Genomic DNA, 72,089 nt, shown 5'->3' with positions numbered 1-72,089 from the left:
AATCCCCTAACGTTTTTGTAGTGCAATGTTTTCAAAGCAAATTGCTGGCCATGGAAGGACTGCTTCCTACAACATTCCCTGATCACCGTTGGTTAAGCGTGTTAGGGAAACGGCGGGCAAGCACGCTGTCTCAGTCAAGACAGTCACAGTGTGGAACTCCCAGATCCAAATTAGACGTGAGGTCCAAGCCGCAATGAGGTTTGGATGAGGAAAGCCCACATTCTTCCCACACGTGCAGATACCCACATAGACACAGACACAGACACACACACACACACACACACACACAGACACACACACACACACACACACACACACACAGAGCATTCTTATTTGTGTATTCATCCGTAAGGCTTCCCCAGGGACGGACGAGTGCCCACCTGCTGTATAGGGCACCCAAGAAAAAGGTAAGTTGCCAGCAATAGCTTCCAGGTTTGTTTGACATGATCCCTGTGTCTCCTTGCATAGTCTCAATTCCTTAACCCAAGAGTTTTCCTTATTTATCGTAGAATGGGGTTGTGTTTTACCTTCCTTTCCAAAGACCCCCATGGCATCAGAGAAATGACCACATGACTTGCCCTGGACTTTGTGTTGAGTGAGAGAGGGTTGATTGGGGTAGGTTTAGCGTGGTACAAATATTTTGAACTTTAATCATGACAACTCGTATCCAACACTAAGGAATAGAAACTCTAAGTACAGAATCGCAGTAATTGCTGCTATGAAATTAGATAGAATGGAGTCCATTTGTCCTACCAGGGAATATCTTTGTCAGGCTGTCCTTACAAACTGCAGAAATGATGATCATCGTGTCCTATTCAGGTTTCAATGTTTCAGTTGATTGTGTTCCAATACAAGTTGTTGACCTGGGGCATATGCACTTCTCTCCTCCTCATCTAGAGAAGTTCTGTCAGTCTTTTCATTCTTGTGCATTTCACTGCATGCCACCATATTCTTGTCTACGTCTGAGGCAACTGACACTTTTACAGTGAATTCCACATGAAGTGCTGGTGTATTCTCTGCATCACTTGCTGTCGTGTTTCTTGGCCTAATCCGAGTAGCTGAGAGAGTTACTTAGTGATTCAGATCGCATGTTTTTGACTTCGCCTTGCAATATGACATCAAGGAAGAAGACTTTTTTCCTACTTCTTTTGAGATGGTCCTTCTTAGTGGTTTCCATTTTAAGACTTAGGTTTTGTTCCCTCTCTCTTCTGAGATCATCAGATTGCTTTTTGTCATTTCCGAAGGAAAAATAATCCTGGCACTTCCTCAGACCTGATTCTTTGTCTGTGAATTTCGTTCAGAATTCATGTGTCCGGTAATGAGTTCAGTTGAGAAATGACGTTCTCTTGTAAATACGTTTCTATCCTGGTGGTTACATTGAGAAAACCCAATAAGATCCCTTTCATTCAAACGAGCTTGTTCTGCAGATGGCATGCTATGGTGCAAGTCCATATGCCACAGTTCCTTTTAGTGCCAGAGATTAGACTTGTAAGCCACTGCGAGCAATTCCTTCCCTTGACCAGGGCAGGTTAGTACTTTCTGTGAAAGGAAGGTTTCAGAGAACTGACAAGACCACCGAAAGCAGAAGTGATTTGTGAAGAGTCACCCCAGCAATAGCTAAAGCACGGCTGAGACTCCCCATCAAGCCTTGCTCGTTTCGGAGTCAGATGCCCCTCCACACTGCCTCTCAAACTTCATTCGTCTCTCTCTCTGATCTCCTGGCTGCTGAAGCCTTTGCCTACTGATTCCCAATGTGTACGAAATCAAACGCCAACTGAAGAAAATGTGCAATGACCTTCTTCTTTCCCCAAATCGTACAAGTCTCCTTACTAAAACCTCTGAATTTTTAGACCCTTGAACGATTAGAAAGATTTCATTGCGTGAGGCCAAAAAATCATGAGCAAAGAGCAGCCATCAGGAAGTCCTAAACGACCACAGTAGTACATGGCTTCATTAGAAGCAAGAAGAGAAAGGAACCAGCGATCCCTTGGCTTTCATCAATTTGACGGTGGAGATGAGGAGGGTCTCCCTCTCGAATTCGAATTTTCTTTATTTTTTTCATCCAGATACAAGTTTCCCTTCCCCATATTCATTTCCCCACGAGGAGTGGATGGTGTCGCTTCGCGTCATTCTAAGCAGCTTGTGGCTTGCTTTCCTGCATGTTGGCATCGAGTTACGTAGTCCAAGGATGTTTTCAGGAGGTGACCACAGGATGACATAGAAAGTTCAAAAAGAAATTCCCTGTTATTCCTCAGAGTAAGTCACGTGCTTGTAAATGTTTCAGACGGGAAGACCTCTTGACTACTCAGGACTTTGACAGTCCAACCCTAAGCAGCCTTACTTAATCCTGCTCATCTTCACACTCATCTTCAAACCAAACAGATACCTCTGCACAAGATAAGTCTGCACAACTTGCTGCCCAGTGTTCCCTCTTTGTATCCCTTCAGGTCATCTCTTGAACTCTCTCTTCCTTCAGAAACTGTGCGTGGTGTAAGCTCCGGGACTATTTCCTGCATTTTCCTAGTTTTCCTGACAGTTATGTCTCATCCTACCGATTTGTTGGTTGCTTTGGAATGGATACTTGTTATAAAGAATGTGAGTTAATATTACAGAGCACACATGACTACACGCATGAATATGCAATGCTTCCCAAGTTTACGAAAGGAGACACAAGGGTCCTTGTTCTTTAGGAACTCCTGAGAAAGAGAAATAGAGATGAAACTGTGGGCAGAAACGAAACGAATTCTATGTTCATTGAGCCCAAGGAACCATGATTTCATTGTTGTGGATGCTGCTGTGGATGTTGTGGAAAGTGAGAGAGATTGAGCCCTCATTGCCCTCTGCCTATGTTCTGAGTTCCGTATAGTCTGCTTTATTCATTTCTGCCGGGGGAAAGTCATCTGCCTATGGCCATGTTTGGAATGATATCCACACGGAATATGCACATACGAACAAATATGGCTCAGCTGTAGCTGCAGAAGCTATCCCTCTCTCCTGGAAATTCAAGATGGGATCCAGTTGTCACCAGAAATTGAGTGTCTCTCTCTTCAGTCTGCCAAGGCTGCCAGCCTGCGTGTCCTTTGCTCCCAAAGAGGACCAAAGTGGCCTAACTACGCCAGAGTCAAGATTCCACGTGTCCGACTGTGGAGGATCACACCAACGGTTCCTTTGGATTGTCCACCACAAACATGCACGATTACGCAGTGTGCATAGTTGAGTTCGGTACTCCCAATATGAGTATCCCGCTGTTCCTTGCAGCTGTCTCAATTGTGCTTCGTTCACAGAGCACAAAACCTTCTGTGATGAGGGCAGGCGACGATGAATGCTCGTGTGTCAGTGTATCCCAGGACACACAGTCAATTCCACAATTCTTAAGAGAGCATTTGAGAGTGTCCCTTTATGGACTCTTCTAAGCCCCATGTGAATACTTCCCTTCGGGAGTACCTCGTAAAATGGCTTTTCTGGTAGCGCCAATTTGAGATTCAACATCACCATCCCAAATGGAGTTGGAGAGGTTGAATACTTGGCAGTTTAGTTCCAAGTAAGGACCACAAGGCCTGGAACCTTAACCTACCTTGCCAGATGATCTTCAGTACCTTAATAAGAAAATTCAGATGGAAGCGACTCAGTTCCCTGGCATGGCGCTGGTCTAGTGACCAGGTTTCAGAGGCACACCAGGGTCCATTAGCTCTTCTCTCCCATAGGTTCCTCTGGAGCCTGCCAAGCAATGAGCTTGTTCTGCCAATGCGTGGGTCAACCTCCTTCGCAAGGCTATGTTGCTGTGTAAGTTGCAGGAAGAGGAAGACAGAGAAAAAGACTGTCAGCTTTCGCAGTCAAGATGCCATTGATAATCTGGGAGTCAACAGCTTCCGTAGAGTCTTAGGCTTATTGCAAGATAAAATTGCCAGAGGAGTTTATGGAAATACCTCTAGCACTGGGAGAGTATAAAGGAGGAAGGAAATTGGGGAAGAATATCTTGCAGGAATGCCATGATTGAAGGAAGTGTCAGAGAAAGTTGAAAGCCAAAGAAAGAAAATGTGGATTCCCTCCTCTGCTGCTTCGATCACTTTCTTACGTCATAGTCCTCTAGTTGCACTTTTGTGCCCTCTATGTATAGAAGTAGTCTTCTCATCTTTTCAGAGGAAACGCTTAAGCTCGGTAACTGCGATTTTCATGCTGAAGTGATTGTGGGTACTGAAAGTGAAAAGATTAATCTGTAGCAAGTTAAATGAGTGAATTAAAAGCAATCTTGTCATGTGACTAAAGAAGCTGGAATGTGACAAGATTATTGCGACTAAACATAGAGCAAATGGGAGGTCCTTACAGAAAATAATGTCAGTGAACGGATGGTTACTGTGAGTATTTTGGATTGGTGGATAGAGAGGTCTCCTTAAAGTCACAGAGACATAGATTGAAGTATCATCTCTGACACAGCCTGGCTAGGTGATCCTCGGCGAGTTGCTTCACGCCTTTGTGCTCTGGGACACTCTGTAAGACTAAATGAGGCAGAGAGCATGCCAACTTCCACCACTAAAGGGGAGTTTTGTCACCTGATATTTCGCTGTTAGTGAAGCACAGGTTGCACATTGTTGGTGAAGAACCTATTTCCTAACACTAAAGAAATGCAGAAGTCAAATGTGCATGGTATTTTTAGAAGGGTATCTCGAGAGCAAAGTCTTTCCTGCAGCATCTTCCTAAGTAATTCTTTGGGACTCCTCATGGAGATAAATCTTCATGAGGAAGTAAGAGCTGGATATCCGAGAATGAGACGATTGGCTGAAACCAAGAAAGAAACCGTTGGTGGGATTATTTTTGCACACGTGACACAAGAGATAAAATAGATGATGTGTACATTAACAAGATCAAGTCATAAAGTTGGGTAGTCATTGGAGTCACATGTCATGAGACATTTCAATCATATGTCAGGTGGATAAAAGTGATATACAATTTAGCTCCACTATTTCCTTTTCAGACGAATCGACCATCAGTTCTCGGGAAAACGACAGTTACAGACGTCCTAAAGATGTGACCGTGAAGTTGACTCATCCCGTCCAGTCACTGCCAGTGAGCAAAAGCCTGTCACGATCGACACGCGCTAGGCCGAGTCCTGCCCAACGTGAAGAAGGAGCTGGAGCTGGAAGTGGCCCTGAGAACGCATACGCGGCTGCGATTCCACAAGCCAAACCCGTCCCTCAGAGGCACGGTGAACGACAGCTCCCTCCACAAACAGAAGGTAAAGAAGCTCATGGAGAAGCCTCTGCAGTTGGCATGATGAATTTTGCATGGGTCGCTGCTTTTCTCAAGTTGTCACATTGCAGTCTTTATTGCAATAGATAAGAAAGAATCAATGACAAATCATGCGATGGCAAAATTCATGCTTATTGCTAGTCTCATGCAGCCTACAATCCAGCAGGTCTTTTGGGACAGGGATTTTGTTTTCACCCTTAATCAGCGGGACATATTCCACAAGCACTGACCACTGTCATAAAGAAGTCTTCTCCGGGATAACCGTGATTTCTTCCTTGCCTACTAAAGTATTTAACAAGCTAAAGAATTCGGCTTCTAGCAATGAATATTCACCTCAAATATCCATCTGAGAGAGATGTTCTCCAGTTTTGGATTTTGACGGTTCTCTTCCCCAAAGCTTCATGTTAATCAATTTGCCTTTTCCTAGATAATGAAAACATCTAGTGTGTTGAGTGCAAGACTGATAAATACTTGCAAAGAGATGGGGGCTTGCATTGCTTCACTGTTGATCTGTTGTTACAGGGAGACCCAAGAGAGTGCTTAATCCCCTAACGTTTTTGTAGTGCAATGTTTTCAAAGCAAATTGCTGGCCATGGAAGGACTGCTTCCTACAACATTCCCTGATCACCGTTGGTTAAGCGTGTTAGGGAAACGGCGGGCAAGCACGCTGTCTCAGTCAAGACAGTCACAGTGTGGAACTCCCAGATCCAAATTAGACGTGAGGTCCAAGCCGCAATGAGGTTTGGATGAGGAAAGCCCACATTCTTCCCACACGTGCAGATACCCACATAGACACAGACACAGACACACACACACACACACACACACAGACACACACACACACACAGAGAGCATTCTTATTTGTGTATTCATCCGTAAGGCTTCCCCAGGGACGGACGAGTGCCCACCTGCTGTATAGGGCACCCAAGAAAAAGGTAAGTTGCCAGCAATAGCTTCCAGGTTTGTTTGACATGATCCCTGTGTCTCCTTGCATAGTCTCAATTCCTTAACCCAAGAGTTTTCCTTATTTATCGTAGAATGGGGTTGTGTTTTACCTTCCTTTCCAAAGACCCCCATGGCATCAGAGAAATGACCACATGACTTGCCCTGGACTTTGTGTTGAGTGAGAGAGGGTTGATTGGGGTAGGTTTAGCGTGGTACAAATATTTTGAACTTTAATCATGACAACTCGTATCCAACACTAAGGAATAGAAACTCTAAGTACAGAATCGCAGTAATTGCTGTTATGAAATTAGATAGAATGGAGTCCATTTGTCCTACCAGGGAATATCTTTGTCAGGCTGTCCTTACAAACTGCAGAAATGATGATCATCGTGTCCTATTCAGGTTTCAATGTTTCAGTTGATTGTGTTCCAATACAAGTTGTTGACCTGGGGCATATGCACTTCTCTCCTCCTCATCTAGAGAAGTTCTGTCAGTCTTTTCATTCTTGTGCATTTCACTGCATGCAACCATATTCTTGTCTACGTCTGAGGCAACTGACACTTTTACAGTGAATTCCACATGAAGTGCTGGTGTATTCTCTGCATCACTTGCTGTCGTGTTTCTTGGCCTAATCCGAGTAGCTGAGAGAGTTACTTAGTGATTCAGATCGCATGTTTTTGACTTCGCCTTGCAATATGACATCAAGGAAGAAGACTTTTTTCCTACTTCTTTTGAGATGGTCCTTCTTAGTGGTTTCCATTTTAAGACTTAGGTTTTGTTCCCTCTCTCTTCTGAGATCATCAGATTGCTTTTTGTCATTTCCGAAGGAAAAATAATCCTGGCACTTCCTCAGACCTGATTCTTTGTCTGTGAATTTCGTTCAGAATTCATGTGTCCGGTAATGAGTTCAGTTGAGAAATGACGTTCTCTTGTAAATACGTTTCTATCCTGGTGGTTACATTGAGAAAACCCAATAAGATCCCTTTCATTCAAACGAGCTTGTTCTGCAGATGGCATGCTATGGTGCAAGTCCATATGCCACAGTTCCTTTTAGTGCCAGAGATTAGACTTGTAAGCCACTGCGAGCAATTCCTTCCCTTGACCAGGGCAGGTTAGTACTTTCTGTGAAAGGAAGGTTTCAGAGAACTGACAAGACCACCGAAAGCAGAAGTGATTTGTGAAGAGTCACCCCAGCAATAGCTAAAGCACGGCTGAGACTCCCCATCAAGCCTTGCTCGTTTCGGAGTCAGATGCCCCTCCACACTGCCTCTCAAACTTCATTCGTCTCTCTCTCTGATCTCCTGGCTGCTGAAGCCTTTGCCTACTGATTCCCAATGTGTACGAAATCAAACGCCAACTGAAGAAAATGTGCAATGACCTTCTTCTTTCCCCAAATCGTACAAGTCTCCTTACTAAAACCTCTGAATTTTTAGACCCTTGAACGATTAGAAAGATTTCATTGCGTGAGGCCAAAAAATCATGAGCAAAGAGCAGCCATCAGGAGGTCCTAAACGACCACAGTAGTACATGGCTTCATTAGAAGCAAGAAGAGAAAGGAACCAGCGATCCCTTGGCTTTCATCAATTTGACGGTGGAGATGAGGAGGGTCTCCCTCTCGAATTCGAATTTTCTTTATTTTTTTCATCCAGATACAAGTTTCCCTTCCCCATATTCATTTCCCCACGAGGAGTGGATGGTGTCGCTTCGCGTCATTCTAAGCAGCTTGTGGCTTGCTTTCCTGCATGTTGGCATCGAGTTACGTAGTCCAAGGATGTTTTCAGGAGGTGACCACAGGATGACATAGAAAGTTCAAAAAGAAATTCCCTGTTATTCCTCAGAGTAAGTCACGTGCTTGTAAATGTTTCAGACGGGAAGACCTCTTGACTACTCAGGACTTTGACAGTCCAACCCTAAGCAGCCTTACTTAATCCTGCTCATCTTCACACTCATCTTCAAACCAAACAGATACCTCTGCACAAGATAAGTCTGCACAACTTGCTGCCCAGTGTTCCCTCTTTGTATCCCTTCAGGTCATCTCTTGAACTCTCTCTTCCTTCAGAAACTGTGCGTGGTGTAAGCTCCGGGACTATTTCCTGCATTTTCCTAGTTTTCCTGACAGTTATGTCTCATCCTACCGATTTGTTGGTTGCTTTGGAATGGATACTTGTTATAAAGAATGTGAGTTAATATTACAGAGCACACATGACTACACGCATGAATATGCAATGCTTCCCAAGTTTACGAAAGGAGACACAAGGGTCCTTGTTCTTTAGGAACTCCTGAGAAAGAGAAATAGAGATTAAACTGCGGGCAGAAACGAAACGAATTCTATGTTCATTGAGCCCAAGGAACCATGATTTCATTGTTGTGGATGCTGCTGTGGATGTTGTGGAAAGTGAGAGAGATTGAGCCCTCATTGCCCTCTGCCTATGTTCTGAGTTCCGTATAGTCTGCTTTATTCATTTCTGCCGGGGGAAAGTCATCTGCCTATGGCCATGTTTGGAATGATATCCACACAGAATATGCACATACGAACAAATATGGCTCAGCTGTAGCTGCAGAAGCTATCCCTCTCTCCTGGAAATTCAAGATGGGATCCAGTTGTCACCAGAAATTGAGTGTCTCTCTCTTCAGTCTGCCAAGGCTGCCAGCCTGCGTGTCCTTTGCTCCCAAAGAGGACCAAAGTGGCCTAACTACGCCAGAGTCAAGATTCCACGTGTCCGACTGTGGAGGATCACACCAACGGTTCCTTTGGATTGTCCACCACAAACATGCACGATTACGCAGTGTGCATAGTTGAGTTCGGTACTCCCAATATGAGTATCCCGCTGTTCCTTGCAGCTGTCTCAATTGTGCTTCGTTCACAGAGCACAAAACCTTCTGTGATGAGGGCAGGCGACGATGAATGCTCGTGTGTCAGTGTATCCCAGGACACACAGTCAATTCCACAATTCTTAAGAGAGCATTTGAGAGTGTCCCTTTATGGACTCTTCTAAGCCCCATGTGAATACTTCCCTTCGGGAGTACCTCGTAAAATGGCTTTTCTGGTAGCGCCAATTTGAGATTCAACATCACCATCCCAAATGGAGTTGGAGAGGTTGAATACTTGGCAGTTTAGTTCCAAGTAAGGACCACAAGGCCTGGAACCTTAACCTACCTTGCCAGATGATCTTCAGTACCTTAATAAGAAAATTCAGATGGAAGCGACTCAGTTCCCTGGCATGGCGCTGGTCTAGTGACCAGGTTTCAGAGGCACACCAGGGTCCATTAGCTCTTCTCTCCCATAGGTTCCTCTGGAGCCTGCCAAGCAATGAGCTTGTTCTGCCAATGCGTGGGTCAACCTCCTTCGCAAGGCTATGTTGCTGTGTAAGTTGCAGGAAGAGGAAGACAGAGAAAAAGACTGTCAGCTTTCGCAGTCAAGATGCCATTGATAATCTGGGAGTCAACAGCTTCCGTAGAGTCTTAGGCTTATTGCAAGATAAAATTGCCAGAGGAGTTTATGGAAATACCTCTAGCACTGGGAGAGTATAAAGGAGGAAGGAAATTGGGGAAGAATATCTTGCAGGAATGCCATGATTGAAGGAAGTGTCAGAGAAAGTTGAAAGCCAAAGAAAGAAAATGTGGATTCCCTCCTCTGCTGCTTCGATCACTTTCTTACGTCATAGTCCTCTAGTTGCACTTTTGTGCCCTCTATGTATAGAAGTAGTCTTCTCATCTTTTCAGAGGAAACGCTTAAGCTCGGTAACTGCGATTTTCATGCTGAAGTGATTGTGGGTACTGAAAGTGAAAAGATTAATCTGTAGCAAGTTAAATGAGTGAATTAAAAGCAATCTTGTCATGTGACTAAAGAAGCTGGAATGTGACAAGATTATTGCGACTAAACATAGAGCAAATGGGAGGTCCTTACAGAAAATAATGTCAGTGAACGGATGGTTACTGTGAGTATTTTGGATTGGTGGATAGAGAGGTCTCCTTAAAGTCACAGAGACATAGATTGAAGTATCATCTCTGACACAGCCTGGCTAGGTGATCCTCGGCAAGTTGCTTCACGCCTTTGTGCTCTGGGACACTCTGTAAGACTAAATGAGGCAGAGAGCATGCCAACTTCCACCACTAAAGGGGAGTTTTGTCACCTGATATTTCGCTGTTAGTGAAGCACAGGTTGCACATTGTTGGTGAAGAACCTATTTCCTAACACTAAAGAAATGCAGAAGTCAAATGTGCATGGTATTTTTAGAAGGGTATCTCGAGAGCAAAGTCTTTCCTGCAGCATCTTCCTAAGTAATTCTTTGGGACTCCTCATGGAGATAAATCTTCATGAGGAAGTAAGAGCTGGATATCCGAGAATGAGACGATTGGCTGAAACCAAGAAAGAAACCGTTGGTGGGATTATTTTTGCACACGTGACACAAGAGATAAAATAGATGATGTGTACATTAACAAGATCAAGTCATAAAGTTGGGTAGTCATTGGAGTCACATGTCATGAGACATTTCAATCATATGTCAGGTGGATAAAAGTGATATACAATTTAGCTCCACTATTTCCTTTTCAGACGAATCGACCATCAGTTCTCGGGAAAACGACAGTTACAGACGTCCTAAAGATGTGACCGTGAAGTTGACTCATCCCGTCCAGTCACTGCCAGTGAGCAAAAGCCTGTCACGATCGACACGCGCTAGGCCGAGTCCTGCCCAACGTGAAGAAGGAGCTGGAGCTGGAAGTGGCCCTGAGAACGCATACGCGGCTGCGATTCCACAAGCCAAACCCGTCCCTCAGAGGCACGGTGAACGACAGCTCCCTCCACAAACAGAAGGTAAAGAAGCTCATGGAGAAGCCTCTGCAGTTGGCATGATGAATTTTGCATGGGTCGCTGCTTTTCTCAAGTTGTCACATTGCAGTCTTTATTGCAATAGATAAGAAAGAATCAATGACAAATCATGCGATGGCAAAATTCATGCTTATTGCTAGTCTCATGCAGCCTACAATCCAGCAGGTCTTTTGGGACAGGGATTTTGTTTTCACCCTTAATCAGCGGGACATATTCCACAAGCACTGACCACTGTCATAAAGAAGTCTTCTCCGGGATAACCGTGATTTCTTCCTTGCCTACTAAAGTATTTAACAAGCTAAAGAATTCGGCTTCTAGCAATGAATATTCACCTCAAATATCCATCTGAGAGAGATGTTCTCCAGTTTTGGATTTTGACGGTTCTCTTCCCCAAAGCTTCATGTTAATCAATTTGCCTTTTCCTAGATAATGAAAACATCTAGTGTGTTGAGTGCAAGACTGATAAATACTTGCAAAGAGATGGGGGCTTGCATTGCTTCACTGTTGATCTGTTGTTACAGGGAGACCCAAGAGAGTGCTTAATCCCCTAACGTTATTGTAGTGCAATGTTTTCAAAGCAAATTGCTGGCCATGGAAGGACTGCTTCCTACAACATTCCCTGATCACCGTTGGTTAAGCGTGTTAGGGAAACGGCGGGCAAGCACGCTGTCTCAGTCAAGACAGTCACAGTGTGGAACTCCCAGATCCAAATTAGACGTGAGGTCCAAGCCGCAATGAGGTTTGGATGAGGAAAGCCCACATTCTTCCCACACGTGCAGATACCCATATAGACACAGACACAGACACAGACACAGACACAGACACAGACACACAGACACACACACACACACACACACACAGAGAGCATTCTTATTTGTGTATTCATCCGTAAGGCTTCCCCAGGGACGGACGAGTGCCCACCTGCTGTATAGGGCACCCAAGAAAAAGGTAAGTTGCCAGCAATAGCTTCCAGGTTTGTTTGACATGATCCCTGTGTCTCCTTGCATAGTCTCAATTCCTTAACCCAAGAGTTTTCCTTATTTATCGTAGAATGGGGTTGTGTTTTACCTTCCTTTCCAAAGACCCCCATGGCATCAGAGAAATGACCACATGACTTGCCCTGGACTTTGTGTTGAGTGAGAGAGGGTTGATTGGGGTAGGTTTAGCGTGGTACAAATATTTTGAACTTTAATCATGACAACTCGTATCCAACACTAAGGAATAGAAACTCTAAGTACAGAATCGCAGTAATTGCTGTTATGAAATTAGATAGAATGGAGTCCATTTGTCCTACCAGGGAATATCTTTGTCAGGCTGTCCTTACAAACTGCAGAAATGATGATCATCGTGTCCTATTCAGGTTTCAATGTTTCAGTTGATTGTGTTCCAATACAAGTTGTTGACCTGGGGCATATGCACTTCTCTCCTCCTCATCTAGAGAAGTTCTGTCAGTCTTTTCATTCTTGTGCATTTCACTGCATGCAACCATATTCTTGTCTACGTCTGAGGCAACTGACACTTTTACAGTGAATTCCACATGAAGTGCTGGTGTATTCTCTGCATCACTTGCTGTCGTGTTTCTTGGCCTAATCCGAGTAGCTGAGAGAGTTACTTAGTGATTCAGATCGCATGTTTTTGACTTCGCCTTGCAATATGACATCAAGGAAGAAGACTTTTTTCCTACTTCTTTTGAGATGGTCCTTCTTAGTGGTTTCCATTTTAAGACTTAGGTTTTGTTCCCTCTCTCTTCTGAGATCATCAGATTGCTTTTTGTCATTTCCGAAGGAAAAATAATCCTGGCACTTCCTCAGACCTGATTCTTTGTCTGTGAATTTCGTTCAGAATTCATGTGTCCGGTAATGAGTTCAGTTGAGAAATGACGTTCTCTTGTAAATACGTTTCTATCCTGGTGGTTACATTGAGAAAACCCAATAAGATCCCTTTCATTCAAACGAGCTTGTTCTGCAGATGGCATGCTATGGTGCAAGTCCATATGCCACAGTTCCTTTTAGTGCCAGAGATTAGACTTGTAAGCCACTGCGAGCAATTCCTTCCCTTGACCAGGGCAGGTTAGTACTTTCTGTGAAAGGAAGGTTTCAGAGAACTGACAAGACCACCGAAAGCAGAAGTGATTTGTGAAGAGTCACCCCAGCAATAGCTAAAGCACGGCTGAGACTCCCCATCAAGCCTTGCTCGTTTCGGAGTCAGATGCCCCTCCACACTGCCTCTCAAACTTCATTCGTCTCTCTCTCTGATCTCCTGGCTGCTGAAGCCTTTGCCTACTGATTCCCAATGTGTACGAAATCAAACGCCAACTGAAGAAAATGTGCAATGACCTTCTTCTTTCCCCAAATCGTACAAGTCTCCTTACTAAAACCTCTGAATTTTTAGACCCTTGAACGATTAGAAAGATTTCATTGCGTGAGGCCAAAAAATCATGAGCAAAGAGCAGCCATCAGGAAGTCCTAAACGACCACAGTAGTACATGGCTTCATTAGAAGCAAGAAGAGAAAGGAACCAGCGATCCCTTGGCTTTCATCAATTTGACGGTGGAGATGAGGAGGGTCTCCCTCTCGAATTCGAATTTTCTTTATTTTTTTCATCCAGATACAAGTTTCCCTTCCCCATATTCATTTCCCCACGAGGAGTGGATGGTGTCGCTTCGCGTCATTCTAAGCAGCTTGTGGCTTGCTTTCCTGCATGTTGGCATCGAGTTACGTAGTCCAAGGATGTTTTCAGGAGGTGACCACAGGATGACATAGAAAGTTCAAAAAGAAATTCCCTGTTACTCCTCAGAGTAAGTCACGTGCTTGTAAATGTTTCAGACGGGAAGACCTCTTGACTACTCAGGACTTTGACAGTCCAACCCTAAGCAGCCTTACTTAATCCTGCTCATCTTCACACTCATCTTCAAACCAAACAGATACCTCTGCACAAGATAAGTCTGCACAACTTGCTGCCCAGTGTTCCCTCTTTGTATCCCTTCAGGTCATCTCTTGAACTCTCTCTTCCTTCAGAAACTGTGCGTGGTGTAAGCTCCGGGACTATTTCCTGCATTTTCCTAGTTTTCCTGACAGTTATGTCTCATCCTACCGATTTGTTGGTTGCTTTGGAATGGATACTTGTTATAAAGAATGTGAGTTAATATTACAGAGCACACATGACTACACGCATGAATATGCAATGCTTCCCAAGTTTACGAAAGGAGACACAAGGGTCCTTGTTCTTTAGGAACTCCTGAGAAAGAGAAATAGAGATGAAACTGTGGGCAGAAACGAAACGAATTCTATGTTCATTGAGCCCAAGGAACCATGATTTCATTGTTGTGGATGCTGCTGTGGATGTTGTGGAAAGTGAGAGAGATTGAGCCCTCATTGCTCTCTGCCTATGTTCTGAGTTCCGTATAGTCTGCTTTATTCATTTCTGCCGGGGGAAAGTCATCTGCCTATGGCCATGTTTGGAATGATATCCACACGGAATATGCACATACGAACAAATATGGCTCAGCTGTAGCTGCAGAAGCTATCCCTCTCTCCTGGAAATTCAAGATGGGATCCAGTTGTCACCAGAAATTGAGTGTCTCTCTCTTCAGTCTGCCAAGGCTGCCAGCCTGCGTGTCCTTTGCTCCCAAAGAGGACCAAAGTGGCCTAACTACGCCAGAGTCAAGATTCCACGTGTCCGACTGTGGAGGATCACACCAACGGTTCCTTTGGATTGTCCACCACAAACATGCACGATTACGCAGTGTGCATAGTTGAGTTCGGTACTCCCAATATGAGTATCCCGCTGTTCCTTGCAGCTGTCTCAATTGTGCTTCGTTCACAGAGCACAAAACCTTCTGTGATGAGGGCAGGCGACGATGAATGCTCGTGTGTCAGTGTATCCCAGGACACACAGTCAATTCCACAATTCTTAAGAGAGCATTTGAGAGTGTCCCTTTATGGACTCTTCTAAGCCCCATGTGAATACTTCCCTTCGGGAATACCTCGTAAAATGGCTTTTCTGGTAGCGCCAATTTGAGATTCAACATCACCATCCCAAATGGAGTTGGAGAGGTTGAATACTTGGCAGTTTAGTTCCAAGTAAGGACCACAAGGCCTGGAACCTTAACCTACCTTGCCAGATGATCTTCAGTACCTTAATAAGAAAATTCAGATGGAAGCGACTCAGTTCCCTGGCATGGCGCTGGTCTAGTGACCAGGTTTCAGAGGCACACCAGGGTCCATTAGCTCTTCTCTCCCATAGGTTCCTCTGGAGCCTGCCAAGCAATGAGCTTGTTCTGCCAATGCGTGGGTCAACCTCCTTCGCAAGGCTATGTTGCTGTGTAAGTTGCAGGAAGAGGAAGACAGAGAAAAAGGCTGTCAGCTTTCGCAGTCAAGATGCCATTGATAATCTGGGAGTCAACAGCTTCCGTAGAGTCTTAGGCTTATTTCAAGATAAAATTGCCAGAGGACTTTATGGAAATACCTCTAGCACTGGGAGAGTATAAAGGAGGAAGGAAATTGGGGAAGAATAACTTGCAGGAATGCCATGATTGAAGGAAGTGTCAGAGAAAGTTGAAAGCCAAAGAAAGAAAATGTGGATTCCCTCCTCTGCTGTTTCGATCACTTTCTTACGTCATAGTCCTCTAGTTGCACTTTTGTGCCCTCTGTGTATAGAAGTAGTCTTCTCATCTTTTCAAAGGAAACGCTTAAGCTCGGTAAACTGCGATTTTCATGCTGAAGTGATTGTGGGTACTGAAAGTGAAAAGATTAATCTGTAGCAAGTTAAATGAGTGAATTAAAAGCAATCTTGTCATGTGACTAAAGTAGCTGGAATGTGACAAGATTATTGCGACTAAACATAGAGCAAATGGGAGGTCCTTACAGAAAATAATGTCAGTGAACGGATGGTTACTGTGAGTATTTTGGATTGGTGGATAGAGAGGTCTCCTTAAAGTCACAGAGACATAGATTGAAGTATCATCTCTGACACAGCCTGGCTAGGTGATCCTCGGCGAGTTGCTTCACGCCTTTGTGCTCTGGGACACTCTGTAAGACTAAAAGAGGCAGAGAGCATGCCAACTTCCACCACTAAAGGGGAGTTTTCTCACCTGATATTTCGCTGTTAGTGAAGCACAGGTTGCACATTGTTGGTGAAGAACCTATTTCCTAACACTAAAGAAATGGAGAAGTCAAATGTGCATGGTATTTTTAGAAGGGTATCTCGAGAGCAAAGTCTTTCCTGCAGCACCTTCCTAAGTAATTCTTTGGGACTCCTCATGGAGATAAATCTTCATGAGGAAGTAAGAGCTGGATATCCGAGAATGAGACGATTGGCTGAAACCAAGAAAGAAACCGTTGGTGGGATTATTTTTGCACACGTGACACAAGAGATAAAATAGATGATGTGTACATTAACAAGATCAAGTTATAAAGTTGGGTAGTCATTGGAGTCACATGTCATGAGACATTTCAATCATATGTCAGGTGGATAAAAGTGATATACAATTTAGCTCCACTATTTCCTTTTCAGACGAATCGACCATCAGTTCTCGGGAAAACGACAGTTACAGACGTCCTAAAGATGTGACCGTGAAGTTGACTCATCCCGTCCAGTCACTGCCAGTGAGCAAAAGCCTGTCACGATCGACACGCGCTAGGCCGAGTCCTGCCCAACGTGAAGAAGGAGCTGGAGCTGGAAGTGGCCCTGAGAACGCATACGCGGCTGCGATTCCACAAGCCAAACCCGTCCCTCAGAGGCACGGTGAACGACAGCTCCCTCCACAAACAGAAGGTAAAGAAGCTCATGGAGAAGCCTCTGCAGTTGGCATGATGAATTTTGCATGGGTCGCTGCTTTTCTCAAGTTGTCACATTGCAGTCTTTATTGCAATAGATAAGAAAGAATCAATGACAAATCATGCGATGGCAAAATTCATGCTTATTGCTAGTCTCATGCAGCCTACAATCCAGCAGGTCTTTTGGGACAGGGATTTTGTTTTCACCCTTAATCAGCGGGACATATTCCACAAGCACTGACCACTGTCATAAAGAAGTCTTCTCCGGGATAACCGTGATTTCTTCCTTGCCTACTAAAGTATTTAACAAGCTAAAGAATTCGGCTTCTAGCAATGAATATTCACCTCAAATATCCATCTGAGAGAGATGTTCTCCAGTTTTGGATTTTGACGGTTCTCTTCCCCAAAGCTTCATGTTAATCAATTTGCCTTTTCCTAGATAATGAAAACATCTAGTGTGTTGAGTGCAAGACTGATAAATACTTGCAAAGAGATGGGGGCTTGCATTGCTTCACTGTTGATCTGTTGTTACAGGGAGACCCAAGAGAGTGCTTAATCCCCTAACGTTATTGTAGTGCAATGTTTTCAAAGCAAATTGCTGGCCATGGAAGGACTGCTTCCTACAACATTCCCTGATCACCGTTGGTTAAGCGTGTTAGGGAAACGGCGGGCAAGCACGCTGTCTCAGTCAAGACAGTCACAGTGTGGAACTCCCAGATCCAAATTAGACGTGAGGTCCAAGCCGCAATGAGGTTTGGATGAGGAAAGCCCACATTCTTCCCACACGTGCAGATACCCACATAGACACAGACACAGACACACACACACACACACACACACACAGACACACACACACACACACACACACACACAGAGCATTCTTATTTGTGTATTCATCCGTAAGGCTTCCCCAGGGACGGACGAGTGCCCACCTGCTGTATAGGGCACCCAAGAAAAAGGTAAGTTGCCAGCAATAGCTTCCAGGTTTGTTTGACATGATCCCTGTGTCTCCTTGCATAGTCTCAATTCCTTAACCCAAGAGTTTTCCTTATTTATCGTAGAATGGGGTTGTGTTTTACCTTCCTTTCCAAAGACCCCCATGGCATCAGAGAAATGACCACATGACTTGCCCTGGACTTTGTGTTGAGTGAGAGAGGGTTGATTGGGGTAGGTTTAGCGTGGTACAAATATTTTGAACTTTAATCATGACAACTCGTATCCAACACTAAGGAATAGAAACTCTAAGTACAGAATCGCAGTAATTGCTGTTATGAAATTAGATAGAATGGAGTCCATTTGTCCTACCAGGGAATATCTTTGTCAGGCTGTCCTTACAAACTGCAGAAATGATGATCATCGTGTCCTATTCAGGTTTCAATGTTTCAGTTGATTGTGTTCCAATACAAGTTGTTGACCTGGGGCATATGCACTTCTCTCCTCCTCATCTAGAGAAGTTCTGTCAGTCTTTTCATTCTTGTGCATTTCACTGCATGCAACCATATTCTTGTCTACGTCTGAGGCAACTGACACTTTTACAGTGAATTCCACATGAAGTGCTGGTGTATTCTCTGCATCACTTGCTGTCGTGTTTCTTGGCCTAATCCGAGTAGCTGAGAGAGTTACTTAGTGATTCAGATCGCATGTTTTTGACTTCGCCTTGCAATATGACATCAAGGAAGAAGACTTTTTTCCTACTTCTTTTGAGATGGTCCTTCTTAGTGGTTTCCATTTTAAGACTTAGGTTTTGTTCCCTCTCTCTTCTGAGATCATCAGATTGCTTTTTGTCATTTCCGAAGGAAAAATAATCCTGGCACTTCCTCAGACCTGATTCTTTGTCTGTGAATTTCGTTCAGAATTCATGTGTCCGGTAATGAGTTCAGTTGAGAAATGACGTTCTCTTGTAAATACGTTTCTATCCTGGTGGTTACATTGAGAAAACCCAATAAGATCCCTTTCATTCAAACAGGCTTGTTCTGCAGATGGCATGCTATGGTGCAAGTCCATATGCCACAGTTCCTTTTAGTGCCAGAGATTAGACTTGTAAGCCACTGCGAGCAATTCCTTCCCTTGACCAGGGCAGGTTAGTACTTTCTGTGAAAGGAAGGTTTCAGAGAACTGACAAGACCACCGAAAGCAGAAGTGATTTGTGAAGAGTCACCCCAGCAATAGCTAAAGCACGGCTGAGACTCCCCATCAAGCCTTGCTCGTTTCGGAGTCAGATGCCCCTCCACACTGCCTCTCAAACTTCATTCGTCTCTCTCTCTGATCTCCTGGCTGCTGAAGCCTTTGCCTACTGATTCCCAATGTGTACGAAATCAAACGCCAACTGAAGAAAATGTGCAATGACCTTCTTCTTTCCCCAAATCGTACAAGTCTCCTTACTAAAACCTCTGAATTTTTAGACCCTTGAACGATTAGAAAGATTTCATTGCGTGAGGCCAAAAAATCATGAGCAAAGAGCAGCCATCAGGAAGTCCTAAACGACCACAGTAGTACATGGCTTCATTAGAAGCAAGAAGAGAAAGGAACCAGCGATCCCTTGGCTTTCATCAATTTGACGGTGGAGATGAGGAGGGTCTCCCTCTCGAATTCGAATTTTCTTTATTTTTTTCATCCAGATACAAGTTTCCCTTCCCCATATTCATTTCCCCACGAGGAGTGGATGGTGTCGCTTCGCGTCATTCTAAGCAGCTTGTGGCTTGCTTTCCTGCATGTTGGCATCGAGTTACGTAGTCCAAGGATGTTTTCAGGAGGTGACCACAGGATGACATAGAAAGTTCAAAAAGAAATTCCCTGTTACTCCTCAGAGTAAGTCACGTGCTTGTAAATGTTTCAGACGGGAAGACCTCTTGACTACTCAGGACTTTGACAGTCCAACCCTAAGCAGCCTTACTTAATCCTGCTCATCTTCACACTCATCTTTAAACCAAACAGATACCTCAGTTAGTCTGCACAACTTGCTGCCCAGTGTTCCCTCTTTGTATCCCTTCAGGTCATCTCTTGAACTCTCTCTTCCTTCAGAAACTGTGCGTGGTGTAAGCTCCGGGACTATTTCCTGCATTTTCCTAGTCTTCCTGACAGTTATGTCTCATTCTACCGATTTGTTGGTTGCTTTGGAATGGATACTTTTTATAAAGAATGTGAGTTATTATTACAGAGCACACATGACTACACGCATGAATTTGCAATCCTTCCCAAGTTTACGAAAGGAGACACAAGGGTCCTTGTTCTTTAGGAACTCCTGAGAAAGAGAAATACAGATGAAACTGTGGGGAGAAACGAAACGAATTCTATGTTCATTGAGCCCAAGGAACCATGATTTCATTGTTCTGGATGCTGCTGTGGATGTTGTGGAAAGTGAGAGAGATTGAGCCCTCATTGCCCTCTGCCTATGTTCTGTGTTCCGTATAGTCTGCTTTATTCATTTCTGCCGGGCGAAAGTCATCTGCCTATGGCCATGTTTGGAATAATATCCACACAGAATATGCACATACGAACAAATATGGCTCAGCTGTAGCTGCAGAAGCTATTCCTCTCTCCTGGAAATTCAAGATGGGATCCAGAAATTGTCTCTTCAGTCTGCCAAGGCTGCCAGCGTGCCTGTCCTTTGCTCCCAAAGAGGACCAAAGTGGCGTAACTACGCCAGAGTCAAGCTTCCACGTGTCCGACTGTGGAGGATCACACCAACGGTTCCTTTGGATTGTCCAACACACACATGCACGATTGCACCGTGTGCATAGTTGAGTTCGGTACTCCCAATATGAGCATCCCGCTGTTCCTTGCAGCTGTCTCCATTGTGCTTTGTTCACAGAGCACAAAACCTTCTGTTATGTGGGCAGGCGACGATGAATGCTCGTCTGTCAGTGTACCAGGACACACAGTCTATTCCCAAATTCTTAAGAGGGCACTTGAGAGTGTCCCTTTATGGATTCTTCGAACCCCCATGTGAATACTTCCCTTCGGGATTTTCTCGTAAAATGGCTTTTATGGTAGCGGAAATTTGAGATTCAACATCATCATCTCACATGGAGTTGGAGGGTTTGAAATCTTGGCAGTTTAGTTCCAAGCAAGGACCACAAAGCCTGGAACCTTATCCTATCTTGCCAAATGATCTTCAGTATCTTAAGAAGAAAATTCAGGTGGAAGCGATTCAGTTTCTTGGCATTGTTCTGGTCTACTCTCCAGGTTTCAGAGGCACACCACGGTTCATTACCTTTTCTCTCCCACAATTTTCTTTGGATCCTCCCAAGCAATGAGGTTGTTCTTTCAATATGTGGGTCAATCTGCTGAGGAAGGCTATGTTGCTGTGTATGCTGAAAAAGAGAAAGACAGAGAAAAAGACTATCAGCTTCAGCAGTGAATATGCCATTGACAGTGTGGGAGTCAACAGCTTCAGTAGAGCCTTAGCCTTGTTGCAAGATATAATTGTGAGAGGAGTGAATATAAATAGCTCTACCATTGAGAGAATATTAAGGAGAAATGTTTTGGGCAATAACACCTTGAAGGAATGCCTTGATTGAATGCCATGTCAGAGAAAGTTTTTAGCCACAGAAAGTAAATGTGGATTCCCTAGTCTGCTGCTTCTATTGCTTTCCTCCATCGTAGTCCTTTAGTTGCACTTTTGAGGCCTAGTGTAGAAATAATCTTATTATATTTTAAAAGGAAATGATTAAGCTCAATAAACTGTTATTTTCACGGTGAATTGATTGTGGGTGGTGAAAGTTAAAATATCGGTGTATAAAACATTAGATTATTGAATAAAAATCAATCTTGCCATGTAATTAAAATAGTTCAAATGTTACAATATCATTGTAGCAAATGGGAGGTCGTTACAGAAAATAAAGTAAGTGAACGGATGCTACCTTTGAGTATTTTCTGTGATAAATTGTTTGAACATGGTGCATAGAGAGCTCTCCTCAATGTCACAGAGACAGAGATTGAAGTATCTTCTCTGGCACATCTTGGCTAGGTAATCCTCGGCACATTGCTTCACCTGTTTAGGACACCCTTTAAGACTATGTGTGGCAGAGACCATGCCAAACTCCATTACTAAAGAGGAATTTTCTCACCTGATATTTCGCTGTTAGTGAAGCACAGGTTGGACATTGTTAGTTAAGAATCTGTTCCTTGACAGTAAAGAATTGGAGAAGTCAAATGTGCATGGTACTTTTAAAAAGCCTATTGCAAAAGAAAAGGCTTTTCTCAAGCATCTTATGAAGAAATCCTTTGGGACTACTCATGGAGATAAATCTTCATGAGGAAGTAAGAGCTGATTACCCAAGAAAGAGACGACATGCTGAAAAAATGAAAGAAACAATTACTGGGATTTTTTTTTCTCACGTGACACAAAAGATAAAACCGATTATGTGTAAATTAACAAGATCAAGTCATAATGCTCGGCAGTAAATTTGAGTCATATGTCAAGACACATTCAAGTCTTTTATCAGGTGGATAAACTGATGTACTATTTAACTCCACTATTTCCCTTTTAGATGAATCTACCATTAGTTGTCGAGAAAAGGACAGTTACAGACGTCCTCAAGATGTCACTGTAAACTTGGATCATCCCGTCCAGTCACTGCCAGTGACCAAAAGCCTGTCACGATCCATACGCACTGGATTGAGGCCTCTCCAAAGTGAAGAAGGAGCTGGAACTGGAAGTGGCCCTAAGAACGCATACAGGGCTGTGATTCCAGAAGCAAAACCCATAGCTCAAATTCCCGGGGAACGACAGCTCCCTCAAAAAACAGAAGGTAAAGAAACTAAAGGAGAAATCTCAGCACTTCACATTATGATTTTTCCGTGGATCACTTGTTTTCTCAGATTGTTACATTCCAGTCTTTATTACAATATACAAGAAAGAATAAGTGATAAATCTTGCGATGACAAAATTCATGCTTATTTCTCCTCTCGTGAAGCCTAGAATCAAGCAGATGTTTTTGGACAGGTATTTTCTTTCCTCTCTTACTCAGTGTAACGTATTCCACAAGCAGTAAGCATTGTCATAAATGTCTTCTCCGGGATAAAAACTATGATTTCCTACTTGCCTTTTTAAGTACTTAACAAGGTGAACAATTCGCCCTATATGAATTAATTTTTGCGCAAAATGTCCATCTCTGTGTAGTTTTTCTCTGATTTTGAATTCTTAGAGCTTGCTCTCCCAAAACTTCAGTTTAATCAATTTACCTTTTCCTGGATATAAAATGAACTAATTTGTTGAGCATAAGAGTGATAAATACTAGCATACAGAATGGCTGCTCGCATAACCTCTTTCTTTGATTTGGTTTAAAATTCCATCACGTCAGAGGGCTTAATACTCTTTCTTCTGGATTTATATTTTCAAAGGGACTTCCTGGCATGGGAGCACCCCTTCCTACAACATTCCTTAATCATCCTTGTCCATGGGCCTGTGTAAAATGGAGTTGAGCGACTCTAACAACTTGCTGTGTCAGTCAAGACAGCCACAATTTTGAACTCTAGAATCAAAATTAGAGCCGAGATCCAATCTCCATTGGGCTCGAGTGAGGCAAACACACATTCTTCACACACACACACACACACACACACACACACACACGTACACGTACACGTACACATGCACAGCATTCTAGTTAGTGCATTCAACCCTGAGGATTCCCCACTCACTGATGAGTGCCCACCTGCTTTACAGGGCATCAAACAAAAAAAAAGTGTTTAGCCAGGAATAGCTTCCAGGTTTACTTTACATGATCCCTGTGTATCATTGCACAGTCTAAAACATTATAGCCCTAGCGTTTATTTATTTATTTTTATTTTATAGTGATGTTTTGTTTGTCCACCATTGGTGAAGAGCACCATGCCATCAGAGAAATGATGACATGACTTCCACTTGACTTTGAAATGGGAGAGGGCTGATATGATTAGGTTTAGTGTGGTGGCAATATTTTAAACCTTAATCATGAGAACTCATATCTAATACCAAGGAATGAAAATTCTAAGTACAAAATCTGAGTAATTGCTTCTATGAAATTAGATGAAATGGAATACATTTATCATACCAGGGAATATCTTTGTAATATTATCCTTACAACCTCCATAAATGATGATCATTGTGTCATATTCGGATTTCAATGTTTATGTTGGTTGTATTTCCATGGATTTGTTTGACCTGGGGCATATGGAGTTATTTCTTCCTAATCTTTGGAAGCTCTTTTAATCTGTTTAATCCTGTGAATTTCCCTTCATGCAATCATACTCTTGTCTACCTCTAAGGCAAGTGACAGTTTTACAGTGAATTTCACATTAACTGCTGGTGTGTTATCTGCATATCTTCCTGTCGTATTTCTTGGCCTAATCAGAGTAGCTTAAAGAGTTGCTTAGTGATTTATATCTCATTTGGGTTGACTTCCTTTTGCAACATGATGTCAAGGAAGACGACTTTTTTCCCACTTCTTTTGAGATGGTCCTTCCCAGTGGTTTCACACATTTAGAGTTAGGATTTCTTCTCTCTGTCTTTGGAGATAATCAGACTGATTCTGCCATTTAAAAAGAAAAAAAATAATCCTGGCACTGTCTTAGTCCTGATTCTTTGTCTCTGAAATTCTTTCAGGAATTCATGTGTCATGTAATGAAGTATATTTACAAAGTCCATTCTCTTGTAAATCTCTTTTCTCTTCTGGTGGGTATTTTCAGGAAACACAATAAGATCAATTTCAGTTTAATGAGTTTGTTATGAAGATGTCTTCCTTATGGCACCAGTCCGTATCACACAATTTTTTAGTGCTGGAGATTAGACATGTAATCCTCTGGACTCCATTAACTTCCTTCACCAGGACAGGTTAGTACTTTCTGTCAAACTAAGGCTGCACTGAAACCAGAAGTGGTTTGTTAAGAGTCACACAGGCAATGTCAAAATCACGGGTGAGACTCCACCTCAGGCCTTCCTTATTCCGGAGTGACATGTCCATCCACATTGCCTCTCAAACTGCATTCATCTCTCTCTGATCCTCTGGCTCTGAAACCTTTGCTTATTGATTCCCTATGTCTTTCAAATTAAACGTAAACTGAAGAAAATAGGTAATAAACTCCATCTTTCAAATCAACTTACATGTCTCCTTGCTAAAACGTGGGAATGTTTAGAAACTTTAGAGAGGAGATTTCACAGCCTGATGCCAATAAATCATGGGAAAAGAGTAGACATCAGTAAGTCCCAAAAGTACATAGTAGTATATAACTTCATTGGAAATAGGAAGAGAGAGCAATCAAGGATTCCTTTGCTTTCATCAATATGGGGGAGGAGGGTATGGGGATGTGAGATTTTTTATTTCTATTCATCCAGGTACATGTTTCCCCTCCCCGTGTTTCCATCCCCACTGTATATGAAACTTCATTCGTCTCTCTGTGATCCCCTCGCTCTGATACTATTGGTTATTGATTCCCTCTGTGTATCAAATAAGATGCAAACTGAAGATACTGTGTAACAAACTTCATCTTAAAATAAAATGCCCTATCTGCTTAGTAAAAGTTGTTAATGTTCAGGCACTTGTAAGTTTTGGAAAGAGATTCCACAGCCTCATGACAATCCATCGTGGCAAAGAGTAGGCATCAGGAAATCAGAAATACGGACAGTAGTATATGGTTGACCTGGGGCTAATCTTTGGAAGTTCTGTTAATCTTTTCATTCTTGTGAATTTCAGTCCATGCAATCATACTCTTGTCTACGTCTGAGGGAACTGACATTTTTACAATGAATTTCATATGAACTGCTGGTGTGTTATATACATATCTTGCTGTCATGTTTCTTGGCCCAATCAGAGTAGCTTAGAGAGTTACTTAGTGATTCAGATCCCATTTACTTTGACTTCCCCTTCCAATACAGTACCAAGGAAGAGGACTTTTTTCCTACTTCTTTTGTGACATCCCTTGCCAGTGGTTCACATATTAACAGTTAGTTTTTCTTCTCTCTGTCTTTTGAGATAATCAGACTGGTTTTGTCTTTAAAAAAAATCATCCTCGTCCTGCCTCAGTATTGATTCCTTGTCTTTGAATTTAGTTCAGAAATTCATGTGTCTTGAAATGAGTTAAATTTAGAAATTCCGTTCTCTTGGAAATCACTTTTCTAAACTGGTGGTTAATTTGCCGAAACACAATAAGATCAATTTTAGTTTAATGAGTTTGTTGTGCAGATTTCTTCCCTATGATACAAGTGCATGTCATACAATCCTTTTTGGTGCTAGATATTAGACGTGTAATCCACTGGGATCAATTAACTCCCTTGAGCAGGGCAGGTTATTACTTTCTGTGAAAGTAAGTTTTCATTGAACTGACACAGGCAATAATACAATCACAGTTGAGACTCCAAGTCAGGCCTTCCTCAATACGGAGTCAGATCTCCATCTACACTGCATCTCAAACTTCATTCATCTCTCTCTGATCCCCTGGCTCTGAAACCTTTGGTTGTTGATTTCCTGTGTCTATCAAATAAAATGCAAACTGAAGAAAATATGTAATAAAATCCATCTTTCAAAAGACATGTCATATCTCCTTTCTAAAGCCTGTGAATTTTCGGACACTTTTAACTAGGGAAAAGATATTACATAGCCTGATGACAGTAAATAGTGACCAAAGAGTAGCCATCAAGAAATCATAAACTTGCATAGTATTACGTGGCTTCATTGGAACCAGGAGGAGAAAGCAATTCCATATGAACACTTGCGCTTTGGCAGTTCTTCATAAAATAGCTTCTTTGGCTAGTGTAAATTTTGCATTCAACATGACCAGCTTAAAGGGAGTTGGGCAGTTTGAATGCTTGGCAGTTCAGTTCCGAGTAAGGTCCACAGCGTCTGAAACCTTATCTTATCCTGCTAGATGATCTTCAGTACCCTAATAAGAAAATTCAGATGGAAGCGATTCAGTTCCCTGGCATGGCGCTGGTATGCTGTCCAGGTTTCAGTAGCACACCACAATCCATTACCTCTTCTCTCCCATAAGTTCCTTTGAAGTCTCCAAGCACTGAGCTAGTACTGCCTCCCCAGCAATGAGCTTGTTCTACCAATACGTGTATCAACCTCCTGAGCAAGGCTATCCTGCTGTGTAAGTTGCAGCAAAAGGAAGATGGAGAAAAACGCTATCAAATTTAGCAGTGAAGATACCATTGATAATCTGGGAGTCAGCAGTTTCAGTAGTGTCTTAGCCCCATATCAAGATAAAAGAGTGTGTCGAGAGAATATAAATAGCTCTACCATTGAGAGAGTAAAAAAGAGGAAAGATATTGGATAATAATACCTTGAAGGGATAGCATCATTGAATGAAGGATCAGAGAAAGTTTAAAGCCACAGAAAGTAAATGTTGATTCTGTCTTCTGCTGCTTCTTTCACTTTCCTAAAGCGTTGGCTTTTAGTTACAATTTTTAAGCCTAGTATAGAAGTAGACTTGTCATGTTTTTGAAAGGAATGCTTAAACTCTATAAGCTCTTATTTTCATACTAAATTGATATGGGGTATTGAAAGTTTAAAGATTAATTCATAAAAGTTAGATCATTCTATAAAAAGCTAAATTCTCATGTAATTAAAGTAGTTCAAATGTTAAAAAACTACATCTACTATATAGAGAGCAAATGGGAGTTCGTTCCAAAAAATAAAGTAAATGAAAGAATGCTAATTGTGAGTATTTTCTATGGCAAAATATTTGAATATTGTGGATAGAGAGCTCGCCTCAACGACACAGAGACATGGCTTCAAGTGTCATCTCTGACACATCCTTGCTAAGGGATTCCTGGGCAACTTGTTTAACGTCTATGTTCTCTACGACACTGTGAAAGACTGTAAGTTGCACAGAAAGTGCCCACCTCCATTCCTCAACTGAGAGTTCTCTGTAAATGAAGCACAGGTTGAACATAATTGGTTGAAAATCTATTTCCTAACCCTAAGGATTTTGAGAAGTCAAATGTGCATGTTATTTTTAAAAAGTTATCCCCAAAATAAAGCCTTTCCTTAAACATCTGGCTAAGAAATTCTTTGGGACTACTCATAGAGATAAATGTTCATGAGGAAGTAAGAAGTGGATTTCCGAGAAAGAGACGATAGGCTGAAAAAGAGAAAGAAACCATTATCGGTTACACATGAGACAAAATAGATAATGTGTAAATTAAGAAGATCAAGTCATAGAGCTCGGTAGTAATTTGAGTGACATCCCATGATAAATTTAAGTAATATGTCAGGTGGATAAAACTGATGTACCATTAAACTCCACTACTTCCTTTTCAGATGCATCTGCCATTAATTGTGGGAAAAAGAACAGTTACAGACATCCTAAAGATTTCACTGATAATTTGAATCATCCTTTCCAGTCACTGCCAGTGACCAAAAGTCTGTCAGGATCCACACGCTCTAGAGTGAGTCCTGTCCAAGATAGTGAATCACCTGGAGCTGGAAGTGGCTCTAAGAATGCGTACAAGGCTGTGAGTCCAGAAGCAGAAGCAGTCCTTCAAAATCACGGTGAACCACAGCTCCCTGGAAAAATAGAAGGTAAAGATGCTAATGAAGAAGGCTGTGCAGTTAACATTATGAAGTTTCCATGGGTCAATTTCTTCCAGAAATTCTTACGTTCCAATCTTTATTACAAGAGACAAGAGAAAATAAATGAAAAAGTCATGCAATGACCAAATTCATTTCTTTTTTCTCCTCTCATGCAGCCTAGAATCAAGCAGGTGTTTTCTGAGCAGGTATATTTATTTTCTCCTTTAGTCACTGTAACATATTCCACAAGCCCTGAAAGACAGTAACTTGGACCATTGTAATAAATTAGTCTTCTCTGGGATAACTGTGATTTGCTACTTCCCTTTCTAAATGTTTAACAAGTTAAACAATTCGGGTTATATGAATTCCCGTTCACAGACAATGGCCATATAGGCGTGGTTTTGCTCTCATTTTGAACTCTTTAGAGGTATCTTCCTCAAGCTGGAATTTAATCAATTTACCTTTTCTAAGATGTGAAATGACCCAGGTAGTTGATTATAAGAGTGATAAATACAAGCCTACAGGATGACTGCTTGCATAACTTCATTGTTGATTTGGTTTGATAGGGGGACACGTCAGAGGGCTTAATATTCTGACTTTATTCTAGTCTGATTTCTTCAAAGGGAGTTGCTGGCCATGGGAGAGCTGCTTGCTACAACATTCCCTAATCACCCTTATCGCAGGGCCTGGGAAAATGGGGGCAACGGACCCTATACCTTGCTGTGCCAGTCCAGACAGCCACAGCTTTTGAACTCCCGTATCAAAATCAGAGGTGAGATCAAAGTCTCACTGGGGCTCGCATGAGCCAAACACATATTCTTTCTCCCTACACACATACACGCAGAGCTTTCTACTTTGTGCATTTAACCCTAAGGATCTCCCTATTGCCAGATTTAAACTATATTTCTCTTTTTGAGGAGTTCTGAAAGAACAATGACTCTTGGGTCTACTTTAGCAAACTTGGGAAGGATTGCATATTCATGCATGTAGTAATGTGTGCTCGGTAACATCAACTCATATTCTTCATAACAAGTATCCATTTCAAAGCAACCAACAAATCGATATAATGGCACATAATTCTCAGGAAGACTGATAAAATGCAGGAATTTGTCCTCGAGCTTACACCACACAAAGTTTCTGAAGGAAGAGAGAGTTCTCTTTAAATCCCTTTTCCATTTGGGTGGTTACTTTCAGGAACCACAATGAGCTCAATTTCAGTTAAATGAGTTTGGTATACATGTGTCTTCCATGCTATAGCAGTCCATGGCACATGATTGTTTTTGTTTGTGAGACTAGGCTTGTAATTCCATTGGGAAGAACTAACTTCCTTGACCAGGACAAGTTAGTACCTTCTGTGAAACTAAGGGTCTCAGACAATGGGCTGGAGCACTGACAAGGTAGATGGTGTGCTAATAATCACACAGGCAACATCAAAATCACAGGTGGGACTCAAGCTCAGGACTTCCTCATTCTGGAGTCAGATCTTCATCCACACTGTCTCTCAAACTTCATTCGTCTCCCTCTGATCCCCTGGCTCTGAAACCTTTGGTTATTCATTCCCTCTGTCTACCAGAGAATATGCAAACTGAAGAAAATATGTAATCAACCTCATCTTAAGCCTCATAGCCAGAGAAAAAGTGTGCTGAGTGGATATAAATAACTCTATTATTTAGAGAGTGAAACGGAGGAGAGATAGTGGGCAATAATAACTTGAAGGGATGCCGTGGTTAAATGAAGGATGAGAGAAATTTTAAAGACCCAGAAATTAAATGTTGATTCTGTGTCCTTGTGTTGCGGTTACTTTCCTACATCATTGTCCTTTAGTTGCCCTTTTTGAGTCTAGTATAGAAGTAATCTTGTTATATTTTAAAAGGGAGTGTTTAAACTCTATAAACTGTTATTTTCATGGTAAATTTATTGTGGATGTTAAAATTCAAATGATTAATCTTTAAGAAGTTAGATGGTTCAAAAAAAAAGCTATCTTCCCATTTAATTAATGTAGTTCACATGTTACAAAATCGTTGCGACTATACACAGATCAAATGGGAGTTCGCCAAAAAAAGAAAGGAAGTGAACGGATCCTAATTGTGAGCATGTCTTGTGCAAAAGTACTTCAACATGGTGCATAACGTGCTGGCCTGGAAGCCACAACGAAATGGTTTCAAATGTCATCGCTGACACATCCCGGCTAGGTGATCCTGGGCAAATTTTTTAACCTCTATATTCTCAAGGAAACTCTCTAAGACTATAAGCTGTAGAGAAAGTGCCAGTCTCCATTGTTCAAGGGGAGTTTCCTCACCTGAGAGTTCTTTGCAAATAACATGCTGGGTAAAATTCATAGGTTCAGGGTCTGTTTTCTAATCCTAAGTAGTGAAAGTCAAATGTGAATGTTAATTTTAAAAGTTTCTCCCAAAAGAAAAGCCTTGGCTGAAGCCTTTCCTTCTTAAGAAATTGTTTGACACTACACATGGAGACAAATCTTGATGAGGGAGTAAGAACTGGTAATCCCAAAAAGAGAGGGTAGGATAAAAAACAAGAAAAGAAACCGTTCTTGATATTGGTTATTCCACGCATGACATAGATAAAATACATGATGCATAAATTAACAAAATCAAGTCATAAAGTTAGGTAGTAATTTGAGTGACATCCCATGATAAATTTAAGTAATATGCCAGGTGGATAAAAGTGATGTTCTATTTAACTCCACTATTTCCTTGTCAGATGCATCTGCCACTAGTTGTCGGAAAAAGGACAGTTACAGACATCCTAAGGATTTGATTCTTAACTTGAATCATCCCTACCAGTCACTGCCAGTGACCAAAAACTGGTCAGGATCCGCAGACTTTAGACTGAGTCCTATCCTGAAAGATGAAGCAGCTGGAGCTGGAAGTGTGATTGCAGGAGCAAAGCAAGTCCCTCAGAAGCAGGGTGAACCACCGCCCCCTGTAATAATAGAAGGTAGACAAGCTCATGCAGAATCTTGCACAGTTGACACTGTGAATTTTTCATGTGTCGATCATTTCTCAAATTGTTGCATTCCAATCGTTATTGGAAGACGTAAGCAATTTAAGTGATGAAGTCACGCGATGACAAAATTCATTTCTTGTTTCTCCTCTCATGCAGCCTATAATGTGGCAGGTGTCTTTTGAACAGCTATTTTTATTTTCTCCTTTAATCAGTGTAACATAATCCAGCTACACTGAAAGGCAGTACCCTAGACCTTTGTGATAAATTAGTCTTCTCTGGGATAGCTGTGATTTGCTACTTTATTTTTTTTAAATGTCAAATGCTAAATGACCTAGTGAGTTGCTGGTTTGTAATACTACTATTAGATGCTGCATAAATTAAGAAATTGGTCTCATATTCAGGCTTCAATGATTATTTTGATTTTGTTTGAATGGATTTGTTGTACTGTGACATATACAGTTATTTCTTCCTATTCTTTTAAAGTTCTGTATATATGTTCAGATCTGGAATTTTCTCTCCATGTAATCGTCCTCTGTCTTGCTCTGAGGAACCTGAAAGTTGTACAGTGACTTTCAAATTCACTGCTGGAGTATTATCTGCATGTCTTCCTTCCAAGATTTTGGCTTGCTGCGAAAAGCTTATTGAGTTACTTCATGATACAGATCTCATGGACTTTTACTTCCCTAGGCAACATGGCATTAAGGAAGAAGTCTTGTTTTTCCATTCTTTTGCAATGATCCTAGCCAGTGGTTTTACATATTAAGATGTAGGTTTTGTGCTCTGTCTCTTGAAATAACCAAACGGATTTGTCAATTTTCATTTATTTATTTTGTCCTCTCACTGACTATGTCATGATTCTTTGTCTCTGAACTTAACTCAGAAATTCATCAGTCCTGTAATGAGTTATATTTAGAAATCTAGTTGTGTTGTGGATCATTTTTCTATTCTTGTTGCAAAGTGATCTTCTAGCCTTAACGGAGGCATGTGGACACCACGGAATCTGATCAAGTATCTTTATACCACCAAGCTATCCTTCCAGGATGTCTGGCTTATTATCGAAAGAAATCAGATCCTCTGTCTCTGACCCTGCAGGCAGACTCAAGCAATGAATATTTCTTAGTCACAAGAGAGAAGGAAGTGGTTGTTGCTAATGGTTCCTTCCCAATTTCCAACGTGACTCACATTGTCCTGATTCCCAGGATGCTGTATACTCATTGTTTTCCCACCTATCCGTCCCCGTTCTGTGTTCTCTTATATTTCCCCAAATTCCATGGAGGCCAGTAATCCTATCTTGGATTTGTTGTCTTTGGTTAGTGAGAAATACAAGTGACCCAGTTAATTGATAACTGCTGGCCTAACTAGTAGATTGATCACGTATGATCACTGTCTCTTGGTTTACCTTGAATTTTGAATTATAAAGGTTTCATCTAGATTAACCACATAAATCTATCCTCACACTTCGTGGGATTTGGTCTGAAAAGACTGTTCCACTAGAAACGTAAATTGTTTCATTAGACTGCAAATACAATATAATTTGATGAATGCATAATTAGTATGAATTTCTGTTATCTATTCCTTATTTTAAAAGAGATTAAAATAGGTAAATTATATATGGGATTTTATTTATGTAAGAAAATAATTCTGAATAATATAAATTGTTACTTAAATATTCATATCAATTTTACATGACATTTAGAATTTAAAGGATCATCAGAGGAATGCTCAGAAAGTTTTGATAAAAGTGACCTGCAACAGGTATGTAAAAATGACATTCAAATTTCCGATATTTTACTTTACTAAAGCTGATTTTCATGCTAGTGTTACTGAAAGTTTTTCAGGACTTAGTTTGCTTTTAAATGCATTTTTCACTGAACACATAGGACTGCTTTTTTGCATAATAAGGTATAGGAATCTTTCGTCTGAAAACGGATACTTTTAGAAATAGTCTCTTAGTGAAATGTGTCCATGGTGAATGCTAGAAACCTAATGATATTGCTGGATTTTCCTTCATTTCCCACATGTATAAAATGAAGACTACTTATAAGTGGAAAGAAATGTTATGATTATGATAATTTTTATAAGCTTAATCATTTAGCTTCCAATTAGTTAGGTGGCATATTAGAGGGAGTCAAGAAGACCTGAGTTTGGCCAACTGTGAGTCCTTATCTGAGAAGCTGGCATCCGTGGGTTTATGAAACAGTAGACTGCTAGATTCATAGACTGCTGTGTCTTGAGGACCTAACACTATGAAGTGCCAAATGGATAATTTTGATTACATTGAACTGAAAATTTTTGCACAAACAAATGCAATGCAACTAAGATTAGGAGGGAAGCAGAAAACTGGGAAAGAATTTTTGCAACTAGTGTCTGTGATAAAGGTCTCATTTCTAAAGTGTATAGAGAACTGAGTCAAATGTACAGCAACACAAGTCATTCCTCAATTGACGAAAGATCAAAGGATATGAACAGGTAGATTTCAGAGAAAGAAGTTAAAGCTACCAATGGTCACATGAAAAAATGTTCTAAATCCCTATTGATTAGAGAGATGCAAATCAAAACAGCTCTGAGATATCACAGCACACCTAACATGACAAATAGGGTGATGATAAAAGTTGGAGAAGATGTGGGAGAGTTGGAGGACTAATTCTTTGTTGGGGGAGCTGTGAACTGATCCAACCATTCTGAAGAGCAATTTGAAACTACGCCCAAAGGGTTACAAAAATGTGCATACTCTTTGACCCAGCAATACCGCTTCTAGCACTGTATGCCCAAGAGATCATAGAAATGGGAAAGGGTCCCACATGTGCAAAGATCTTTATAGCAGTGCTCTTTGTGGTGGCCAAAACCTGGAAATCAAGGGGATGCCCATCAATTGGGGAATGGTTGAATAAATTGTGGTATATCAATGTAATCGAAGACTATTGTGCTATAAGAAATGATGAACAGGAAGACTTCAGAGAGGCATGGAAAGACTTATATGAACTGCTACTGAGTGAAAGGAGCAGAACCAGGAGAACTTTGTACACAGCAACCACCACAGTGTGTGAGGATTTTTTCTGGTAGACTTAGAACTTCATTGCAATGAAAGGACATAAAAAATTCCCAATGGTCTCTTAAGGCGAAATGCCTTCCACATCCAGACAAGGAACTATGGAATTTGTATGCAGAATGCAGGCGATCATTTCCTTTTGTATTAAATTTTGGTTTGTTTTATGATTACTTCCAATCATTTTAATTCTTCCATGCAACATGACTAAGGTGAAAATGTATTTAATAAAAATGTATTAAGAATGTAATAAGAATGTATTAATGCATTATACATTATAAGAATGTGCAGAACCTACATAAAATTGTAAGCCATCTCAGGGAGGGAGGTGGGAGGTAGGGCAGAGGAGTGAGCGGGAGGGGAAAAATCAAAGATATATGGAAGTGGATGTAGAACACTGAAAACAAACCAAAAAAGACCTGAATTTGAATCTATCCGTGGGCTCCTAGCTTTGTATGTCTAGTAGGATGCTGGACAAGCCACATAACTTTTGTAAAATCATTATCAGTTATGCTTGTGTCACAAAATGGTTGTGAGGATGGCATGAGATAATGTATATAAAGTGTTGTGAAAACCTTAAAGTGCCACACAAATATTAGCCGTTATTATTATTTTAAAATTTGCGTTATTTTACCCTGCTGTTATATATTTTACAGGACAAAGTACAGAGAGATGCAAATGATCATGATGACCTCATTCAGTCATCTGACACAGCTCCAGAGGATTACGATTTACCTCCCTTAAACTGTAAGAATGTTTTCATATTGATTGAACAACTTAGTGCCGATTGTAAAAGTAAGAACGTTTTGAAATTTTCTGACAGAATAACAGTGTTAAACAGAAATCAGAGATGTCTGACTCATAGTAAAGTGGAAGTGAGCCTAATCTCTGGCAGACCGTGGCCAAAGTGAAAGGAATTATGTTGACTGCAGACTAGTAAATTTCTCAGCCACCTTCTATTTGTTTCAGTTCAAAAGGAATTACTAAGTACCTACTGTGTGGGAAACATACAAAGTTTGGATAAGTTTTCTCATTGAGTTTGCAATTTAATAGGGGATATAACCTACATAGACAACTCAAATATTAAAATATATATGTGTTGGAGGAATACAGTCATATTACTACATGAGGGTCAGTGTAGAAAGAAAATTTACTATTAAGAATAAATAACCTATGTGTGAACGTACTATCTTTGCTGAGATTTAAAGGACTGGTGTGAACTCAGTCGGTATAGAACATGAAAGTATAGGGGGATGAAATGAACATTCCAGGCATGGAAACTTTTAGTAAAAAGCCAGGAAATGACAGTGAAAAATCCAGTTTTACTGGACAATATATAGCAGTAAGAAATAAAAGGGAAAGGTAGATAATGGAGAGGGCCTAGATTTTGGCTATAGACAAATCTCTCAAACTGGGAGCTTCAGTTTCTTCACCTATTAAATGCTATACATTACAGGATTGTTGTGGGGGGATATATTTTGTAAGGCTCTACGTGCTGTATTATATAATATGTGTTATTAATATTGCATGCTAGGATACGATATGTGAATATGATTTGCTTGGTTGGTAATAGAAGAACCATTTGAAGAGAATGACATGACTAGATGTATAAAGGTAACAGGCAGTGAGCTCTTTCATGGAAAAAACAATCAAAATATTAAAATCTTTCACAAAATGGGCCAAAGTATCAACAGTCTTGCAAATGTTCTGCCTCGTTGTAACAATTCTTCAGTCAGCATGGCATATAGGACACTGTACTGGACACAACACCATGAGTAGCTAGGTTCAGATTCTGCCTTATACACCTACTAATTCTGTGAACCTTAACAAGCACTTCTCTGTGCCTCAGTTTCTTCCTTTTCTTTGAATCTTTGAGCTTATCATTTCCTTTACTGTCAGCTTCACTTCGTGCTCCAATAAGTGTGTCTACCTCTAGCAACTGTGTTAGCTCTCATTGCTTCAACTCTGTTAAACACTAAAATATATGAAGACTTCAAAGTTACCAAGGGAAACCCAATAACAAACTCTGTTGAATCTGTCACTTGATACATTTCTAACTCCGGATTAGGTCTAAATTGGGTGACATATCTCTCTGAAAAATAAAGGGACAGCAGCTATTTTCCATAATGCTCAGAAGATTTTTTCACTTTCCTCTGGTGTTTCAGCTATATTTTCTTTAAAGTTACCAGAAGTCTGACCAATAAATAAATGAGGACAGATGTTATTGTATGCATGTTACATACTTATTTATGCTATAAGTCTCTAAAGAAGAAGCAGTGTTTACAGACAACGATTTAAAGTAAAACATTTATTCTACTTATAAAATAATTCAGTATATTTGCAATGCATAGATATTAAGTATATGACGCATTTTATTAATCTTATTTGTCCACACAGAGTACACACCCGAATATTTACTTCTCACATATACTTCTCCCATATTGTGAAAAATCAGGAACTCTCAAATGTTTTGTTTTTTTTTTGATAAAGTAATGGGTAACTTAGAGACTCTTCTTAATTGTCCACAGTGCCCACAGGGAAATAGGCTATTTTCATATTCAATGTAAATCTTGTGACAAAGTAGTGTTTTCCTATAATCGTAGGATTTATATGGATAGATATTATTTTGTAATTCCCAGAGCATTTGAATTCTAAATGTACTGCTAGTGTTGTGCAGATTTTAAAATACTCAATTTGTATTGACTTGTGTTTTTCTCTGCATAGATCCTACTATATATTTGAAAATTAAGGATGAAGTTCTAAGATATGATCAATCAGTCGATCGTAAAAAATCACATTGTACACTACTCGCCAGAAAAGTTAAGAATTTAGAAAACATGATTAGTGGAATGCAGAAGGAAACGTCAGAAACAATAGAAATGAAATCCAAGTTGGAGCATCAAAAAGCAGAATGCAACAGAGAACTCTGTAGCATCAGGTATGGAACTCACGATTTTTGATAAAGGCTTGGAAGCATTTCTTTTAATGTTGAAGAAATGTGACAGCGAATTTGAAGTTGGAAGGGAAAAACAATGTTATGAATAAGCCCTACTTATTCCTTGTTACTCCATGGACATCTATGAGTTAAATTTTTAGTGAATTATCAAAACTATAGCACATTTCCTTGCAATTTATTGTTTTTTCAAAATGAGGTCAAAAATAAAATCTGAATAATGCATAGTGATGGGAAAATGGATTGAATTTTATCTACATGCCCCTTTACACTTTTTACCAGAGTCATTCAAATGCGTCAAAACTCAGAACGTTCAATTTGCATCATTAAAAGGAGTTTCTTGACTGTGAGTTCCGTACATGGATCCAGTTATCCCTAAATTAATATTCTTTTCCTTTAGTCATTCAGATGACTATATTTAAATGGCATTCTATTCCTTATTTCTACTGACCTGTCATTTATAAACGGCAATTTTAATCTAGGTTTACCTTGAACCAAGGGAAAATAAAGCTAGAGACTACAAAAATGCTACTTGAAGAACATATGGAACAGTTGAGAAGAGAAGAAGAGCAATATAGCAAAATAGTGGATCTCACCCAGCGACTTGAATGCAGTGCCAGATCTCTGGAAGTTGAACTGACAACAGTAAGAAAGCATATTCAGCAGGTAAATTGGAATCTAAAGTCACTATTTCAATTTTTTCTTGTTAAGAATACGTATGGGTTCCCTGGGAATGGGGGGATCAACACCGCATTTTTTTGAATCCTAAAAATGGCTATGCTTTTTATTTCTGGTATTAGTAGGTTGGGTTCAATGATTTGTAAATGAGTACTCTTAAATACGTAACAAAAAAAGGAACAATTGCCCGTATTTTAGCATTTGAATGTAAAATTACAGTCTAAATGCCCATGGAAAAAATAAATTGAAGCTGATACTTTTGAAAGTGTGTTTCACAGTAGAGAATTAGTATGGTGTAATGAATAGAGCTGGCCTCAAATCCATGAGAAGGAGGGTTCAAATGTTGCCATGGACACTTCCTGACTGATTGACCCTGGGCAGACAATCTAGATGGACCCCAAGCCAAAAGTTTCAAATTCCCCCAAAGCTGCCCACAGACCCCAGTACTGGGGGTGGGGGATCTAATGGACAGCACTGCTCTATCCTCAGCTTCGATAAGAATATAAATTCCAGAGCACATTGGTAGATAGAGATTCCTTACCTGAAGATTCTCTAAGCCAATGAAATTGCAAGTTCAATCCCCTTTTCTGTCCCTTGTGCGACACTTTAGCACCCAATCCTTCCGTCTTTCAGAATAGTTTACTGTTCTCTAGCATCTTTACCTTTTACTGATGCAATTCTTATGCAATTAACATTATTCAAGTCTTTCTAAATGGAGGAAAGCCTAAGTCTTCATTACTCAGAGCACTGGACTGAGCCTAAGACGAAATTCAGTAAAGATGAATGTAAAATTATGTAATTAGATGCAAAAATAGTTTCATATGTATAAGCTGGGAGAAATATGATTACATGGCATTTTGTCTGAAAAGATACAGGAATCTTAGTCAGTTCTAAGCTGAAGTTGAGTCAGTGCTGCTATATGACCACCAAAAACCTAGTGTAATTTTGCCTCCCATTCAGAGAAGCGTAGTTTCGAAACATGTCTCTTTACTGTGACCTGAATAGACTTTGTTTGTACTATTGAATTCATTTGTGGCTCCCACAGAATTAAGGTAACTAGTAAGCAGGATGGCAAACAGAATGAGGAAGGCCCTTGGAGTCTATTGCATGTGAGGATCAGTTAAAGGAACTAGAGATGTTTATCCTTATATCTTCAAGTTATTGAAGGACAGTCAGGTGGAAGAAGAGTGAATTTTGCTCTTCTTCAGTGTAAGGGACAGAGCTAAGAGCAATGGATGCAGTGGCAAAAAAGTACATTTTTACAGTTAATGTCAGGGGAAAATTGCTAACAAATGGAACCCCTGTAAATAGAATGAGTTTCCCTGAGAGTTCGCCCACCTGTGAAGACTTCAAGTTGCGTTTGGTAAGAGTTAGATACATAACGATGGTGTGGATTGAACTAAATAGTTGTGGAGGTTCCTTTGTAATTTTCAAGTACTATCCTTCTTGTTACTTTCATTTTCAGTAGCCTACTTTTCCGAATTTTTTAAAATCTATTTTCCTTCCTTTTTGAGATTCTATATTCCAGTTAAAGGTAAAATGTATTTGTTGACTTTTGAAGGAAAAAGATGATTAAAAATTTTATGAAATTGTTGTCCCCAGGTTGAAGAAGAGCTAAAATACACTCAAAGACAACTTGTTCACGAGCAGAGAGCCAGAACTTTGCAAGAGTCAACTCTGAATAATCTTCTTTGGAAGCAGAAAGAAAAAGAAGCAGTTGCTTCCAAAGCGACTCAGACTTCTGAGGTATTCACTTTGGTCATTTTCCAATTTAACTATATATTTGAAAAGTCAGGATTTCTGTTCCTCATTTTGGAACATATTTGTCATCCTCAGTCACGTCCATCTGTCTGCAGCAGACAGGATGGGACATACGTGGTGACCAAAATGAGCACAGGTTGTTTTGCTTGGTTGTTTCTTTTCTTTGAATGGCATGATCGCCCCAGAGACTCTAGGTTATTCCTACTGAAAAAAATCCCTGCTTCTCAGTAATGCCTTGGCCCTTTCTGGGCATGGGAAAAGGGCACCTCTTCAGGGTCCCTAGGGGGTGAAAGGAATGCAACCAGGCAGAAGGGGACATTTCATACACAAATCACTTTTCTTCCTTGATTAAGTGATTTCTTCTGTTTCTGCTTTCCAGGGCAGAGAGGAAGGGTTACACCAAACCATATGTTAATAGTTTGGTCTACTTCACATTGTTGTCTCGCTCATGTTTCATGAAAGAGAAGGAATAAAAGTATTTTCAGAAAGAATGAATTTCACTTAGATTTCTGACATAAGGCTCTATCCACTACAAGGATTCATTCATTTGCATTCATCATTGCTTAGCATGATAGAAACACATGTTCATCAAATGGCAAATTTAGAATTTTTCATTTTCTTCTTTTGTTCCCCAGTGGTTTGAGGTAAATCCTTTGAGTTTTTGGTCCTTAGTAATCCTTTGGTTCCTGGGCACTGGAGAGCTTCATTTAACTCAGCTGCTACCTCTTCACACAATCCCCCTTGCCTTACAGAAGGGATCTCCTAGAATGGGGCTTCTTAGCTTTTTGATATAGCTCTTTCCACTGGTCCTGAATGGGGACCAATGCTCCTGGACCAGTTTTACTATGATGGGAGTGCAATATCAACTTTTTATACTTTGGCCTCAACGGTTCTTTCATTACTCCTTTAAATTGCATGGCTAGGCCTAGGTTACCCGCTACTGACCACACTCCAGGTCTCACTTTTTCCATCCCTAAAATGAGCGATTTGGACGAGAAAATTTAAATCAATGATGCTATGAAGATGCTATGGATCCATCAAAAGACCGATTTTTCCCACGACTTATACTAAGAAGTTTTAAGACTTGGATGCAGTGGCTTTTGTCTGCATCTTGGAATCAGTTCAAACTTGTAGTTATTCAGGCAATGCCCACTCACATAGGCTTAATGAAAGTTCCCAGGATGGTGGTTCGAGACACAACTGCCTGGACAGTGGGCAGAATCTGTGAGCTGCTCCCTGAGGCTGCCATCAGTGGAGTCTACCTTGCTCCTTTACTATAGTGTCTCTGAGAGGGCCTCAGCGCTGAACCCAGTGTGGCTTGCAACGTGTGCTGGGCTTTCTCTAGTGTGACTGAAGCTGCTTGTGAGGCTGCAGATGTAGTTGATGATCAAAAAAACCCAACTACCTACTCTTTATCTACTTCATTTGAACTCATGGTCCTGCAACTTCTAGAGACCACGGACAGACCTAACGAACACCAGAATAACTTGAGGAGTGCTGCATATGAAGCCCTGATGGAAAGAGTGAAAAACAGTGCCAAGGACTGTTATTCTGCAGTCCAGGAAACGACTTTGGTCATCAAGGAACGACTGCAGCAAGTGCTGAAGATAGTCTCACATACAGAGCACATCAGACAGAATTCATTTTAATGACCTTCAGTCTTTGCTCTATGATTCTCTTCAGAATGTTCTCTGGAAAGTGCAGCACCAGGACGCTTTTCCGATTTCTGATGTGGCCAAGAATCCTTGCTGAGGATGTTCCAGAGCACAACTGGGTCTGGGGCAGAGTTAAGAAGATGCCCTGATGGCCGTGAGCACATTGGTAGAAATGTTGGGTGGTGAAATCCTGAAATAGATGGATGCCTTTAAACCCTTCTTGGGCATTGGTTTGAAGAATGATGCTGAGTACCAGGTTTGTTTAGCTGTTGTGTGCCTGGTGGAAGACCAGTGCCAAGCCCTATATTCCAACATTTTACCTTTCAGTGAGAGGTGATGCAGTTGCTATTGGTGAACTTGAGAAATGAAAATGTCCATAAATTTGTCAATCCACAGATTCTGTCAGTATTTGGTGATATTTCCCTTGTGATTGGAGAAGAGTTGAAGAGGTATCTTGAGGTGGTAGTGAATATTTTTTAGGAGGCTTCCTAAGCCCAGGTGGACAAGTCGCACTACGACATGGTGTATTATCTGAATGAGTGAAGGGAAAGGTGTTTGGAAGCCTACACCAGAATCTCCAGGGATTAAAGGGAGACCAGGAGAATGTACACCTGGTTGCGAGCCTGATGCAGTCCAGAGTAGAATTTATTCTTTCCTACATCGATCACATTGCTGCAGATGAGGATCACATAGATGTAGTAGTAGCTTGTGCGGCTGGACTGTTAGGAGACTTAGGTACAACTTTGGGAAGGATGTGCTGAAATTACTGGAGATCAGACCCCTGATCCATGAACTGATAACTGAAGGACAAGATCCAGGTAAAAAGTTGCAGCAGAATATATTGCGCTTCATCTGATGTAACAAAAACAGGGGTAGAAATTATTATCTCCTACAAAGCTAAAGCAGAAATAGATCTAATCAAAAGAGATAAGGAAGGAAACAATATCCCAACTAAAAGACAAAGAAACCACAAAGCAATATCATTAACGAGCATATATTCTCCAACTGGTATAGCATCCAAATTCCTAGAGGAAAAGTGAAGGGAGTTACAGGAAGAAATAGAAAGCAAGTCTATACGAGTGGGGGACCTCAACCTCCCGATCCCTGAACTTGACAAATCTAACATGAAGATAAACAAGAAAGAAGGAGTTGAATTCCACTCTGGATAAGGTAGATATGATAGGTCTCTGGAGAAAATTGAATGGGGATAGAAAGAAATACACTTTTTTCTCAGCAGTACATGGCAAATATACAAAACTTGACCATGTACTAGGACATAAAAACCTCACGATCCAGTCTAGAAAGGCAGAGATAGTCAGTTCATCCTTCTCACATCATAATGCAATAAAAATTATATTTAATGAAATGCCAGGGAAAGATAGACCAAAAAGTAATTGGAAACTAAATAGTCTAATCCTAAAGAAGGAGTCGTTTAAATAAGAAATCATGGAAGCCATCAACAACTTCATTCAAGAGAATGACAAGGATGAGACAACCTACAAAATCTTATGAGATATTGCAAAAGCAGTTCTTAAGGGAAGTTTTATATCTTTGAATGTCTACATGAATAAAGTAGAGAAAAAAGAAATCAATGAATTGGGCATGCAACTGAAAAAGCTAGAGAAAAAACAAATTGAAAATCACCAAGGAAATAATCAGATTAGAAATACTGAAAACGAAAGGAGATATGAATACAATTAAAATTAAGAAAACTATTAAACTAATCGATAAAACTAAGAGTTGGTTTTATAAAAAAAAGCAGTAAAATTGATAAACTTCGGTCAATTTTTATAAAAAAAAAGAAAGAAGAACACCAGATTACCAATATCAAAAATGAAAAGGGTGAACTCACCTGCAATGAGTCGGAAATTGGAATAATAATTAGAAATTATATTGTCCAACAGTATGCCCATAAATTCGACATCTAAATAAGATGGAGAATTACTTTAAAAAATATGAATTGCCCAAATTAATAGACGAGGAAGCTGAAGGCTTAAATATCACTTTCTCAGAAAGAGAAATTGAAGTAGCCATCAATGGAGTCGCTAGCAAAAAGTCTCCAGGGCTGTATGGATTCAAAAATGAATTCTATCAAGCATTTAGAAGAGAGCTAATTCCAGTACTATGTAGATCATTTGAAAAAATTGGGGAAGAAGGAGTCCTCCCAAATTGTTTTTATGATACAAATATGATTTTGATGCCTAAAACAAAAAGAACCAAAACAGAGAAAGATATTTATAGTCGAATTTCTCTAATAAATACACTTGAAAAAAAATTTTAAATAAAATTTTAGCAAAAGAATATAGCAACTCATAACAAGAATAATACGTTATGATCAGGTAGGGTTTCTACCAGGAATGCAGAACTGGTTTAGTATTAAGAAAACTATTAGCATTATTGATCATATCAACAACAAAACTAACAGAAACCACAAGATTATCTTAATAGATGCAGAAAAAGCTTTTGACAAAATACAACACCCATTTCTACTGAAAACATTGGAGAGCATAGGAATAAATGGAACTGTCCATAAAATAATAAGCAGCATCTACCTAAGACCCTCAGCAAACATTACATCCAAGGGAGATAATTAAATGCATTTCCAATAAGACCACAGGTGAAACACGGATGTCCATTATCACCACTATTATTCAATATGATACTACAGATATTAGCTGTAACAATAAGAGAAGAAAAAGAAATTGAAGGAATTAGATTTGGAAAAAAAGAAACTAAGTTATTATTGTTGGCAGATGACATGATGATATACTTAGAGAATCCAAGAGATTCAAGTAAAAAACTATTTGAAGTAATAAACAACTTTATCAATATTGTAGGTTACAAAATAAACTGACACACAACTTCTGTATATCTACATATTATTAACAGAGCCAAGCAGAAGAGATAGAAAGAGGAATGCCATTTATAGCTAGGACAGATACTCTAAGATATTTGGGAGTCTATCTGTCAAATCAAAACCAGGGATTATATGAACACAATCAGAAAACACTTTCCACACGAGTAAAGTCAGTTCTAAATAAGTGGAAATATATCGGTTGCTCACGAGTAGGCTGAGCTAATACAACAAAAATGACAGTTCCACCTAAATCAATTCACTTCTTCAGTGCCATACCAATCAAACTATCAGATAGTTGTTTCCTAGAGCTAGAAAAAATAATATCAAAATTCATCTGGAAGAACAAAAAGTCCAGAATATCAAGGGAAGTCATGAAAAGAAATGCTAAGGAAGGTAGCTTCGCTCTACCAGATCTGAAACTGTATTATAAAACAATTATCAAAAGTACCTGGTATTGGCTAAGCAACAGAGGGGCCGACAAGTGGAATATTTCTAGGTACTCAAGACACAGCAGGAAATGAATATAGTTCCCTACTGTTTGATAGACCTAAGGATCCCATTTTCTGGGATAAGAACTCACTCTTTGACAAAAATTTCTGGAAAAGCTGGATAATAGTGTGGCGGCAACCAGACATAGACCAGTGCTTGAATCCATACACAAGAAGATACTTCCGATAGTTAGATGATCTAGGTATAAAGATTTATACTATAAACAATTTAGTGGAGAAAGGAATAGTGTATTCATCAGATTTGTGGAGAAGGGAAGAATTTTTGACTGAAAAAGAGATAGAAAGCATTATGAAGTGCTAAATGAATTTTTTTTGATTACATTAAACTGAAAATCTATTGCGCAGTCAAACCCAATAGGACCAAAGATTCAGAGGATGGCAGAAAACTGGGAAAGAATTTTTGCAGCTAGTGTGTGTGATAAAGGCCTCATTTCTAAAATATAGAGAGAAGTGAGTCAAATTTACAAAAATGCAACTCATTCCCCAATTGGTAAATAATGAAAAGACGTGAACAGGCATGTTTCAGAGGAAGAAATCAAAGCTATCTATAGTCATATGAAAAAATGCTCTAAATCACTATTAATTAGAGAGTTGCAAGTCAAAATCTCTCTGAGATATCACATCAAACCTACCAGATTAACTGACATGACAAAACAGGAAAATGATAAATGTTGGAGAAGATGTGGGAGAGTTGGAACACTAATTCATTGTTGGTGGAGCTGTGACCTCATCCAACCATTCTGGAGAGCAATGTGTTACTATGCCCAAAGGGCTATAAATATGTGCATACCCTTTGACTGAGCAATACTGTTTTTAGGACTGTATCAGCAAGAGATCATAAAAGTGGGATCGAGTCCCACACATACATAAATATTTACAGCAACACTCTATGTGGTTGTCCAAAACGTAAAACTAAGGGGATTCCCATCAATGAGGGAATGGTTGAATAAATTGTGGTATATAGATGTAATAGAATACTATTTCACTATAAGAAATGATGAACAGGAAGACTTCAGAGAGGCCTGGAAAGACTTATATGAACTGATGCTGAATGAAAGGAGCAGAACCAGGAGAACTTTGTGTTCTCACACACAGAGTGTGTGAGGATTTTTCTGGCAGACTTAGAACTTCATTGCAATGCAAGGACTTAAAAAATTCCCTGTGGTCTCAAGGCAAAATGCCTTCCACATCCAGAGAAGGAACTATGGAATTTGATTGCAGAATGCAGCCGATCATTTTCTTTTGTGTTACATTTTGATTTGCTCTGTGATTTCTCCCATTCATTTTCATTCTTCTATGCAACATGTCTAAGGTGAAAATGTATTTAATAGAAATGTATGTGCAGAATCCATATAAAACTGTATTCTGTCTCAGGAAGGGAGTGGGAAGGTAGGGGGCAAGGGTGGGAGGGAGGGGAGAAATCAAAGGAATATAGAAGTGATTGTAGAACAGTGAAAACAAATAAAACAAAAAAAGAAAAGAGAGCTAGATTTGGAGTCTGAAGAGACCTGGATTGAAATACCTCTTAGAATACTTAGTAAGTGTGACAATGGACAGGTCCTCTAATAACTTTTCCTCATCTATGTCCTCAGTGTAACATCGAGAGAGTAATATGAATATTTCCCTCGTAAGTATGTTGCAAGGCTTTGGTGAGACAATGTATTGAAAGTACTAAGCAAAGTACCTTCTTAGGTACTAATATGTGTCCATATTAGGTGCTGTTATTGTTATTGTAACACCATGAGTAGCCAGGGTGGGATAGAATGGAGAGAGCAAGGGAAATCAAATATGCTGAATGGCAGACAGATTTGGGCCCCCAAAATACAGTATATATGTTCTGATTGATGAAACACTTTTAAGAACTGTTCTTTGGGAAAATTGAGTCTGACAGAAATGTGATATTGGTGAAACTCCCTCAATTTACTTTTTCTTTCAATGTGCTATGCTTTTTGGCACCTTGTGCTTTATTTTGAAATAGCAAGGACAAATCAGAATGCATAATTATATTTTGAGTATCATTTTTTTCCTGTTTATTTTGTTTAGGTTCCTGAAAGCAATGAAAAAGGAAAAGATCTGTCGGATAAAAATCAAATCCTACAGGATGAAGTTGTCATGCTCAAAATGGAACTCCACAGAGTAAAAATGGAGCTTCAGGGAAAAGAAAATCAATTTACAGAAGACACTGAAGTTTTAAAAGAAACGATTGATGAACTTCAAAAGAAATTACAACTGGAGGAAGAAGCATTAACAAAAATCACATCCCAATACAGCGGACAACTAAACGTTCTGACAACGGAAAATGAAGTGCTGAATTCTAAATTGGAGAAGGCAAAACGAAGCACAGACAGACTGGAGACAGTAATTGCTCTATATCGTTCCCGTCTGACTTCTGCTCTTCACGATCATGAACGAAGTCAGATATCAAATCCTATCAAATCTAATCAAGACCTTGAACAAACCATTCAGGGAGAACGAGACGAGCTGCTTCGTTTACAGGACGAACTAATTCATCACTTGGGTAGTCTAAGAGAGAACAATGGTGTTCTTTCTCAAAAGCTCTGGAAGGCTGAAGGTAAAACCAGCAGTTTAGAAAAGGAGCTAAACTGTGTACATGATTCCCTCAGAGAAAAGACACTCACTTTAGAAACTACACAGAGAGAATTAAACCAGACCCAACACAAAGCAAATGAACTTGAACACCTAAATCGAGTAGAAAAGGAAAAAATGGACAAATATATTTTCAAACATGAATCTATCCAAAAAAGATTAGCCCAACTCGAGAATGAAAATGTATTACTTCAACAACAGCTTGAAGATGCCCAAAACAAATGTTTCGTTAAAGAAAAGGTAATGAGTGAGAGCTGTGGACAGTTTATGGATTGCTGCCATGACGTTCATGGTGATACTGGAAAGCAAGCTCTTATGAGAAAAGAGAGAAATGAAGAATTACCCAGGAAATATAACTACTTAAGAGAGAAGGTGCACAAACATAAAAAGGAGAAAGCAGAAATAAAAGTAGGTCTTTAAATAATGTAATTGGATAAGTATTTAACATTTTGAAATGAAAGTCAAGGTAATATTCATGAAGATAAATTAGGAATTTGAATTTATAGCTGGCAGATGATGTGACTAACTTTCCTTGTAAAAATTCTGATATGTAAGACAGGAGAATAAGAATCAATAGTAGGATGTAGGCCATAATAAAATAATGAAATACAAATATAACAGTTATAAAATTGGTAACACAATCCAATAAAATCAAAAGAATTGATTGAATAAATGAGAATAATAATAAATATCACAATAATAGTGTAAAATAAATTAAAAATGAAATGATTTAATCATCTTTTAGATAAGATGACTCACTCTACCTAAAGAAATTATGTAGTCCACGTAATTTTGATTTAGTAAATAGGTTAGTTACTTTTCCATAAATACTGATAAATTTATCATTCTAATAATATGCCTAATATTCCAATTTAATTATACAATGGAATAAATAATTTGACATGATAAAATTTAAGAAAATCCTACAAAATTTTTCTTGTAATAATATAACAGTTCAAGTCAGACATCTCAATTGAACTACTGTGAAATATTAGTTACCCTTTTTAAAATGTTCATTTCTTTTTAGTTTTCAGTATTCATTTCCGCAAAATTTAGAGTTCCCAATTTTCTCCCCATCTCTTCCCTCCCCACCCGAAAAAGCCGTGCATTGTGATGACCCACTTCCCCCAGCCTGCCGTCCCTTCTATCACACCCCTGCCTTCCCTTATACCCCTCTTCTCTCTTGTCTTGCATGGCAAGAAAAATGTGTATGCCCCATTACCTCTATTTATAATTTTCCAGTTGTATGCAAAAGCAATTCTAAACAATAGTTCCTAAAAGTCGGAGTCCTAACTTCTCTCCCTTCTTTGCTCCCCACCCATCCTCACTCAGGAGACAAGCAATTCAACACAGGCTATTAATGCGTAGTTTTGCAAAAGACTTTCATAATGATCATGTTGTGTAAGACTACCTATCTTTCCCCCCATCCTATCCAGCCCACCATTTGTTCTATTCTCTCTTTTGACCTTCTCCCTCCCCCAAAATTGTTTACTTTTAACAACTCCCTCCTCCCACTTGCCCTCCTTTCTATCATTCCCCCACCACACTTCTCCCATTCTCCCCACTTTCTTGTAGTGGAAGATATATTTTCATACCAAATTGAGTGTGCTTGTTATTCCCTCCTTAAGCCAATAGTGCTGAGAGTAAGCTTCACCTTCTCCCTCTCACCTCCCCCCTTTTACCCTTCATTGAAAAAGCATTTTCTTGCCTCTTTTATGAGAGATAATTTGCCTCATTCCATTTCTCCCTTTCTCCTCCCAATATATTCCTCTCTCATCCCTTAATTTTATTTTTCTGGATATCATCCCTTCCTATTCAATTCACCCTGTCCACTCTGTCGATAGACATATGTATATAATCCCTCCAGCTACCCAAATACTGAGACATGATTCAAGAGTTACAAATATTATCTTTCCATGTAGGAATGTGAAGAATTCGACTTTTGTAAGTTCGTTAGGATTTCTCTTTCCTGTTTAGCTTTTCATGCTTCTTTTGATTCTTGTGTTTGAAAGTCAACTTTTCTATTCAGTTCTGGTCTTTTAATCAAGAATGCTTGAAAATCCTGTATTTCGTTGAATGACATTTTTTCTCCTGAAGTATTATACACAGTTCTGCTGACTAGGTGATTCTCGGTTTAAAGCCTAGTTCCTTTGACTTCTGGAATATCATACTCTAAGCCCTCGACCCCTTAATGCAGAAGCTGCTAGACCTTGTGTTATCCAGATTGTATTTCCGCAATACTTGAATTCTTCCTTTCTAGTTGCTTGCAATATTTTCTCCATGACCTGAGAACCCTGGAATTTGGCTACAATATTCCTAGGAGCATCTCTTTTCGAATCTCTTTCAGCGGGTGATTGGTCGATTCTTTCAATATTTATTTTACCCTCTGGTTCTAGAATAGCAGCGCAGGTTTCCGTGATAATTTCATGAAAGCTGATATCTAGGCTCTTTTTTTTTTTTTTTGATCGTAGGTTTCAAGTAGTCCCATAATTTTTAAATTGTCTCTCCTGGATCTATTTTTCCAGGTCAGTTGCTTTTCTCATGAGACAGTTCACATTGTCTTCTACTTTTTCATGCTTTTGGTTTTGCTTTGTAATTCCTTGGTTTCTCATAAAGTCATTACTTTCCATCTTCTTCATTCTAATTTTTCAAGAAGTATTTTCTTCAGTGCGATTTTGAACCTCCTTTGCCATTTGACTAATTCTACTTTCGAAAGCCTTCTTCTCCTAATTGTCTTTTCAGACCTCTTTTACAATTTGAGTTAGCCTACTTTTAAAGGTTTCATTTTCTCCAGCATGTTCTGGGTCTCCTTTAACAAGCAGTTTATTTGCTTTTCATGATTTTTTTTGCATTGCTCTCATTTCTCTTCCCAGTTATTCCTGCAACTCTCTTACTTGATATTCAAAATCTTTTTGGAGCTGTTCTGTGGCCTGAGACCATTGCATGCTTATTTTGCAAGTTTTGGACCTTACAGTTACCCTTTTTATAACTATTTAACCATACTCATCAGTATGACTACTTTTAATTCAACCTGCTGTGAACTACTTTTAGAAACATCTGGATAAAGTTTTAATGAAATTCCAAAGATCAATTACTAGTTTCCTTTAAAATTGAGGACAATAATTCTATTCAAAAAGGATATGATTATGCATTAAGCATTAATTTTTTTGCCTGTGGTACTAATTCCATTTTTCAAAAAAATTGTTTTTGCTTCCCTACTAATTTCTTTATTTATCTCCATTTAAAACAATGTTTTACTAACAGTTCTTGCTCAGTGTGCAAAATTAGAGTTTCTGGAATCACTGATTTTATTTGTTGATGATGAATAGTTTCACAGTCTAATAGATGTTCTCATTATATGTGCTTTTTCATATATGCAGTGGCTAGCAGGTCTACCAAATATTATACTGGGTAACAATTTTGTATAAATATTTTTTCAAATTTTGCTTAATTGTGTATGATCATGTATTTGAATCTAGTCATTCCATACAAGAATTTAGTTTACTTGTAGAAATTCAATTAATTATGTCAATTTTATCCTTCACAACTATACATTGGTTTTGCATTTGCATTAAAAAAATTTATCAAACTTTAGTTAAATTTATTTTTACAAGGGAATTAATCTTATCTAAAAAGAGAAAAGTTTTGATTTCTTTTGATTTTTGGTTTCGTTTGTTATAAGTAATTTTAGAATCATTTGCTTTGCTGTATAGTGAAAACCAACAGGATTTTTTGTAGCATATCTGTATATACATATACAAGTGTGCATTTCTGTGTGTACATATTCATGCATTCATATGTACGTATATGTACATATATGTATGCTTGAATACATGTATGTACATCTTCCTTCTAGGGTAGAAAATGAAATGGCATGCCTCCTTTCTACAAAACTGAGACCCTGCACTACACTATATATACATAAGTATGAGAACTACCATATTTTCGATAGTTTCCTCTTTTTCTGTCCATGAACTGCTACCAGAAGTGTAATTCCTATCAGGACAGAAAAAGGAACTGCTTTGAAGACTTGGCAAAGACAGTGGAAGATGTGAAGTGTAGCCTTCACCTTAAAAAACCTTATTTTTTTGTGGTTATTTTGGCTTTGGGCAGACCAGTTCATTCATATCAAGTGCTTTTACCAAGCCTGACAAGCATATCAGTGCTTATGTTCATTCTCCAGGGGAAACCATGAGAGCAAGGAAAATGAAACCTTTTCTTACAGTTGCATAGAAATAAGATTGTTACCTTTTCTCAAAAATAGAAGGGGAAACTCCTAATGTTTCTCTCAAGTATAAGAAACTGTATATTCTTCCCTACCTTATTCCATCACCTTCCATGTGCATTGTGCATAAAAAAATTAGCTCCTAAGAAGCTTTGGAGGTGATATAATTCTTCTCAAAAAGAGATAATGGGGAAATCAGGCTGAATGAACTGCTTTATGAGAAGTGTACTCAGCAGGTCGGAGGATAGCATTTGATCCATGCTGAATGGAGGGTGAGTGATATAGTCAAAAGAGTTTTGCAATCTCAGAAGGCAAGTTCCAATCTTTTCCTTTATTAACTATTACCATTATGACCTTGGATAAGTCATTTAACCTCTTAAGACTTAGTTGTTCTCGTCTGCAAAATGAGGTACTTTTATTAAATAGTCCCTTGGATTTTTTCTAGCTCTAATCTATGATAATTATGAATACGTTGATGAAATTTAGGTGCATGTGAGAATATTGATATCAACTAATTTTGTAGGTATATTCATTTTATATGAGCTGATATTGATTCATGAAGTCAGTAAGAGAAATTATTTGGACATATCTCCATCAGACTACAGTACGAAGGCAAGAAGAACTTGCTGATTTCTTAAAAGAACAACACAAAACCGACACTTCACTAGAGGTTACATCATTTGCTCGAAATGATTTTGAAGTTGAGAAAAAAACTACCGAAGGAAAGAGATGAAGCCAAAAACAAAGTGTGCATGCAAAAAATCAGTAACTTCCCATTTATGAAAAATGTGTTCAGCGTGATATTTCTTTTTTCACCAATATTACATATTTTATGAACCCTGTGCCTTTCATTTAAACTGACAGAACAAAACCTATAACCTCCACCATTTGTACACTGAAATTTTAGTAATATTATTCACTTTTTATGGGGTTGACAATTTTGTTTATCCATCCTGACACAACGAAGGAAGTATTTTTCATTTCTATCCGACTTTATATTTAGAAAGCCCTTTACATTCATTTTCTCATTTAATCTCCAAAACAGCTCTGTGAAGTAGAAGTTATTTGTATGCTTTTATTGAAACTACTCCTCGAAAAAATGGAAAATGATATTTCTTCACAATTTGTAAATATGGAAATTATGCATGCAAACTGAAATTGAGAATTAAAGTAATTAGATGGATATTCTCATAATTATCCTCTAAATCAAACTGATCTCACCCTGTTGATTCCCATCTCCCTAACTTCATCATGTTTTTGTTCTTGATTAGTTACACCTCCCCATGTAGGCTGCCTACCCACCTTCACCTCCAAGAAGCTTTTGAATTCCAAACTTATCATTCTTTTGCCACAAGTCTGTTGTGACTTTTCAGCCCTATTGATTTCTTAATCTTCTGAGCTCCACTTTTTCATTGTCAACATATAGGTTAGTATTTAACTCTATATTTATTTTCTTATGATGTTCACATCTGTTCTCAAACTATCATTTCCTGTGTCTAAGTCTTGTTTACCCAACTAGATTGTAATTTCATGAGGACAGGGATTTTTTATACTCCATTATTTTCGATAGAACTTCCTTTTCACAGCATGTAGGTAGTAGAAGTAATTGTTATTATTGTACTAGGAGTAATAGTAGTGGAAATGGTGATAGTGTAGCACTAGAAATGGTAGTAGTAGTAGCAGTTGTAGTAGTAGTAGCAGTAAAAGAAGAAGATAAAGGAGAAGAATAGTAAGAGGAAGAAGAGGAACAAAAGTAGAAGAAAATGAAGAGGAAGAAGAGGAAGAAGAAAACTAAGTATCTATTTGTTGACTTTGCCATGAGCTGAAGTTTTGACTGAAATTAAAATTTCTCCAAGGTGATATTTGGACTAAAGCACTTTGAGAATTTCTAGTCTGACTTTTTATAAATTTTCAATTTCCCAGAGTTCCCGAAGGGCAAATAGAAATTTAGCATTAAATCATTTTATTGTTATTATTAAAAATCATTAGAATGAAAGCAACGTTAAGCATAGAAGAGTTTCAGTCAAATTCTCCTAAAGTGTTCCCTTTATTACTATGGAATATATTTTTCCATCATCAGTTGCTGTCTCACACTTATAGGCAGTGACAGGTGTGGCATTCTTCATTACACCAGCCAAAAAGTACAGAAATGGATATTTCTCATATGCTCCAAAACACATTTTCAAGCGAGTACCCATTACCGATGGTAAAGTCATCGAAATCTATGCCAAAGTGGCCCAAAATAGGTTTTGATGATGAGCTTTTTCTCTGCTTAGACGTACCTTGAGGGAAAAATGGATAGAATATTGGGTGTGGGGTTAGAAAGTCCTGACTTCACATGTGACCTCAGATCCTTATATATCTGATCCTATGCAAGTCACTTAATCTTTCTTACTTTCCTCAACTATAAAATGAGGATTATAAAAGCTTCTGTTTCCCAGGGTTGTTGTGAGGATCAAATGATTATAATTGTAAAAGTGTTTGCATGGTGCTTGGCACATAGTAGGCACTTAATAAATTCTTGTTTCTCTGCTCTGAAAACGTAAAGGCAAATGTCCATTATATGCAAATAATCATTGCCTCCCACATTTTGATAAGTTCCTCCTAATGTTACAAAAGTGTTCTCTTACTTGATTAGCTTCAGTATACTTGTCTTATCTAAGAAATAAACGTGAGATCCAATCTCATTCTTCAGCAAACTTCTTTTCTTTCATATTTTTATGCTTGAGAAATTTTTCTAAGTTTCAGAAGACAGTATTGGAATGAAATAAGTTTTGTTTCCCAATTACCTCCCCTGCCACTCATTCTCTTTCTTTGCCTCATCTTCTTTTTAACCCATATTGATTAAAATATTAACCTTCAAAAGCTTTTGGCATCAGGCTGCAGTCAAGAAACTAGGTGTGAAGTGAGCCCTAGAATATATAGCTAGGAAGCAATAAGTTAGAGTCCATCTTTAGCAATATGAATTAGCACAGTTAACTGCAATTCAGGGCAAACTGAAGCCATTGCTTTTCTAATTTCCCTGACAATTTCCACTATAAGATACTTGATCCAAATGACTATTTCTTTGTGGTTCAACACTTCATTCACTCGTGAATGAAGGGCAGCTAGGTGGTGCAGTGGATAGTGCACCAGTGCAGGAGTCAGGAGGACCTGAGTTCAAATCTCACCTCAGGCACTTGAGACTCATTAACTGTGTGACCTTGGGCAAGTCACTTAACACCAATTGCCTCATCTTGGGTCATCTCCAGTCATACTGATGAATATCTGGTCACTGGATTCAGACGACTTTGGAGGAGAAATGAGGCTGGTGACCTGCACAGTTCTCCCTCACTCAAAAAAACAGAGTGAAGTGCAAATCATGTCATTATTTCTCTGATGGCATGGTCTTCTTTGTCAACGAAGGACGGACAACAATTAGTGAATGCCAATTATGTAAATTACCCTATGATAGGTGCAGATTGGGTTACCAAAATTATGTGGAAGACATGTCCTCTCTCCTTGAAGAATGTGCATTCTCTCTGGGATGCCAGCGCAAAATATAGGAAGTTCCTTTATAATACGTGGTAGCATATTAACAATTGCTAACTGAATTGTAAGCATGTAAGTATTTATAAAAAGTAGAGATCACTATAGCTGGAGATTAGAGCAGATGGTATTTAATCCAGTCCTGCTCTTCTCAACACAAAATACTACTCAATGCAAATTTACTGACTTAGCAACTCTACTGGAACAAGTGACAAATAGGTAAATTCAATTTATGTTTTGCATACACACACACACACACACACAGACACATACACACACACGTATAAAACCTACACCTGAAAGTGCCTTTTTCCCAGATTTTGAGCCCTGCCTCAGGACCTTGCCATCCATATGACTTTGACAAATGGTTTTCTGTCTTTAGGCTTCAGATTCCTCGTTTCTAAAATGATGAACTAGCTCAACACTAGGGCCCCTTTTTGCTCTAACACTCTGACGATCGTAAGCGAGTTTACTGCAGTTGTTGCTCCTTACTTCTAGCCTAGTCAGCTCTTGTAAATCTACGGTGAAAAAGTATTTATTGAATTCCTGCTATATTCTTACACAATATATCACCGATAGATACTGAAATAATAAAAGATGTAAGTGAGTGATGGTACAAAATTTCAAAACTAACAAGAATGGCATACTCTCTGTGTGCTGCCGAACAAAATATCCAAGAATATGGTGAAGGCAAGGATCATTGTTGCAAGATACCAAGAAAAGTTTTGAAGAAAGGTTAGAAATATGAGTTCCCTTTGAGATATGGGAAGGGATCAACAGGACAGATGTGCAGTAAAGTCCAGGAAACTAGAAGAAGCACAGGAGGGTGAGGAGGGTTGCTGTAAAGAAACTAGAAGTAAAAGTTGGGGAAAAAAGAATGAGGTCAGATTTTAGACGAAAGAAGGCAGAGAATTTTAGCCTCAATCTCCTGGCCCATACATAGCAGTCCCTATATGATCTAAACAGTGTTTTATAACGATTTACTTAGCATCTTGTAGTAAGGTTTGGTGTAGGGGTAAAACTAGAACAGAAAGACCCTGTAGTCCTTTTGGTTTTAATTAAACCACAGGCGAGTGACAATATCGTTGTGCTTGTTTCCCAATGTGGAAAATGAGAAAGTTGGATTAAAATATCCACCCCCCTCAATTTTTAATCCTCTCTTTGCGGTACTAGTCCAAGACTAAAGTGGTAGTCATGAGATAGAAGAGGAAAGACAAACACTGTGAAAGGATAATAAATGACAAATCAGATAAGAGCAAGAGAATCCTATGTTTCAGTGAAGTCATGGACTTAGAAAAAAGATTTTGGCAGAGAGAACTTGTGCCTATTGGGAATGCATTTTAGGTAGTGGGAAGGTAATACAGATTTCCAACACTAACATAAATGACGGTGTGAACCTGGGCCAGCCTTGTAACCTCTGGGTACTCGAAGTCATTCGCCAAGACTCTTAGAGTTGCAGATTCTCAATTGCAGGTTGAGGGCAGGAATTCCTTGCATTGAGAGATGGAATTTTTCACTGAGAATTCCGCATACCAATTAAATCACAGTACATATGAAATAAATAAGTGAACAATCCTAGGTAAATAGACGAATGAAATAGGAATAAGAGATGAAGAAATGGCAGCTGTTGTAATCATTCAGTGGAGAAGTGTGGAAGCAAAGATGAGAAATAGGAGTGAATCTAGAAAGGGCAGCAGAATTCAGAAGAATGAGGAGGGTTCTTTTTCCTGTGTACCACAGAAAAGATTACCTGGCTCATAATCTAAACCAATTGACGGGTTGCATCTCACGTAGTCAAGTAGAAAGAGATTTGGAGAGTAGTTTTCCAGTCTTACCTGAGAATACATATATAGACATCTCAGCACAGGAATGCTTACAACATGGGCCAGTTGCGCCAACACTGAGGCGGAATGAAGATGAAGGGAACTTTTCCATTGGCTCTAGAGAAAGGAGAAAAGCCAGCGTTCCACCACGGTGTTGTATGTTGGAAAACTTGACCCCCTTTCTATTCATACTATGCATTTCTACCATTTTTAAATTTATTAATATTATTAGTATAGGTAATACTTTTATTGAAATCAAATGAGAACTTTCATTGATTTAAAAAAAAAGAAAGAGTTTGTTGTGAAATCTCAGGAAAGCTTTGTTGTTTAAAGTAAGATGAATCGTTTTCAAATCTCATTATATTTGTTTGGGTTTTACAAACTATGCTTTAACTAACATTTACAGTTGTATCTGGAATTGATGAAAAGCATCCTCTTTAGAAATGTCAGTTGAGTTGTAACATTTTTCTCTGTAAAAATATTTTTACAGCCTTATACTGAAAGGGAAAAGTTGAAGAAACTCACTGAATTAAATCAGTCCCTGGAAAATCGTCTAGAACGAGAACTGAAGAGAAATGAAGAATTAGAGAAAGAGCTCAGTGGGTAAGACTCCTTTTTGTAGGCTTTTTCATCCAAACATTAAGTAAGCAAGGACTTAATTATTTTGTTACATCCTAAGTACAAATTCATTTTATGTATTAACCATTGCATCAACAATTACAATATGTATAACTCGAAGTGAAGAAAGAGTTTTTCACTTTCATTTTATTCACTAAATTACTGCTGGAAAACAAGCCTTCTGCCCTGCGACTTTGAAGCTATAGTAAAATTCTGTATAGCACTTGTACCTTAAAGTGTGTTTTCTAGAATTATACTATACAGCATTTGACAGTCTCTTGTTAAATATACTGTTTCTGCACATAAATGTTTCTGTCAGGTAAGTCTCTAGGTTTTCCATCCTAATTTATTTCCTTCATTGTTTACTTCATTTTGTTCATTTGCCACTCATTCAAAAAGTATTATTCAATATCTGTTGCATATGAAGTAATGTATTTGTCTCTGGAGGGACAGAGGTGGATGATTTAAGCAGTTCCTGCTTTGAAGGTGATTCTAGTAAAAGAGGTAACGTAGGGACTCAAATAAGATGTTCAAATAAGAATGAGGTAAGTGCTTAAGATTTTTCCGAAGAAAATGAAGTCAGAGACTGAAGGAGACATAGGCTTCTTCTGACATTGTAGGATCAGCAACATTCCATTAAGGATATGACTTTTGAGCTAGACCCTACAAAATATCTTGCCCTGGAAATGAAGGCCCTTCAGAATGTGGCAGCAGCCTGCCTTTCCACACTTAAATTATGTTATTCCCTCTTCTACAACGTAAGGTGCTGTGAAACTGTACTATTCTCTCTCCTTGAAAACATGCCCTGTGCTTTCCCATCTCTGCCCTGTGCCTGTGATATTCACCCATGCCCTCTGCACTCATCATCCCCCAAGTCCACCTCTTCCTTGCGGCCTATTCTGATCTCTGTTGTTGATGATGAATGACCTTTATCATCAGATTTGACATCAAAATATCTCTTACACTCCCCCAAAGCTCTTACATTTTGTTCTATATCTCAGTTATCTACACATATATCTTACATTTCACTTGAATGAAAGCATGAACCAGGGTCTGTCTAAATTTTGTATTCCATCACAACCTTTAAGCATAAGCATTTAATGATTTCTAATTGAGTTACAATAGATGAATTTTAATTGAACAGGGCAAAAGCCTATCACTGTTGAGATGTAAGATCCTCTGACCACAGGCTAGAGGCTGCCATTTCATTGGCGGAGGAGAGTTTCTAAATCATCATGCATTTTCCACGACAGTAATTCAGTTGTGTTATGGTTAAATTAGGTTTTGGCGGGCTTCTATTGAACTCCTTTTTGGAGTACTAGCTCCAAATGCATTCCCTGTTCCAACCAGTCAATTCAGAGAGTAACTTTTGGGATCCAATTGACTTTTCAAGTTAGGGACTTCCTATATTTACATCACTAAAGGAACATTTTAAATGAAATTTTGTATTCTAATATTAAATGACATTATTAGTGTTTTGTGGACTGAGACCGTTGAATACTTCACCAACTACTTTACAGAGATCTACAATTAAAATGACCAAGGCACAACACATTACTGCAAAATATCTGTTTTTCAAAATAAATGTATTACTGGAAGGTATCCCTTTTTCTGCAAATATGACAGCATAACCAATGATCATTTAGCGAATATTCTACAATGAAGTTATGTTAGTCAGGATCTGAGGATGAATGAAGCGATTAGTGAGGCGTCTGTTTCTCTGCTTTAGTTAACAAAATACTGTCCGTTGAGTTGGGTGACGTCAAGAACTCTTTACGGATTTATTTTCCCTTCTATGACTGAAAATAATTTAAGGGAGTGGATCAAAAATAAGACTTTTTTGTATAATATTTAAATTATAAAAAGTTTCACTAAATTTTTCTGTTCATTCTCACAGATATAAAAGCCTGTGTATAACAACAAACAATAAATTAAGAGAATATGAAGCGATCTTTTCTTCACTTTCCTCATCTTCAAAGCTATCATCATCTTCATCATCATCACCTTCTTCATCATCATCTTCATCTTCTTGAGACAGTTTTATTTTCTCTGTGGAATCTTGCTAGCAACTCCCGGAGCACATTGTTTGCCAGACATATTTAAGACTTTCATAACATCTTCCTCTTCATCATCTGATTCTGCATCTTCTTCCAGAGAAGAAATCTGTTGGTGATGTTGCAGCAAAAAAATGCACAAAAATGAAATCAAAATGGAAAAGATTCAAAGCCGTCCACAACAAAACCAAAAGGTCAAGAATCCTTCAGAAAGCAGGACAAGACTCCCAAGACTATCACAGGACCTACTCCTCGAGAGGATATTAAAGCAAAAATGAACATAAGCATTGAAAAGGGTAGTTCCCTACCAAAAGTGGAAGGCAAATTCATCCACTATGTAAAGAATTGCTTCTGGATGTCTGATCAGGAGGCTATTCAAGATCTCGGGCTGTGGAGGAAATCTCTTTAAGAAAATAAGTTTGAACAGTTTGTTAAAATTTTCCTTCTTATTTCTGTAACAGTTGATATCTGGCTGTCCTTTTCTAATGCAGAGTGAGAACTTTCCCTACCCAGTCTGAAATATGTCATCCAGATTACGTTGCCAAGAATGTGTTGTCCAAAATGCGTGTTTAGTTTTCAAAGATGGAACTCCACCCTTTGCTTCATTTAAGTGTATATTGAATGTTATTTTAGGGCATGGTTGTAGTGGTGGTCAGACAAATGGAAATGGTGGGGAGACAGAAGTATACATGTGAAATAAAGTCAGTATTTTAATAAAGTAATACAAAAAGAGGGTGAGAATATGAAAAAGGAGATGTTGTTTCCCAGAGGGGTGTGAAGCAACTATAAGCCCAAACAGAGACACTTAAAATGGTCCATCAACTTCTCAGATTGCTTTCAAAGCTCTCCATGTTGATTTTTAACAAATTCTTGATGCACAAATAGATGTCTTCATTAGGAAATCAGTATTAGCTGTAGAGATTCTATATTTTGGCACATATAGGTAAACCAAAAATTTTTTTTAATGTTAACTAAGTAGAAAGGAATGCAGTGTGGTACATTAGCAAAATGGTGCTCTTGTTGTAGAGACAGAGGATATGACTTCACATCTTGCCTTTGATGCTTATGACCTTCAACAAGTCACTTAACTTTCCGAGACCTCAGGTGTTTTTTTTTTCATCTTTGAAATGAGCATGCTTGATTAGGAGGCTTCTGAGATCCCTTTCAGTTCTCAATAAATATATAATCGTATTAAATTATTTTAAGTATACCATATTTTTCTTTTTACTGTCCACTACAGATTAGTCCTTCTAGGATGAAGCAGATATTTTGAATATTAGAATATCATTCTCATTTCATTGAATGACAACACTTCAAGGTCTAAATTATTTCTGGAAATGTATGAAAGGACTACAGAAATATGTAACGCTTTGTAAATAATCTTCTCCCAATGGTGACAAGCAGAACTGAAGAATGCAGGGACATCCTATTAACCCAGAGCAAGTCAAACTGGGTCCCTCAATTGCCCTACTGTCTAATCCCTTCAGTTTCTATACAGATGAAAACTCATCTAAGGAATTTATTGGAGGGGAAGGGATAGAAAGCAAATATTGCAGGAGGTTTTAGATTAGAGTTTTGGACAGCCAGAAGACACTATTTCTTCATGAAAAAGGTTTGGAGCAATCTTCCTTGCTATAAATACTGGTGACAATGGTTAGTAGGTATTATAGGCTGCCTATAAAGTTCAGAGCCTCAGGAATATATTTTAGCCTCGGCTGAGTCACCTCCTTTCCCCTCAAGAGACTGCATCCCTGACTCATTTGGTGCTACTTGAATCCTGGGAGAAAGACTGCACAAGCACTGCCTGGGATAATCACCCAGATTTGCTACCCTGAAAACCAACCCACTAATTTCCAATATCAATTTATGGAATGCAAGTTTGACGGTTTCTTTAAAATCAGGTTAGTAAGGAATCTCAGATTTACACGTATCTGTTTGGTTTTTTAATTTCCGAGGACAGTATGAAAACCTTTTTCTTGACTCAATTTTTTTTAATATCATTTACTGGGAAAGGATCTTAATGGAAATAACTCAATTATGGAAAAACTTTAATAGCCTACATACTTTAATTCTTTTCAGTAGTTTCTTGCAAAAGTCGCACAATAATGATAGCAGTAATAAAAAAAAACACCAAACATTTACGAAAAATTCTAATCATTTTTGTGCTTTGAAATGTTCAGAGTACTAAGGAGAGGCTAGCTGAGATGAGACAACAACTCGTGAAATTTAATATACTGGAAACCAAAAATCTTCACAAAGGAGTGTGGATGCTTTCTTGGCAAAGGTTAGTCATTTGGAATTTTTTGTCTTCCTTTATATTAAAGCTATAATCTAAAGTAATTAATCTTCGTTAAATTACCTGGTTAGATATTTGAATGCGTCATATTGATTTTTGTGAGATATTAAAATGATCTACTAAATCTTGTCCTTTTACCTAATAATATTTTGAAGTGTTAAATCTTGAACATTAAAATTTTTTTTTTAGATCTACCACTATCGTTGGTGAACTTCTCAGAAATAGTTATACCTAGTTTTACTCAATTTATGTAACCTTGACAAGTGGCATTCATATAATTATTCTTTACATGGAATACTATTTCCCCACCAGAAAGTACTTAAAGAGAGGCTTGATCTCCTCCTATTTACTTTCCCATGGCAATGGCATCTTAACACTGAAAATACAGTCTACCTGTGATTTTTCTGGTTGTTTTTTTTTCAGACCTTCTTAAACAACTACATAAACACAAAAAACCTTACCCACAGGAACGCACCCTCTTTTTTTCCCCAATATCACAGAGAAATTTTTTTTACAAAGCGATCACATGTACTATGAAGAATTATTTCCTAACTCAGTTTTTTTAGTTCATATTTGTATAAAGACTTTCTTCAACTAGGGTTAGAAGTTTACGAGATATTGGATGTCTATGACATCTTTCCCTTTGGAAAATATGCCCATTTCTAAGGACCTCCCAGTACTAGCAAGCTAAATGTTATACAGTCCACATTTAATCCAGCAAATGTTTAGATTTTTTGATGACACTGCTAAAATGCCCCAAAAATGTAGATATTGAATGAATCGATCTATTCATAAAGATGAAAGGATTAAACTTTTGAGGTCAACAAGTGCATCATTTAGATATGATAAGGAAACATGAATGTTACTTAATAAACCTGTCTTCCCTGTGAAGACTTGAATGAAAATATTCATTTTGAAAAGCAGTAGTTTTGCAATTTTGAGTAAAATATGCCACGTGAAAGTCTCCTTCTTGACCATCAGTTGGCCACTTTGTTTTACTTGTACATAGACAGGAATTATATTTACTCTTTTGCTTTGAGAATCACCTCATCTTCATTACTTTTTTGCTAGTTTCACTGAATCTTTTGGTGTAAGATCTATACATGTGTTCTTATTTCTTCAGCTCCTTGATCAACAATCTGGTTTCCCCTTCTTAAGAGATTTTGAGTTCTGTGTATTATCTAGAGTTCGCTATTCCTCATGTAGGTCATCGTTCTGACTTGCATTTTAATGTTATTTCAGATGCAGAAGGAGTAGGAAGAAAGATTAACTAGGGAACTTAACGATGGTATGTCCAAATTGCTCACAGATAAAATGTTATGATTTGATGTTATACCTGATTTTTAAATATGCTGGAACTCTCTCACAAAGTTGTTGCTTCAGTGTCATCTCACTCTTCTTCATCACTTTGAAGTAACCTTGGATTCTTCTATGCCGGTGATTTAACAGGTTCTTTCCAATAAGCTAGCAGATTTTTTTCCAATAGGCTAGAATAAGCACGAGCCACCTTGTGGCTGTTTCCAGAAGACAAGGCTGGCCAATTACAGAGTGACTTAGATCCTGAAGACTGGTCAGTAGGTAATGCAGTTTTTGGCCACAGCATCCCATGAAACAGAAGAACGATCGGTCCTCAATTCTATGTAGTGCCTTCTGATCTTCAGATATGAAATTATTCAGTGACTTTATGAGAATGCAATCAAAATTGCTGTTCAAGGTTTGTTTGGCCTAGAGTGCCATTAAACTCATATTCATTTCTGAAATTCTATTATTTTATTTAATTCTGTGATTCTACTGTGATTTTACAGAGGAGGGTCATGAGAGGAGGAAAACATACTAAGAATCCCACAACTCAAAAACCATCTACGAATATCAGTTGAAGTGTTAGAATCTTAAGTTATACTGGTTGTCCAGTGACCAAGACTCCTGAAAGAATAAAGCAATATTCATACTGAAACCCTTGCTAACAATTTAAGCAAAAAATAGAAATTGTAGCTAAATGGAAGTGCGGCTCGCATTTTCCTCAAATAGTCAAATGAAACAATTGTCCTGGTTGGTTGGATTGTGAGCTCAAAGGTAAAAGTCAAGCAATTCGTTATGCTAATTAAGTAGGAAATCGAGCTCATTGTGACCATAAGTAAACAGATCGCCACGAACGTATTTATAATTGTACTTCTCATAGTAATTTTTGCAAAGGATGACAAAGCAGTATTACATTAACAATTTGATGAATTCTTCCAAAATCAACACACATCTTAAGTGTAATCATAGTTACTGACATTATGAAAGCACTTTTAACTTTTCAAAGCATTGTGCAGACATGATCTGACTTGAGTTTTCATACAACTCTGTACAGTAGGTGGTTTCCAGGTAAACTTGAGTTCATGTCCTCCCTATCCGATGATATATGCTACCCATGACACCATGGTAAAGTCATTTGACTTCAAAGTGTTCAGGAAACGTTGGACCATTGACCGTTTTCATGCTTCTCGCATGCAGAATTTTTTCACATGAATCATTTCTTCCAAGCAAAATTTAAAAATTGCACACATACATAAATATGTTGTGTGTACACAGATACACACACACACACACACACACGTGTATGATGTGAATTGTTCTTCCTACTTTTTCCACCAGCTACTGATGAACTTTTTTTTTATATCTTGAAGGACTTCTCCAATAGGATCGGTGGATAAATCCTCCAGAATGCCAAAGCCAAATCAAGATCCAGAATAATGCTCACTTGAAAGGAAGAAATAATGTTCATTTGTGTAATGAACTATGTTTAATAATGTGTAATGATTTTCCACTAAGAATATGAATGTGAAAAACTCCTAATGTATTTTAAAATATGTTGTGTCGTTTGAATATGTACAATGTGTATATATTTGTATTCATATGTATGTACAACTGTTTATTAAAAACTTCTATTTCTTTATATTTGTAATACTCTCCCCCAAGTTGTTAATTGTTACTAGTACTCTAGAAACCGCTAAATTGACTAAAATACTTTAGTCATCTCTCTTTAAAGGCTGTAATGTGTTTTCTATTTAAGAAATTAACAAAAGATAGGCAGTTTTACTAATTATTGATATACAATTGCTAAACTAATTGCGAATTTTAACTGAAGATGAGGACGAGCTTACTTACAGATGTCTTTTTCTTCAATTTTGTCGTTGCTGGAGAAGCCTGGGCTGACATCTATCATCAGCCTGCTGCTGATTGCGAACATCTCAGTGGATCAACAGAGGCTCCCTCAGAGCTGTTTTGACTGGCCTCTCTCTAATCAATAGTGATTTGGAACATTTTTCCATATGACTATGAATAGCTTTAATTTCTTTCTCTGAAAACTGCCTGTTCATACCCTTTGAACATTCGCCACTTAAGGAATGACTTCTGTTCATGTAAATTCGACTTCTTTTTCTATACATTTTAGAAATGAGGACTTGATCACAAACACTAGTTATAAAAATTCTTTTCGAGTTTTCTGCTGAAATCTTTCTGCTCTCTTCTTCCCTATTCCCCGCAAAACAAAACCCCACAAAAACAGAATAAGTGGGGAGGGGGGTGTAGTCAAGGTGATGGAGTGAGACTACGTACTCACCTAACTTCTACCCCAACTTTCTTCACATATCACTAAAAAAGATTATCCCAACAAATTTCAGAGTGACAGAATCCACTGGCAGACAGGAATGTGGCAGATTTCCAGTCCAGGACTGGCCAGAAGGTAGACAAGAAGGATCTGTTACACAGAACCGGGAGAGCCCAGAGCGCACAGGCCATACCAGCAGGAACCTCAGGGGCAGATTGAAGCAGAAACAGCAGTGCAGATTCTCAAACATATCAGTTAAAGACAGGAGTGCAGCAGAACTGAGGGAGAGAGAAGCACGGAAACTCAGGTAACGTCAGCTCCTCCTGAGACTATAAGCCCACAGATAAAATGTAAGTCACTCACCTGACCTTCTGGGAGCTAAGATAGCAGAGTGATCTGTAAGTGTTTGGACACTCCCCTTGTTGACTTTCAATAACCCAGAGAATACTTCTCCAGGAAAAGTCCTGGAATTAGTGGGATCAGTTGAAGGGATGAACAGTCTCCTAGTTCAAGGGACTAGGAAAATCATAAGGAGACACCCCGTTGCTGTGGCTGTCCCAGATGGCCAAGCTCAGAGAACCAGGAGGAGATCCTGAACCCCAGAGGGAGTGAAACCCATAAGCACCAACACCAGGACTCCAGGTGTACCTTATTTCAGCCACGGGAATTGAGAAGACAGTAACGCAGAGTTCACCAACCACTGAGCCTGCCTGTACTCTAGTTCAGGAGAGGAGGCCCACTGCAGTCAGACCATCCCTCCCTCACACCTCATGCAGTGAGCTCCAGGGAAACTCAGGCCTCTGTTCAGGTCTGTGCTCTGTACGAAGTTGCTGTACACCACTTGACCTCCTGTTGGCCCTTCTGCAGACAACAAGAAAGGACTTATGTGCCCTCCACCATCTGTTGGGGTGGTGCTGGGAGCAGTGAAGGACAAGGCAGCCGAACCTGCCTCTGGTCCCGCCTGAGTATCCCATGCCACTAGTGTGGCCTTTCAAGGCTCACTAGATCCTTGGCTGACTGTGGGCTCTACGGGAGACGAGCAGCATGGGAGGTGTATGGGAGAAACCAGGATCACTCCAGAGAATCTGTTAGGTGAAACTAATGTTTTTATGGGAAAATCTACTGGTCTTCTGGATGTCTCAGATCTGAGCCCACTTTTGATCATGGCCATAATGAGAAGTGTACCCCAAATGGGAGCGGAGCCTGCAGGGATGTCCATCATAACTGTCATTCTTACAGTCTCTGAAATAGAATCTCTCACTGTGGAGGTCATCATGGGGACGCTGGTAGACTGTTGATTTGCTAGTAACATCAGACTCACTAACCCATGAACTGTGCTCCTGGAGGAGAATGCTACAAGCAGAGGAGTTGGTTAGTTATGTGGGCAGGTTTGGTGCTATTGTCACAGGGGTATCCATTTTCTCTCAGTGGAATAATACCCAAACTCCTGAGCTACACTTTCCTCCCCCATGCACATCATCAGCACTTCCTCCAGTAGAGCACACTCATCAGCCCTGCTCAGGCCTTGAACCTATGCTGTGGCCATTTCTTCTCGAGCCTCCTTACTGCCCTGATCCCCACACCAAAGACTACTGTTGCAGCATTCAAGCTTAGTCTCTAGAAACATAGCCCTGGCCTACCACGGTCCCCACAGGTGTGTCACTCTCCTCATATATTTTTTCATCGAATTCAAGCTCATGCTTCATTTCACTCTCTCCTTTCCTGTACAAGGGTACACTTTCATCCCCCAGATCCTCTCCAGATCTGGAAATGTGACCCAATCCTCTCTCTCATTCTTCTCTACTGTCATGTGTCCATGTACTCCATTGGTTCCCCAGGTACCATTCCTTCATGATGCATAACTCAGTTGCCTCTCACTGGCTACCACTCCTTTCTAGGCCTTGTCTCCCCCATTACATGCAAATTCCTTGAAGGCTGGCTGCCTGAGGAGCTCCATTTCACACTGTTTCCCTATCTTTGCTGATATAAGCTGTGACCTTTGACAATGCAGAGATAAGGTTCCCAACAAGGCCAGTGTCCACTGCTAGGGCAGTTTGACCATCCAGGGTAGAAATGCTTTTGACTTTCAAGCCCTTAGGTAGTTTTCTGTGGTGCTGGAACAGTGACTTCAGCAAGCATTTTGAAAAGAAAAGTAGTAGCACTGGTGTCTGTTTCAAGCAATTGCTCACTTGGCCCAGTGGATAATGCTTGGTCAGAGGGTGTCCACAGGACTAGTGCCATGTGTTATGGGGTTTTCTGAAGGGCAAAACAAGGTGGGATGGGTCCTGTTGGGTTCTGTCCATGAGACGGCACCTTTGGAATCCTGGCCCTCCTCTAGCTCTGAGATCAGAGGGGAATCCGATAGAGTAACTGTGTTAGTGACCTCGATTGCCAATACAAGACAATGGATATATTGTGTCAATCTCCCATGGGGCTTTGGTGATGATAAATGAACTTTGAAATCCAGAGATGATGGTTTGGGACACAGCAGCCACACTTGAACCTCATGGCACATGGACAGGAGTCCCTGCAGCCCCCTTTTACCCATTGCCAAGTAGAGGAAGGGCTTATATCTCTGGCAGTCAGAATGTCCTCTGCACTTTTTGGAGTCTCTTCTGCAATTGGAGGAGGAGGTATGGCTGAGCTCAATTCAGCTGCTGTGTGGAGCCCTGGAGGAGTTGAGGTGATACTTATTATTGCCCTGCATGTAATCATGCTCTCTGTGGTCCGAGGAAGCTCTGAGCTCCCTTGTGTCTGCTTGTGAAACAATATGAGCATCACTTGCCACCAAAGTTGAGCCAGCTGTGGTGATCTATGAACTTCCAGGATTAGTGTTTGAGAACAGTTGGTCATCAGTAGAAGTGGTAGTCTGTGGTTCAGTTGTGTTTGTCTCTGACACTCTACTTGAGATTTCAGGGCTGAGGGTGACCACAGGACAGAAAGGGCCAATGTCTGGCATTTTGGTGATAAAGGTGAGACTTGTGGTATCAGGCCCTGGGGCAGTTGAGCTAATGTTCACTATGAAGGGAATAACTTCAGTTGAGTTTACAAGAGTTGAAGAATCGAGTGTCCTTGGCCAGGCAAGGGTGGTATCTGTCTCAGTGATGGTGAGATCACTGGCTTCAGCTTTAGTAGATGAGGGGGAAATTGTGCTTTGTCCGAGGAAAACCATGCAACTGGTGCTGGTGGTAAGAAGCAGGGTTGAGTTCACTTAAGCTTCTGTGCTGTGTCCTGTAGGAGCCATAGAGATATCCCCAGTCGTCTTCTCCGATCAGGCCTGGAGATTTTCAACTGCAATCACCAATGGAAGTGAGGAAGCAGTGGTACGTAACCTCCTTGGTACTTCTCCCAGAAGAGCAAGTGAGGACGTAGGAGATTCAGGTAAAGGAGTGATCAGAGAAGCACCTGTCCTACTTTCTCCCACTGTACCCAGAAGCTCTTGATTGGGAGTGGTCTCCAGATAAAGAGAGATCATGTCTATGACACTGCTGCTGCTGATGACAATTGGGCTGTCAGTTTCAGGAGTATTCAAGCTCATGGCCTTGGACTTGTAAGTATCCTCAGAGAACGTGACTGAAGACAAAGGAGAGAAGGTCTGGGACAAAGTAGACATAAGATCTACCCATCCTGGTGAGATCTGGGGCTTCAGAAGAGGTCAAGATCCAGGGAAACTCTGTTTTTATTCCCGGCAGGGCTGCAGTAAAGCGGGTGATGAAGATAGCAGGTGCTGGTGAAGTGACAACCAAGAATGAGTCTGTTTCTCCTTCAAGACTGATCCCGGACGTACTTGGAGTGTGGGAAGGTGTCCTGTAGCCAGCTGGCTCTGGACTAGGCCGTCAAAAAGGACTTGAGATGGAGTAAGCTGTGTTCTCAAACAGAAAAAACATTCCTGGGATGAGTGTGCCAGATTGTGATGCTGCTGAGGTTCATGGTCTGATGGTCTCCCACACTGATGTGCTGATAGAGGCCAAACTACCATGTCAGTTTTCACTGTCACCTAGTTCTGAAGTCAGTCATTGGTGCAGCAGAGGGAGTGCCTCCCTCAGGGGGTGTGGACTCTCTGAGCTGTTCTGGAGACCATTCATCTGGGCTTCTCTGACCTTCAGTCCTGGCCAAGCTTTGTCATATTTTCCACAGAATGTTAGGAGACAGCCCTGTAGTGGCTGAGTCCTGCACTTAGATAGCTCAGAGAAGAGGTGAAGGTCCTGTCACGTCCTCCTTGGCTTCTAGAGTACACGTGCCCTCTGGTAGTGATTCCAGGCATATCAGGGAAAGTGCTGGACACAATTTTTACCTCAGTTGGCCTTTCTGTAGACTGCAAGGAAATACTTGTTTCCCCTCCAGCAGATGTGGGAATTATTTTGGGAACAGTAGAGGGCAGGGAAGCTGGGCCTGGATCTCTTACTGGCTAGGGATCTTGCTTCTCCAGGGTGCTTTGTCTCAGAGGAAGGTCTAGGCTTGGCCTCATTTCTGTAGCCCTCGTGCTTGTAGGAGTTGAGAAGGGAGACAAAGTGGGGCTGAGACTGTAGTATGAAAAGAATGAACTGGAGTGGACCATGGAGTCAGGTTGGTGCTGGGACTCTCTCTGGAGACATGTCTGATACACGTAGGTCTGCAGGGAATGTAGAAGAAATAGTTCGCTGTGAGCTGATTTTAAGGAACGAAAGAAAACTGCCCTCAATAGCACGTAGACATGGAAGGGAATACAAGAAATGTACCAAATGCCCCAGCAGTACCTCATCCAAAGGCTGTTATTACAACATACTTCAGGACGCAAAAGGAATGTGGCAGATGAATCTGCCTAGACTTGTAGTCTAGTTACAACCCCCCACTCCCCATCAGTGTCCTGTTCTTAGACTACGGAGATGAATTCCTACCTTTTTTCAAAACTGGAAGACAAGTGTCTAGGAAGCACAAGACAAACACAAGAAGCACTTTCTTACCCACAGGCCTTAAAGTGGACTCGGGTGTCAGTGGGCCACTAGGCAGTACCGCCATGCCTCCTGATGCTGTACGATACGAAATATGTGTGGCAGGTAGTACACTAACTTCCCTAACTGTAGCAACAAATAAGTGCACATATCACAGTCACGGAGTACAAAGTACAATATATCATCTCCACATGTTCTGATTGTAAACTCCAAAATATGTGCTTTCTTCATCCTTCCCATAGCAGTGTTCCTCTATTTTCCCAATCTCTCGTGTATATTCAATCTCCGGTTTTCTACTGGCTGTTTCCCTACTAACCCATCTGCAAAATATGAATGCCCACAAAAAAGAAAAAGAAAAAACACCTTCAGTTTGTCATTCTTTCCCTGATAGTATTCTTCCTTCTTTCTTAGTTCTTCCTTTTTCTCTTCCAGGTCCTTGAGATAGCTATTTACAAAAGCTGTTTCCACGTCCTTTCCTCTCACTCCCTTTTTATCTCTACAGTCTGGTTGTCAGTTTCATCAGTAAAATGAAATTGTCCTCTCTAATGTTCCTATAAAACTCTTCACTGCAAAAAGAAATGCCCTTTTCTCAATCCTCATTCTTCTCCATCTCTCTGCAGCTTTTCATTCCATTCTCCTATTTTCATTGATACTGTCTACTTTAGATTTTTATGACAATACTCTCCTGCTTCTCTGCGTGAACCCTGTCTCAGTCTCTGCCAAATGCCTTGCTGAAATCAGTCACATGACATACATGGCATCCCTCTAATCTAGGAACTGTTCCCAAAAGGCTATTCATTAGCACAGTGGTACTATGTTACTAAGAGCTCAATATATGTTTGTTGATTGATGGCTTGGGCAATCAAAACTTCATATACACCCAGGGCAAAAGCCATCTTCAATCCTGTGACATCTGAGATAGAAAGGTAATGGGTCTCTGAATAAATCTATAATAAATAATATATATATATTATATATATAAATAAATAATATATAATAAATATAATATAATAAATTAATTAATAAGTAATAAAAAATCTTTAAAAAAGATTTATTCAGGTTTGCTACGCAAATCTCTAAAGAAACTGCCTCTCCTCCAGTGTTCCCTCTGGGCCCATTACCCTGTCAGATGGTGTAAAGGAAATGACATTGGGTGTTCATCAGTTTTCAACACGCATGAGCTGGTCATTCTAATCTGGCCATGACACTGATAGATTGCTGCTTCTCTTTTTAGTCTATGATGCTTCTACAATAGATCCCAAGATAGTGGGGAGCAGGGGAAGTATCTCTTCCTCCTACCATCTCACTGAGATGAATCTATCTCTCATTTCAGAATATGAATATATACATTCAAGGACTCCTTCTTGCTGGGAATTTGTGAGACACAAACTTCTGCGAAGAGGTCTCTAAAAACATGCAAACTTCATTGGATGGATCAAAAGCAGAAAAAAATGGGTTTTCTGTGTTTTTTTTTTAAACAATACAAAAGTCACTAATCCCTCCTAAAACATAAAGGTTTCACTTTTAATAAGCTGACACATTGAAGTGAGTGTAGAAGCTCAGGTACCTCTAATGACCATGACAAGGTTTTAGCAGGATTATATCAAGCTTGTATGAAACTTACTCCATTCATACGCCTTTGCTAGGTGCTCAACAATATAAAGATGAATGAGACAATTTGCCCTGTGATAGAT

General features: G+C 39.6%; 1 protein-coding gene and 1 pseudogene across 1 annotated transcript; both read left to right on the top strand.

Moving 5' to 3' along the window:
- Positions 1–16,328: 16,328 nt before the first annotated feature.
- On the top strand, positions 16,329–64,819 carry LOC140522564 (ankyrin repeat domain-containing protein 26-like). The gene is made up of 16 exons (XM_072637963.1): positions 16,329–16,365; positions 16,472–16,798; positions 22,293–22,553; positions 28,044–28,304; positions 31,017–31,253; positions 32,959–33,017; positions 34,965–35,055; positions 37,033–37,246; positions 37,744–37,927; positions 39,542–39,685; positions 46,765–47,736; positions 57,395–57,507; positions 59,420–61,477; positions 61,757–61,860; positions 63,115–63,160; positions 64,542–64,819. Exons 1-13 carry the CDS (start codon positions 16,329–16,331, stop codon positions 59,553–59,555), a joined length of 3,036 nt encoding a protein of 1,011 aa, XP_072494064.1. The 3' UTR covers positions 59,556–61,477; positions 61,757–61,860; positions 63,115–63,160; positions 64,542–64,819.
- Positions 39,717–46,046, top strand: LOC140524810 (importin subunit beta-1 pseudogene; annotated as a pseudogene).
- Positions 64,820–72,089: the final 7,270 nt, after the last annotated feature.

The sequence above is a fragment of the Notamacropus eugenii genome, chromosome 2 (assembly GCF_028372415.1).
Source record: "Notamacropus eugenii isolate mMacEug1 chromosome 2, mMacEug1.pri_v2, whole genome shotgun sequence".
NCBI classification, from domain to species: Eukaryota; Metazoa; Chordata; class Mammalia; order Diprotodontia; family Macropodidae; genus Notamacropus; species Notamacropus eugenii.
Note: the sequence above shows the minus strand (reverse complement) of the source record. Positions and strands in the feature narration are given on the sequence as shown.

Coding starts and splice junctions, on each gene's coding strand:
- LOC140522564 (XM_072637963.1), top strand. CDS start 16,329: ATGAGACGATTGGCTGAAACCAAGAAAGAAACCGTTG. Junction 16,366..16,471: donor AACCAAGAAAGAAACCGTTG/GTGGGATTATTT, acceptor ACATGTCATGAG/ACATTTCAATCATATGTCAG. Junction 16,799..22,292: donor GCTCCCTCCACAAACAGAAG/GTAAAGAAGCTC, acceptor TTTCCCTTTTAG/ATGAATCTACCATTAGTTGT.